Source organism: Lissotriton vulgaris, chromosome 6 (assembly GCF_964263255.1).
Source record: "Lissotriton vulgaris chromosome 6, aLisVul1.2, whole genome shotgun sequence".
Classification (NCBI taxonomy): Eukaryota; Metazoa; Chordata; class Amphibia; order Caudata; family Salamandridae; genus Lissotriton; species Lissotriton vulgaris.
Window position 1 is genome coordinate 497,010,011 of NC_141694.1, and position 72,089 is coordinate 497,082,099.

At 45.3% G+C, this 72,089-nt stretch overlaps 1 protein-coding gene across 3 annotated transcripts; it reads right to left on the reverse strand.

Moving 5' to 3' along the window:
- Positions 1-4,716: 4,716 nt before the first annotated feature.
- On the reverse strand, positions 4,717-43,639 carry EEF1A1 (eukaryotic translation elongation factor 1 alpha 1). 3 transcript variants are annotated; one of them, XM_086926502.1, is made up of 8 exons: positions 43,534-43,639; positions 41,622-41,790; positions 25,864-26,043; positions 25,477-25,773; positions 17,463-17,613; positions 17,016-17,272; positions 15,871-16,105; positions 4,717-5,383 (listed from the first exon to the last, which is right to left on the reverse strand). In XM_086926502.1, the coding sequence occupies exons 2-8, from the start codon at positions 41,763-41,765 to the stop codon at positions 5,259-5,261; spliced, it is 1,389 nt and encodes a 462-aa protein (XP_086782628.1). In that variant the 5' UTR covers positions 41,766-41,790; positions 43,534-43,639; the 3' UTR covers positions 4,717-5,258. The 3 variants fall into 3 exon arrangements, with proteins under 3 accessions (XP_086782628.1, XP_086782627.1, XP_086782629.1); XM_086926501.1 differs by lacking the exon at positions 43,534-43,639 and adding an exon at positions 42,338-42,700; XM_086926503.1 differs by lacking the exon at positions 43,534-43,639 and adding an exon at positions 41,965-42,130.
- Positions 43,640-72,089: the final 28,450 nt, after the last annotated feature.

The following is a 72,089-nucleotide window of genomic DNA, read 5'->3' on the forward strand; positions in this document are numbered from 1 at the left end:
TAGCTACTGGATATTCATTCTACAACTAGTGATTGTGAAGATTGGAGAGCCCCTTGCCTAGTGCACAACTCTGTATGCTCCCACGTAGTATGGATGGCCCCCTGCCACAGAAGTTATTTGCACAGACAGCGCCCTGATGAAGGTTGTCATCATCAACGGCTAACTTCCGAAACACGCGTCAGCGTTTTTCTGTCAGATTCAACATTCACCATGGCATTAATATTTACATATTGAATAATTATCCTTATTTTTTTATTTGTTTTATTGTATGTAATGTAATTGTTTCGTCCAGTGCTTTATATAGTTTTTTTTGATAATTGTTGTCCTTATTATTGTATTGTGATTATGTGTGTTTTCTTGTGCAGCACTATATTTCAAATGTGGACTGACTATTCCTACTTTTGGGTGCTCACAACTACATCATTGTATGAATTATTGTCCTTTGTTTTTATATAAAAAATGTTGTACATCTAAAAAATAATTCTCTATCATAAATTAAAAATATATTTTTGTATTAGATGAATAAATTACGAAAAATACAAGTCTCATTCATGGCTTTTTGCACATTGTAGATGTACTGCATTTGAGATCCTTGGTGCGACCTCTCCCTCTTACCTCTCCAGTGAGGTGAAAGAATCCTCACTGTTCTCATCAGAAGTGACAGATTTAAGTTTCTGTAGCCCTACTAATAGCCTCATCTCTCTGAACTGAGTTTTTGATGAAAAGGTTAGACATATTTTGTAGCCCATTACCTTGTTTTCTGCTATTCGGACATATTAATAGCCAGGGTCAGAGAAATGAAACATGAAATATAATCTAAGATGATCCAAAAAGAATTAACAGCTGTAGAAACTGAGGAGAGCTCAGGAAGACTCCCTTTACACAACGTGCAGTAGAAAATCTGAGGGACTTCGCCTCTGATGGGAGTGTTCAAGAGGGTGCTGTCACTGGATTGGTTATAGTTCAAGTTTGGTCTTTTTTAGGTCTGCGCTGCTCTAGGAGATGCCCTTTTGAAATCGGTCTGCTCCTTTTCAAGCACACTCGTGCTTGTGCTGGCATCCACCTTGCGGGAGCAAGCAGCGGCGCGCGTGCTAATTGAAAACATATGGCTTTCGCGCCGCCGCTGCTCGCTCCCGCAAGGCGGATGCCAGCACAAGCACGAGTGTGCTTGAAAAGGAGCGGACCGATTTCAAAAGGACCCGAGAGGTCTCGAGCGTCTCTCAGATGCAGCCCCGTGCACTCGTGTGCAGCCTCTTGAACTAGCTCTGATGCAGTTTCTCAAGAACTCTTATCACTGCAGTCTATCGTGCACTCTGATCCAACCCTGTGCACTCTCATCTGCATGCCCTTTCTTGCACGCTCCCATGCGCTCCTGCTCTCTGCCTCTCCTTCAGCCAAACTGTTGCTGTCTGAAATGCTGGCATGTGATATCTCTTCTCTCGAGACTGGTGATGCCGTACTTTTATTAAAACCTTTGCGCTGAACAATAACCTCGTAATTTATTTCTGGACTCTGCCGTCCATCTTTCCAACCCTCTGAGAGCTGCTGCGCAGTAAGTCGACTCCTTTGAAATCTGCTGCAACTTGGGTAAAATGCTCAGGTTACCAGCAGTTTAACAACAATCTTCTCACCTGACATCCGGGCCGTGTTTTACTTAGCGCTGGCATCACCTTAATGAGATCTCATTCATCAAGGTCTGCTGCTCTGCAAGACTCTTGTTGTGGGAGGGGAAGTCAGTGTGTGTGCCTCTGTGAGTATGTGTCTGTCTGTGTGGGTCTCTCTGATGTGTGATTGTGTGTCAGTGTCTGATTCTGCCCGCACGCCAAAGCCAATCGGTCTTGCTTTAATATACTAATACATAGAGACACAGGCATGCACAAATGCTTTACCCTTGCCTTAGCAGATGAAAACCAGACCAAGTGGATTTACACATTTTTGCTTTTTTCAAGATATGGTACACAAAGAGGGCCAATCACCATCCAGCGCAGAATAGCGTGTAATTGGATACATCAGACCATGGTATACTAAATTAATGCTTTTTCATGCAGTGGCATTTGACGGTTTAGATGACAAAGTAGAATTGCATTCCTTTGTATGTCTATTTAGGATTATGCTAAAGAGCTGAAAGAGTGCCATCCATATTCTATCATACTGTTAATCATGAATTTAATTGTTTAATATTTTAGTCTTGCATCTCTAAAATTAACCTTTGAAATTAAATGGAATATGAATTTAAACACTGGAAATTGCTTGTCTGCACAGCGATGCTTCAGTCTGCTGTAAACTATGCCCTGGCTGATTTTGCAATTGCTCAAAAACAGTGAAGTTTTGAGAAAAGTGGGCAGTTGCCCAGGGCACCACCACCTTCTAAGAGGCCACCTTGGAAAGCGAGCTTCTTCTCTTTCACTTTCTTACCTCTTTTTATTTCTCTTTCTTAACCTCTCTCCAGCTATCGTTCTACCTCTATCGCCATTTACCCAATGTTATCTTTGGGATTCCCCCAGGGCCCCCCACAAGACATACTACAGCTGACCTCCTCTCTGAAAGTTTAACATCAATATTTGTTGGGATGGTGCCATTTTTAAAAAACAGAAAAAGGTTAATTGAATGCAAAATTGTTTTTTAAAGGGGGCCCCGAAATATGTCTTGCCTGTGGCTCCTAATTTTTTTTTAGCTGACTCTGCTTATAAAAAGAGTTTCGAAGCACAACTGGGAATGTTTTCCTTACAGAAGCTTGCCTGCTTCTCCCTGTCGTCAGGCATTTGTGTCTAGGATAAATGTTTGAGGTGGTTCTGCCTAAGTGGTTATACCCATAGGGCCAGTCAGGTCTAGTTTCTGCCTTTGTTGTTTTTGGCCTTAGTTTCATTTGGAACATAGCAGGATGGCAGTCTTCACTCTCCACACCGGGTCACTGGATAACCATTCCAGGCATTTAATCTTGTTAACATTAATATTTGCATATGTTCACATCTTCAGTTTACCTCAGGGGCATCAGTGATTCGCTTTAGGCTTTTTTTTGGGATTTGCCATGCTGCTATTGCACACCTTTACAGGGAAATATCAGATACTTAAAGACCCGCTCGAGTCCTTTCTGTGCAACTGTTGGTGAGCCAATTGACAAAAAATGCCTGAAGCAGGGGAGGGGAGAGGGGGGACGGAGGGGTAAGGTGGTCAGAGTTGACATAGATGTAAAAGTTTGAAAGCTGTGATGAGGGTTATCTCTCACTGAAATGTAGATCAAACTTCCATTAAAAATTAGAGTACTTTGGATTAAATTAATGTGTTGGGATGGTAACGGAAAAAAATCTAAATTTTGTATAAAAAACTTGTAAGTAGAATTAGGGTTGACCTCACCAGTCGAGGATATGTTGACAACTATGCAGCCAGGTTGATATCCTGAAAGTTGACCATTTATTTATGGAGATGCACTTCTCCGTATATTGGAAGGAATATACTCAACTGAAATGCTAAAAAAATGGAAATTTACATAGAAGATGTGTGCATCATTGCTGCAGTGGCCATGCGGAACCTGCTCCAGGCAGTGGTAGGCAGATTTTTGTTTAACAGAGAGTAAAAAAACAGCTGTCAAAATATAGAAAATAAGTCAGGTCCTCATTGTCACTTTTGATATATGAATTGTTTACTTCTTGGACCATCCATTAGATGCAAGGCCTTCGTCTGTTAAACCTGGCCTTAGTTATTTCTATTCGCCTTCAGTGAGTGCCAGAAAAGTTCAAAAGCAGTTTCAATTAAAAGAAAGCACGTGGTAAACTGTTTACGGGATGGTAATCAATGTTAATAACCACTGCCCTTACAAAGCATCTTATGGCTGCTATCGATTAGGAGGGCCAGTGTCTTGTGGAACTCTGCACTCCCAACCAAGTGAGCAGGTGGCATTTGTACCACACAGGAAGCGGCTCAACACTGTCTGTCCAATCAATCTACAGGAGAGTCTGGAGAGGAATCCTATTATCCTGCACCAACCCGTCTCTTCTCCAAGCTCTTCTCTTGAAGAAAACCCTGCTCCTGTCAGCATTGGCTGCATTTCCAGTAGCAGGTTCAGCGATACTTTCCTTTTGTCCTTCAACTTGTAATTATACGATGTGGTGATGGGCCTGTGCTTCCAGCTACAGACAGCTGGAAAGCATTGGTATCTCTCCTGGTGGCTAGCAAGTGTGAACGATGTAAAGTGAACCTTTTTGTCATGATTTGAGCAATGCCTTCTTAGCTGCCCACCAGCAGAAACAAGCACTGGCATAGCTAATAGGTCTCGCCTTTGGGACCTTATACGTGTTTAGTTATTCAGCACAATATCCTTGGTGCAAAACACCAGATGTTGCATGGCTAAACACTTATAAGGTCCCAAAGGCGAGACCTATTGGCTATGCCAGTGCTTGTTTTAAAAAGCCTATGATACTGATAGATTCTGCTTTACTATTGTACCGTGGGACTCCCACTTCGATGACAGTGAATGATTTAAGCATGTGAATCTTTGAAAGATCCAATACTGGAGAACTACAGCACTTCAGGGACTCAATCATCTCTTGAAGCTACGTTCTGTAGGACGGTAATTGGCCTCAGTCTGAACAGCAGATTTGAGCCTGTGGTAAGTGTGCGTTTTCTACTTTGTATCCCACATTCAAGTTACGAGCAACGACCTCACAAATTATTATCCAACAAAACATCCTACCATGTAAGTACTTTAACTACAATGCATTCACAGTGGTATTCATTTTTATTTCAATTAAAAAAACAGCATGAAGTCTAAAGCAGATTAGTGAACAAGTTACATCCTCTGAATATGTAATTCTATGTTGAATGTAAATGGTACAAGTAACCTAATAAAACACTTGCAATATATTTAGCATTTAAATGCCACTGTAAAGAAAAAAAAGGAACAAGTTGGATTTAAAGATAGATAAAACCTACATCAATGAATACCACATGGTTCCTGGTTAATTCAATAGAACATCAGCACCAACCATTACAGGTTCTGCATAACTATTTTAAACGGCCTCAAATTATGCAACATATTTCGGTCATTGTTCTCATTAATTAGTTTGCCAATTCTGGAAATCTAAGCTGCCACAAAATTGGTCCACAAACATTCCTTTCCTTCTGAAGCTTTTACGATGCATTCTAATCATTAACCAGTCTTTTACTACTGAACTTAAATAGCTAATTGTGACAAACAGTTCAGAGGCCATTTTTCCACTGTGTGTCGAAAGTCGGATGGTTGGTGATGATGTCCTGAATATTCATTTGCCTTTAGAGGCCTTCTGGGCTGATTTTGTGACCTTGCCAGCTCCTGCAGCCTTCTTTTCAACTGCCTTTATGACACCTACAGCAACAGTCTGCCTCATATCACGCACAGCAAAACGACCTGAAAAAAATAATTGAAAAAAGGGCTATAAAATAGGATTCGTGCAGTGAACTATTACACAACACCAAAGTAATAATAAGATCATGACATCTGTTACTCAGGTTACACTTTAAAGAAGATGCATACACCAATTTACAAAAAAATGTTGATTTAATGCATTAAAAATAAGCTTCACTAGGAAAAGTACTTTGATACAGAAAAAAGGTAGTATGCATACGCATTGTTTAGCTACAAGTTTTATCCAGTAGTCTCCTTACTGTATTTCACTCTATTCAGAAATAAATATGACGTGTATGCAGTGGTCGAAGTAGGGGAATAAAGTAGGGGAACTGTGGGCGGAGAATCAGAGGGCGGAAATAACCTGAAGATTGTGCTTGTGGGCGGAATCAAAAGTGTTGCCAGAAAGACCAAAACATCCCCATTTTTTTGTGTTTGTTTGGCATGTCACTGACCAGTTACAGCTTATTTATTTAATTCAACCAATGGATACACATGTTTATGGTTTAATATGAGTTTCTGACATTAAAATACATTCACAAAGGGGGATGTGTTTCTAATCACAGAGCATCCCAAATATGCTTAAAAGTGGAATTTCAAAGCATTTGTCTCAGAGCCATGCAATTTGTCATCATCACTTCTCCCTTTTTTCACTAGAGCAGTTGGAACATGAATGGCAACATATCCTAGTTTGCAAAAGTTTTCCACATAATCATGGCTCGGCTATATTTGCAGCAAACAATGAGTGTTGTACAGAGTTCCCCAATGGGAGCTAGGAAATTAGCTCAGCTTATCTTCTCTCTCACTCAGTTAAAAAGGGGGGTTAAGTGCATGGTGTAGACCCTTTTCAGAATGTAAGGATACCTCACACAGGCTACCGGCAGGACCCCAACTGTTGTCCCAGCCGATGACCGTCCAGCGTCATCATCGGTATCCTGCTCCTACGGCAGGCTGGCGGTGCAGTGCCCGTCGGGCAGCAAGGGAAGCTGCACTTTGGCGGAGATCTTCTATTCCGAGCCAACGGGTGTGTGTGTGTGAGGGGCCTAAAAAAGTGCAATAGTGAGCGTGGTGGTGTGTTTAAAAAAAGTCAGTAGAGTCCTATTGGAGATTATTTTAATAGTCAGGCTCACTGCTTTGTTAAAAAATAAAGGGGTATTAAGGAGTGGTGAACAATGAAACCAACCCTTATTCAACCCTTGTTGTGAAAGCGGTCGACATGTTTCACGCCCTAAGGGCGATTCGTCAGGACCTTCGTGCTCATATAATTGCTGGGATCCTCCAATTTAAGAGGACACCGGTATACGACCTGTATAGTGTCGTTCAGAAATGGTTCCTTACGAGGGACCTCCTGGGAACTGAAGAGAGATAAGCAGAAAAATGATGTCAAAGTTACTGTGACCGGAATAAATCATATTCGTGCCTATATTCAAGGTGTCAGAAAATACGTGCCCAGTGGGTAACAATCTGTCTAAGTAATGACAGAGTCAAGTGGTATTGTGAGAGAGAAGGGATTAAAAATTCAACGAATCCAGTGCGCGTGAAGGACCCGCACTGCATCGTGCTGTCATGCTGAATCGCTATAGCATGCATCTAGGTGAATGCGCCGTTCTCTCGGCTATGCAACATGCTTGGTGGGGTGGGTCATCGCACTTCAAGACCAGTGGTAGAGATACACCCTAGCATAGTCAAGCGGCGTGTGGCGCCAGTATTTAAAATATTACATATACAATAGTAGACTAAAGTTTTAAGCCACAAATGAAGAAAAGCCGCACAGGTAAAACGATTAAATGTGATTTGACACTCTGTCTCAAAGTTAATTCAGCGCTGGCGGGGTGATCGTGTATACCAGCGAGGTAACAAGTGAACGTGCCCTGCTCAACGGGTGTGCGTGAGCGAGGACAGTCTACAGATCAATGGTGCACTTACCCGTTGTGATTCCTCCTGAAGGCCTCACGAGCTGTCCAGGTGGGGCCAGCAGCGAGTGAGGGGTTCCTACGGGGAGAGTAAGGCATCCCGCGGGATCATTAGGGAAAGACAAGCCATCCGGTAACCCGCGTCTGGGGGTAGGCTTGCTGTGTGTATAGGCAGATTGCAAGCGGTGTATCAGGGATTAGCTCAACACCTTACCTCAAAAGTCGCTGATGGCAGGCATCTCTGCACCTACCCCTCCCACAAGTACTCAGATGACTGGACAGCCGGCACGGTAGTTGGGCACTGTCCGGTCTAGATAAGGAAGAGTTGAGCGCGCAACGAGGGGTGTGTCCCCTAAGTTGCTAGGTGACGGCACGCGGGAGTAGAAAGCAAAGAGGGGTTTGCTAGAGACAGCGCGGCCAGAGCACTATAATGCGGCCAGAGCACTATAATGCGGGGGCCATCTTGGAATGGGCTGAGATGTCTAGTGAGGCATGCAAAAGCACTTGGGAGTGGACAACAAGTCCAGACTAATAACTATCTGGCGAGTGTCGTCCAGGGCACCCCATCGTTTAATCCTAATTCATCGCACTGTAGTCGATGTATCCATCTCTGTTCATGTCTGAAGAGGGCCTGTTGATTGAGATTTGGTAAAGACTCAATGACAGTCCAACGGATGTTTTCTGGAGAATGATTGTTGTCTTTGCAATGTTCATAGAGCTTGGTGTGTGTCTTGTGACATCGAATGTTACTGTTGTGCTCCATTATCCGTTGCTTAACAGGACGCATGGTCATCCCGATGTATAACAATTCACAAGGGCAGATCAAAACATAAATGCATCTGGAGCTGTTGCAGTTCGTATGTTTGTTCATTGTCCAAGTGAAATTGTTATTGAGTACAATGGTCTTGCCCTGGATGGTCTGAGGGCATACAACGCAGGAACCGCAGCGATAGTGTCCAGTTACTGGAGGAAGGTCCCAAAGCGTATTGACAGCTTGGGCGCAGGCTTTCTTGGGACGGGTATGTATTAGAGTGTCCTTAAGGTTTGCCGTCCTCTTAAAAGCAAAACGTGGGCGCGGTAACTCCATCCCTGCGGAGTTGAGAATGCCCCAGTGTGTACTGACAGTTTTTTTGATGAATGAGGAGTTTCTCGTAAACGAGGTAACACAGGTAATCTTGTCGTCTGGCTCCTTGGGGTGCACCTCAAGCAAGGCCTCTCTGTTATTGTTGAGGGCTCTTTTGGTGGAGTTTTTCAGAAGACGCGTAGGGTACCCCCGATCCAGAAGTTTGGTTTGTAGGGAGTGTGCTTGTTGTTTGAAGTCATTGATTGAACTACAGTTTCTCCGAAGGCGGAGAAATTGTCCGAAGGGTAGATTGTCCCTCAGGGATCTCGTGTGGTGGCTGGTGTAAGGCAACAGACTGTTCCTGTCAGTGTCCTTCTTGTAGAGAGTGGTGCTGATAGTGGTTGGCTCCAGGACTATGGTGAGGTCCAAATAAGGTATGGATTTATTGGAAATAGTGCCCGTGAACTTAAGAAATGGGTCTTGTTGGTTTATCCATGTACAGAAGGCCTCACATGTCATCCGATCCCCCTTCCAAAACACCAAGATGTCGTCGATGTATCGACGCCAACACGTGAGATTTTCACGGAATGGGTTGTGTTCAGGGGGGTAGATGCATTTTTTCTCAAACGATGCCATGTAGATGCATGCCAGGCTCGGCGCAAAGGTCGAGCCCATCGATGTCCCGCGGATCTGGTGGTACAAGTTGGATTCGTATTTGAAAAATTTTTCAGTAAGTGCAATATGTGCCAACTCCATTATAAATGAAACCGGGGTAGGGGACAACCACTCCTCTTGTCGTAGGAGGGAGTCCACTGCTTCCAGCGTTGCCTGTTGGGGTATATTAGTGTACAACGCTTCCACGTCGAGTGTTAGGAGGAGATCGATATCCTCTCTGCCGTCCATGTCGTTGATAAGACGAAGCACATCTCTAGTGTCCTGCAGATAAGACGGGATGAGTTTGACCAGAGGTTGCAGGAAAGCATCACAGAATTGGGAAAGGGGTTCTAAAATAGAACCGATGCCAGACACGATCGGCCTTCCTGGGACTGGGGTGGTGCCCTTATGTATTTTGGGCAGAGTGTAGAAGTACGGTATGACCGGGTCCGTGGTTACCAGAAATTCTGCCTCTTTTTTGCTTATCCATTCATTAGTTTCTGCTTCGATGACCAGAGACATCACGGTAGTAGTCAGTCGGTTGGTTGGGTCCTCTGTCAGTAGTCTGTAGTGGGTCGTATTTGCTAGTTGGCGTCTGCACTCCTGATCATAATCGTCATAGTTTTGTATGACAGTAGCTCCCCCCTTGTCTGCTTGCTTGATGACAATTGAAGTATCCTTGCCAAGGGAGGAAGCTGCCTGTCTTTCAGCATTGGATAGATTATTAAACGGTTTGATTGAGGGTTTGTTCTGCATGGTTCTCAGAACTGCTCTTTCAAACGTCAAGACCTCCGGTGGTACCATCCCATCAGTGGGGGTGAAGGTGGAAGGTTTCCTGAGACCCGTGTCTTCACAGGGGATGTCTGGCCGATTATCAAAAAAGGCCCGGAGACGTATCTTCCTGAAGAACTGCTTCAGCTCGATCATTTCCTGAAATGAGTCGGGGATCGGTGTGGGGACAAATCCAAGCCCTTTTTCCAGAACATTCTTCTCTGTAGTAGTAAGGGTTCTTTTGGAAAGGTTCACGATCAAACTCTTCTCCCTCTGGTTGTCGCGCTCCTGGTTTCCACCCCGGTCGGCTCTGGCGTCTGGTCTTGCCACTGTACACCCTTGTTCCCGCCTCGCTTTCGCCCTCTTCCTCTGCCCCAACCTCTGCCTTGAAAAGGAGGCGGATTAAGGGGGTAGAATTGCGGGGGGCCCTGAGGGTAGAAGGGATATTGCCACGGTGGTGGTAAATGAGGTGGGCCCTGGAACACTGGTCCTTGGTGATATCCTTGTTGCCAGGGACGTGTGGGTCTTGCGTTTCTCGCCGGGTAACCTCCGCTGGAGTCGCTGCTTGTGGAGCCACGCCTGGTATCCGTGCTCGAATTATCGTCCGAAGAGTAGTTGTTCTTCTTCCCTTTGAAATCATCCTTGAGGTAGGGGTATACTTTCTCCTTTGCAAATTTGGCTATGTGTTTCTCCAATTTGGTGGTTTTCTGTTTGAGCAGGAAGTCATGGTGGTCAGCCATCTCTTGGTTAATCTCAGCGAGTTTTGTTGTAAATGCTGTTTTATTATTTTTAGCATTTTTCATAGTTGCTTCTATGGCAGAGATCTTCTCCTGGAGCGCTTCAGCCAATCGTTTGGCAGTCTGGCTGATCAGAAACAGCAGGTCCTTGGTGCATTTCCAGGAGACCTGGCACCAGTCTACTTTAAAACGTTTGTCATCCAGGAACAACCTAGGGACGATGTTTACAATTAGGCCCTGTGGTGCTATATTGCTCCTCAGGTACTCTGTCATCATTATCCCATGGATCGTTATCCTGATCAGTTCTTTTTTCATCTCATTTAGTGTGAACCACTCATCAGAAGAGGCTCCGGATGTGGCAGCTGGAGGATTGTTGAGTAGTGAAGGCGTGTTCCTTAATGTTTCAGCTATAGTGTCTTCGTTAAAGCTGAGACCCGGGACATCCTCCATGTTGGGGTACGGAGTGGAAGGGGTGCCCTGTACTACGTGAGCCAGGACAGAGTGTCAAAAAACCACCCAACAAGGTGGACTAGAGGCTATATTTGCCACATAAACATCTGCTGCATAATCGGATTAAAAAAATTGTTTGTAGCTCAGACAGATCAAAAGTTACTAAAAAATGTGACTTGTGCTGCTGCGAAGTGGAGGGCCCTTTGCAAAAGTTGACTAATCACCTTTCTCACTGCTGCATTTGTATGTTACACTGGTATTAATGAGGCAAAATCTTCTCAGAGATTGTTAGTATAGGTTAACATGTCCAAATGATAACGTATCAGAAATTCCGTCATTCTTACATCTACGTTACGTTAAAATTATTTATACCGCTCACTTTCACCAACGGTTTCATGGCGCTCTTTGACAAGTACAGTGATCAAGGGTGGGGGGGTTATTCATAGGCAGACTGAAATAGCAAGGTTTTTAGAAGTCTGCGAAAGCAGTCGTACCTGGGGCATAAGCGAAGCGTGAGTGGCAGGGAGTTCCAAGTGGAGGGGGCCAGAACAGAAAAACTCGAGCCACCGTGCTTTTTGCGTTTGAATTTGGGAACCACGAGGAGGTTGAGAGATGCTGAGCGAAGAGCTCTGAGGGGGATGTGGCGAGTCAAGACAGATGAGATGAAAGCCGGGGCTACATCAGAGAGGGCTTTGAAAGTGGAGCATGCAAGCTTGAAGGTGCAACGCTTGGAGACAGGGAGCCAATGAAGACTACGGAGAAGGGGAGTGACATGCTGATGTTTAGGCTGGCGGAAAATCAGGCGGGCAGCCTGATTCTGCACCAGCTGCAGCCGATGGAGGTGGCATGCAGGGATCCCCACATACAGCATGTTGGCGTAGTCGAGCCTGGAGGTGATGAGAGCGATGATGACTTGGATCAGGGCATCCCTAGTGAGAAACCTACTGATCTTACGGATCCGCCTGAGATGAAAAAAACAGGATGAGGTGACAGAGTTGATTTGTGGTCTCATCGAGAGATCTTCAGAAATGATCACCCCCAGACTCTTCACTGTGCTCACTGGAGTGGGTGCCGTCCCCAGGGAGGTTGGCCAGAAGGTGGAATTTCACGGATGAGTGGGGCCCCCCACAAGTACGAGCTCAGTTTTTGTGGGGTTCAGTTTTAATTGACTGTGATACATCCACTCTGCGATGGTCAGCATGATGGACTGAAAACTGAGACGGGAGGAAGGGAGGGAATCAATAGGAAAAATTAACTGAAGATCATCCGCGTAGTTAAAGATTGTGACCGGGGAGTTGCGGAGGGAAGCTAAGAGGGGTTGCAGATACAAATTAAAAAGAAGGGGGGAAAGTGCAGAGCCCTGTGGGACACCACAGGTGACGGATGTGTAGGGTGCAGAGAACGTGGACAGGTGAACAGATTGTGAACGCTGGTCGAGAAATGATCTTAGCCAGTCGAGGGCAACCCCCTGGATACCGGCATTGTGGACACGGTCGATCAAGATGGCATGATCGACCGTGTCGAACGCCGCCGAAAGGTTTAAGAGGACAAGGGCCTGAGGGATGTTTTTGTCAGCTCCTTTCCTGAGGGCGTCCATGACTGCTACTATGACCGCCTCAGTGGAATGGAGGGGTCTGAATCCAGCTTGTTGGGGGTCCAGGAAGGAGGATTTCTCTACAAAGGAACTCAGGCAGCGGGTGACATAAGTCTCCAGAATCTTTCCTAAGTAAGGGAGGAGGGAGATTGGTCGGTAATTACTTAGGATTGTGGGGTCCGCGTTTGATTTTTTTTAGGATGGGTAGAACAGCTGCTTGTTTGAAAGAGTGCGGGACCTCCCCAGTAGCAAGAGAGTTATTAAGCAATGCAAGTGGGGGGTCCGGGCAAGCAAGGAAGGCTTCTCTCAGGATCTGAGTGGGGCAGCAATCGTTAGGAGACCCTGAGCTCACTTTGCGAAGAAGAGATGAGAACTCTTGTAAGGAGATTGGAGGAAACTCCGTCAGGATGCTGGTGTTCCTGGGGGGAAGGGGAGGAGGAAGAGGGGACACGGGGGTCGGGATATTGTTTTTTATGGTTATGATTTTCTCGATGAAGTAAGAGTTCAAAGAGTCGCACAGGGTTTGGGTTGGCTGGGGTTGGGGGGTGACCCTATCAGGCAGGGAAAGCTCGTTGACGATTGAGAAAATCTCTTTGGTTTTGTTGTTAGAGTCCAGTATTTTTTGAGAGAAATAGGCCGTTTTAGCTGTCAGAATCGATTTTTTATAAGACTTTAGAGAGTCGGTGTAGACGAGTTTGAGCTGTGGGTCGTAGTTGCGGCGCCAACAGCGTTCAGCTTGCCGCAGGGCAAGTTTATCCGCTTTGAGTTGGTCCGAGAACCACCGTGTGCGTCATGAGGGCGCTTAGCTTTGATATTTTTAAAGGGGGCAACTTTGTTGCTTGCCTGACGTAGCCATTCATCAAGATGGTCAGCCTGGTCCCCTAGCGAAATCGATGACGTGGGTGCAGTGGAGGCCGGTAAGGCATGAAATTCAGGCAGATTTGCCCTTTTCCAGTTACGAGCCACGAGATTTTTAGCAAGGGGGGGAGGGCAGAGAGTATGAAGATGCAGTTGGAAGGAGATGAGGTTGTGATCAGACCAAGAGCAGGGGAGGACGGCAGGAGGGGAGATGTCAAGGTTGGACGTCCAGACTTGGTCAAGGATGTGGCCTTTGTGGTGGGTGGGGGTGTGGATGTGCTGGGAGAAGTTCATGCTTGTTAAGAGGTCGGTGAATTCCGAGGAGGATTGGCTTTCATGGGCAGCAGATGGCCAGTAATTGAAGTCTCCAATCATCAAGATATTAGCGTGATTGATCGCAAGTTGAGCGACAGAATCACTGAAGAGTTGGGGAAAGAGAGGCATATAATCAGGGGGCCTGTAGACGATAACACAAATGAAGGACGACTTGGCAGAAGAAAAGTTAAGAGCTAAGCATTCAGTTTTGGGAATGGGTGTCATAGTGACCTCAGAAAATTTATGTTCAGAGCGGATAATAGCCGCCACCCCGCCGCCCATCTTCCCAGCGGGCCGGTTGGCTTGCATAATGTAGTATCCCGAAGGGATAGCAGCGAGGATGTCAGGGGCTGAGTCCTCGGTGATCCAGGTTTCGGCTAGGAGAAGGATATCGATGGTGCTCTGATGCAACAGTTGAAATATCTCAAGCTGGTGGCGAATGAGGGATCGGGTATTAAGATAGTAAATGAGTAAAGAGGCGGAAGTTGGCGGGGAGGGGGCGTGGGGGGATACAAGAGCGGAGAAATCAGATGGAACGAAAATGCCACATTCCTGAGCCGCCCTGACAGTGCGGTCGGGAATAGGCCCTGAGGATTTAAGTCTCAGGAGGTCGGAGGAGGAATAGGAGTATAAATGTGCATTACGACAAGGCCCTGGGCCCTGGCCCTGGGCCTACAGGCGGACGTATATCAAAAGAGCTGGCATCGCAAAGAAATGTATGAAGAGATACACCTCAGACAAAAGAGGGAAACATAGCAACTCCGTAAAGCAGAATGGCAGGCTGTTAAAGGGAATGTTAGGATTTCAAGTCAAACCAAAGAACATAATGAAAAATACAGTGGTTCAGCCAAAAAGTCTCAGAAAGTCAACAGCGTTCGGGGATCCTTCTCTGGTGAACTAGTAAAACAAACTGCCTCACACACTGTGCATTGCATGATGGAAGGATGCCTGGCTCTGCAGTTCTTAAACATTAAGGGCCAGATGTAGGTATTGCAGATTTACAGATTCTAAAATACCAAATTTTACCAATTCGGTATTTTAGAATCGGTAAATGGGATGTAGGTATCCATTCAGTATTTTTTACCGAATCAATAAGATTCGGTACATACCGAATTGGTATTTACCGATTCGGTATTTCCCATTCATCCCTATGGGCCTCCAGGCCCATAGGAATGAATGGGAATTACCAAATCGGTAAATACAGATTCGGTAAAATGGGGAACACATTCAAGGGTGGCAGGGTGTCACATTGACACCCTGTTGCACCCCTGAATAGTGCATGGGTGCATATGTGGCAGACATACATGCCCTAAGGGCATACATACATGCCCCTAAGGGCATGTATGTCTGCCACATGGCACTGTAAAAATAGCACAAAATTGCTTTAACGGTTTTCGATTTTTACCACCAACTTGTAGTTGGTGGTAAATAACGAATCCTTACAAGTGAAAAGCACTCACTTGAGTGCTTCCTACATTAAGGATTCGGTAATTTACCGAATCGGTATTTAAGAATTCGGTAATTTACCGATTCCTTAAATTACTGAATTACCGAATCCTTAAATTAGGCCCCTACATCTCAAATGCCTAATACCGGTTGGTAACGGCCGAAATTCGGTAATTTCGGCCGCTACCGACCGGTATTAGGCTTCCTACATCTGGCCCAAACCAGTGACAGAACATACATTAGGAATGGACTTTGACTTTAGCCAGAATGTTACCCCCAAACTGAAAAAACAGTTCCAACTTGAAGTAAGTCTACTTAAGTAACTGTGTTTCTGTAGGAGTCTAGTCTGAAAGCAATGAAAAGGAAAGCTGCGCAGAAAGGGGACTGTAGGATTAATTTGACATAAATTGCCTACACTGCAGGTTGCTGAAGCTCCGAGAAAGTCTTGACACAGACTATCTTTGAACAGAGCGCTCCGACTCAGGGAAAGAATGCTTCTGCTTTCAGGGCAACTCTCCGAGGACAAGGCCACAACCAAAGATTCGGTGTTTAGTCTTATTTAAGTAACTTTCTGTTCCACGTGCAAACTGGAATTCCAATGATTCCCTACCAGATGGGAAATTAGTACCTTTTGCATGGACAATTTCACATCAGACTAACACGAAAAAATGTATCAACAGAAAACTTACCAAGAGGTGGGTAGTCTGAGAAGCTCTCAACACACATTGGTTTGCCAGGAATCATGTCCACTATTGCTGCATCTCCGGATTTCAAGAATTTAGGGTTGTCTTCCAGTTTCTTACCAGATCGGCGATCGATTTTCTCCTTTAATTCTGCAAACTTGCAAGCAATGTGGGCTGTATGGCAATCCAATACAGGAGCATAGCCTGCACCAATCTGACCTGGGTGATTTAGGATGATAACCTGTTTGAAAAGGGGTAAAGTACTTTAGTAAAGCCACACAACTAGGTCAATTACCATGCTTTCACCGTGATGTACAAACGTTATGATGTGCAATTTCACCTTATAAATAATCCAGTAAAAATAATGGACCTTCCACAGTGAAAACATTTCCCAATAATTATTTTTTCTTCATCTTAGATAACTTTCACCTTCGTGGTTGGATATCTTGTAATAAAAATTGCATCTGTGTACTAGTCAAGTTTGCAAAATGAGCATCTTAATTTTCTCAACTGGGGAAAGGAAATACCTGCTTGAATGATGGAATCCAATTGTGTAAGGGACAGCACTATTCGTATGTGATGATTCAGATTTTATTACTATTTAAATGCTATCCAATGTTAAAGAATGGCCCTTAACTACAAGGGAAGTTAAGCACAATGGGTATAAAAAGCAAATATAGCATGCTTGCATGTATGATCTTGAAAAAAAACTACCATAGCTGGCTGTTTAAAACATTACACATCATCTGGTTTCAAACTAATGGCTTGCGCAATAGAGCGCCCAAATTTACATTGATACAGTCTAGCAAGACTGACACGAGGCACCTGTATTGTGGAGATCGGGGAGGAAAGACTAGTTGATTCTCAGTTGGGAAACAGCACAGATTAAGAATTGTGCTACTGAAATAATTTGAAAGCATGGGTTTAAACTTTTTGGGGTGGTAGCTACCACACTTTTCCCATAAGTAGAAGAGATATGGAGGAGTAAGGGAGGCAGGTTACCAGAGAGCTGGAGGATGGCAATTGGTCAACAAAGCACACTGTAAAAGTAAGTGCCAATATTGAAGAGAATTTTGACTTTAGCAATTTAAAGCTCTAAAGCGAATGAAAACCAAGCCTATACTTCAGAAAACCTTCAAATGGTCCAATACCTGCGCAGTAAAACCAGCAGCTTCCATTGGTGGATCATTTTTGCTGTCACCGGCAACGTTGCCACGACGCACATCCTTAACAGACACATTTTTCACATTGAATCCGACATTGTCCCCAGGTAAGGCTTCAGTAAGAGCTTCATGATGCATTTCAACCGATTTTACTTCAGTTGTAACATTGACAGGTGCAAAGGTAACAACCATGCCTGGTTTCAGAACTCCGGTCTCCACCCGACCTACTGGTACTGTTCCAATACCTTAAAGAAGGACAGACCATTGGTGTGATTAATGTTGCCCATGCTAAACACTTGAAGTCCAGTCTATAACCTGAGAATTCATGAACATGACCTTCACATATATCAATCAAGCCAATTTACTGGGCAGATGTATGCTGCATTTAGGCAGCATTGCAAATTATCGTTAAACTTTGCCTTCCACTCTACTTACCACCAATTTTATAGACATCCTGAAGGGGAAGGCGCAGAGGCTTGTCAGTAGGACGACTTGGTGGGAGGATGGAATCCAGCGCTTCAAGAAGTGTAGTGCCACTAGCATTATTATCTTTGCGGGTTACCTTCCACCCCTTGAACCAAGGCATCTGCAAAACAGTTTGTGTACAACAAGTTACTGCATTCAGTACTTTTAAGCCATTAACTCTATATTTGTTTATATGCCCCGCACAAACCATTATTTCTGGTATAAGCAAGGAAGCATTCCACTCAGAAAGTACTTACATTTGCTGACGCGCATACTAACTCGTCGACAAGTAATGAAGAAGAGATAGGAGAAGCCTTCTTCACTTTTTTCAAAGACCTATATAATTGTAATGACTGAGATCCCGGTACGGATTAGCTTGGTTATGACCATTGCCCACCACCATCTCAATTATATTGATTTCACTCTCGGTGACTCAGGCGATTTGCTGCCCCTGCCTCGCCTCCCCTTTGACCTCCATTTTGTTTTCTGTTGTTGTTGTTCCCAGGCAGGCCCCTCCTCCCCGCTACCGCCTCCCAGCTGCTGACCCTCCCACGCTCCGCCCCCTCCACTATCCATTAAATGCCAGATGTCCCTACGCGCAGCGTCCACGCGCTTCGGCCGCGCCGAAGGTGCGCCAAAGGTAAGCCCGTCTACGCCCGTCCTCGCCTGGACCGCGCCCAGCGCCAGAACCCCTGGTCTTCGTAATGCCCACCCCACCCGCATTACTTACGCTGCCACCACCCTCCTAGCCCTTAACCCCGGCTGTTCCCCCAACTGCGTCCAAGCCGCTCCTGGACACACCCATGTACCCTTTTCCTGCAACTCCTGCAAGTTCGAAGGCACCAAGACCAAATCCTCATCTACGAACACACAACAGATATCCGACCCCAACCACCTACAATGCATCCTGCTCAACACCCGCTCGGTCCACAGGCACGCCATCGACCTCTGGAATCTACTAGACACCATCTCTCCGGACGTCGCCTTCCTAACAGAAACATGGATGAAAGCCACATCAGCCCCAGACATCACCATTGCCATCCCGGAAGGCTATAAGATCATTCGCAAGGACCGTACCGGCCACACAGGAGGAGGCATCGCTATCGTCCATAAGAAATCCATCCGCATCTCAACCAGCTCAGACGTCAATCTCGCCAACTCTGAACACCTTCACTTCCAGATCCACATCGACCCAAAGACCACACTCAGAGGCACCCTCCTTTACAGGCCACCAGGACCCCGCGCACAATTTAGTGAAGACATCACGGACTTTATCACTCCACACGCGCTCCCCTCCAAGGATTACATCCTTTTGGGAGACCTCAACTTTCACCTTGAAAAGAACAACGATCGCAACACCACCACCCTTCTGGACAACCTCGCCAACCTCGGACTTAAACAGCTTGTCTCTACCCCCACCCACATCGCAGGTCACACACTCGACCCTATCTTCACCTCCAGCAAACATGTCTCCTTCAGCCACACCACAGCTCTCCTTTGGACTGACCACAGCTGCGTTCACTTTACCTACAACAAGCCAACATCCAACAACCACCCCCAACCGACTCTGCAAAGAAACTGGAACAAAATCACCATCGACCAGATCTCATCGCTTCTTCAAAACCCCCCAGCCCACTCCTCAAACTCCGACCAAGCAGCCACCAACCTCACCCAATGGTTATCCAACAGCGCCGACATCCTAGCACCACTGAAAAAACGACAAATTAAACTAGGCAGCAAGAAGGCCTCCTGGTTCAACGATGATCTCAAGAAATCTAAGAAACTCTGTCGCTCCCTTGAGAAGGCCTGGAAAAAAGACCCAACCACCAGCACCAAGGACGCCTTCAAAAACGCCACCCGCATACACCACCAACTGATCCGGAATGCCAAGAAAGCCGCGTTCAAAGACAGACTAGATAACAACGCCCACAACAGCAAGGAATTATTCAACATAGTCAAGGAATTTACCAACCCCTCAGCCAACTCCAACGACATCACCCCCTCTCAAGCCCTCTGCGACTCCTTAGCCTCATTCTTCCACAACAAAATTGCAGACATCCACAACAGCTTCGACAACCGACCCGAAGACCAACCCACCCAACCCCCTACAGGTCCCCCACCCCCCCTGAACATCCTCAATAACTGGAAGCCAATCTCCACTGAGGATACCATCCGTCTGATGAACTCTATCCACTCAGGATCCCCCACAGACCCTTGCCCTCACCACATCTTTAACAAAGCAGACTCCATTATAGCACCGCACCTCCGAGACGTCATCAACTGCTCCCTCAACTCCGCAACCTTCCCGGAAAGCTGGAAACATGCCGAACTCAGCGCCCTCCTGAAGAAACCCACAGCTGACCCCACCGAACTCAAAAACTACCGCCCTATCTCACTCCTTCCATTCCCGGCCAAAGTCATCGAGAAAGCGGTCAATAACCAGCTCGCCGCATTCCTCGAAACCAACAAATCCCTCGACTCCTCACAATCCGGCTTCCGAGCCAAGCACAGCACCGAAACCGCCCTCATCGCAGCAACAGACGACATTCGAACTCTACTGGACAATGGAGACACAGTCGCCCTCATCCTCCTCGACCTCTCCGCAGCCTTCGACACGGTCTGTCATAGTACCCTTTTACAACGCCTCAGAAACGTCGGAATCCAAGGAAAAGCACTGGAATGGATCACCTCGTTCCTCACCGAAGAACCCACAGAGTCCGCCTTCCACCATTCAAGTCAGAGGCCACTGAAGTCATCTGCGGCGTACCACAAGGATCTTCACTCAGCCCCACCCTCTTCAACGTATACATGAGCCCCCTCGCGGTCATCGCACGCCAACACAACCTCAACATCATCTCCTACGCCGACGATACTCAACTGATCCTATCACTCACCAAAGACCCGTACACTGCCAAAGCCAACCTGCATGAAGGAATGAAGGAAGTAGCCGAATGGATGAAGCACAGCCGTCTGAAACTGAACTCAGACAAAACAGAAGTCCTCATCCTAGGCACCTCCCCCTCCGCCTGGGATGACTCTTGGTGGCCAGAGGCCCTTGGAAAAGCACCCATCCCGACGGACCACGCACGGAACCTGGGCGTCATCCTGGATTCCTCACTCTCGATGAACAGACAAGTCAACGCCGTTTCTTCATCTTGCTTCAACATTCTTCGCATGCTCAAAAAAACATTTCGCTGGATCCCCACCGAAACTAGAAAAATAGTCACCCATGCTCTGGTCACGAGCCGACTGGACTACGGAAACACCCTCTACGCCGGTACCACCGCAAAACTCCAGAAAAAACTCCAACGCATCCAGAACGCTTCAGCCAGGCTCATATTAGACATCCCGCGTAAAGAACACATCTCTGGTCACCTGAGAGGCCTCCACTGGCTCCCCGTCAATAAAAGGATTACTTTCCGGCTCCTGACCCACGCACACAAGGCACTCTACGAAATCGGACCCGAATGCCTTAACACACGACTGTCCTTCTACACCCCCTCCCGCCAGCTACGATCCTCCAACCAAGCCCTTGCCACTGTACCTCACATCAACAAAACCACCATGGGAGGTAGATCCTTCTCCTACCTGGCAGCTAGGACCTGGAACTCACTTCCCACTCACCTTCGCCTTACTCAGAACCACCTAGCATTCAGAAAGCAACTTAAAACGTGGATATTTGACAAATAATTCCCCACCCTTCTACAAGCGCCTTGAGACCCTCTGGGTATGTAGCGCGCTATACAAATTTATTGACTTGACCTATTTGCAGGGCTTGCCTATGGACTTTGACAACTTTATGCTATCTTACACACTGTTTTTGCTCCTTTTCGGGCCTAAAGGCCTGTGCTCGAGCGAAGCCATGTTCTTTTCTGACACCATCTCGTCTCTCGTCTCTTTAGGTGAGAGGCAATATTTTAGTTATAATGTGTTATTCACTAGCAGTGAACCAGCACGGACCGGTTCTTATCAGAGGAATGTGCTCTCTCCGCGCCGGAGCCATAACAAACGCTTGGCCAGCTGCTGTTATGGACCTGGTACGAGGAGGTACAGGAATCCTATGAGAGCGGTAGGCAGGTTCTTCTAGAAGCTTCGAGAAAGGGCTATGTTCTATATTAGTGAAAGCGGGTCCAAGAGAGGGGGGGAGATGAATTGATGGTCTGTGAGACGATGGTCTGGCGGCTTTGTCGGTCTGGTGAAGCTTCGCGGTACAGATGTGCAGTCGTGTTTGTGGAGCAGAGAGTCTTGGCCTAATCAGAGAGGGACAGAGCGAGAGTTGGACCCTTCTTTGAGCTACAGATGCCTAGTAATATGGTGAGATGTTCCATGTATATCTAACTTTATCTAATTTTGCCTTTTATTTTCAGGTTCTATGTGTATGTATGGGTGATATTTAGTTATTATTTCTTTCTTGTCACCCTTATTATCATGTAATAAAGACCCTTGGAATGTGTATTTGGTCCTTGTTCTTTGTAACGGTAGGTCGGGCCCCTTTTTTACCAAGTGCTTACAGAGAGATGGGCTATTTCCCCTATAATGAGTAATTGTAGATACAGGAGGGAAATCAGCTCCTAAGCAGGAATACCAGAAATATTAGTAGGTAAACACAACATAGCGTACGCGGGATGTACTGATTCGTCACCGGAAGGTGTTGCTTGTGCAGATGCGCGTTGTTTGTCGGGAGATTTTGCTGATTCACACCAAGGTATGTTGCTCGCCTAGGTACGCATTGTTCGTCGGGAGACGTTGCTGATCCGCACCAGGGTGCGTTGCTCGCAATGGTACGCGTTGTTCGTCGGGAGACGTTGCTGATCCGCACCAGGGTGCGTTGCTCACGTAGGTACGCGTTGTTCGTCGGGAGACGTTGCTGATCCGCACCAGGGTGCGGTGCTCGCGTAGGTACGCGTTGTTCGTCAGGAGACGTTGCTGATCCGCACCAGGGTGCGGTGCTCACGTAGGTACGCGTTGTTCGTTGGGAGACGTTGCTCATTCGTCGGAAGACATTGCTATACATACCCTCGGAGCTATGATTTATATCATCTTTAGTAGTTAGTTCTATTCCTTTCTCAGGTAAGTATTCTGAAGTGTGGTGTTCTTAGGCAATCTGGGAAGGGACTCGGATGAGTAATGACTGCATAGCCAGCTGAAAAATCAGTCATTACAATAATGAAGATAACAATGTAGATAGCTCAAGAGCACGCAAATGGCTAAACCAGATAAATCTCATCCCCTTAGAATCAGCTCAGCGGGAGAACTTAGAGCTTGAGATTTCACAACAGGAGGTTAGGAAGGCGTTATCAACCTGTAAGATAGGTAAGGTTGCTGGGCCGGATGGCCTTCCTATGGAATTATATAGAAGTTTAGGAGAGACAATAATTCCATTCATGACAACTCTCTTTAACAAAATCTTGGTAGAAGGGGTTACTCCCACTTCATGGAGCAAAGGCAATATAATACTGCTCTTAAGCCAGGTAAATGTCCAACTAAATGTAGGTCATACAGACCTATTTCACTTCTAAATAATGACTACAATATATTTTCCAGAATATTGGCAGATAGGCTGGGTGCAGTAGCAGGAGGTCTACTGCATGCAGACCAAAAGGGTTTTTTGTAAGGCAGAAATCTTTTTGACCTCACCCACGATTTTATAGGTGGCATTGATTTGGCTTCTACTTTTTCACTCCCTCTGGCAACAATGACCCTGGATGCCACTAAGGCATTTGACAGGGTCAACTGGAATTACTTAGCGGCTGTGCTCGAGAAGTTTAATTTTGGGCCAAAATTGTGCCAAACCATTAGCCTTATGTATTGTGACCCTTCAGTGAGGCTTGTGGTCAATGGAAATCTAACCAGACCTTTTAAAATCAAAAGAGGAACCAGACAGGGCTGCTCCCTCTCCCCACTCTTATTCAGTATGTACATAGAACCATTTACGCACCGTCTCAGGGAAGAGACAGATATTGTACCATTTAAGAGTGGAGTTTGGGAGAGGAAGGTAGCCCTGTATGCAGGTGATATATTCATTTTGTTATCAAACCTGGAGTCATCTTTTCCTCATATCATCCGTTTAGCGCAGGATTTTGGTCAGGTCTAGGGGTATGAAATCAATGCAGACAAAACTGAAATTATGACATGGAATTTACCGGGGTGTCAACATCAGGTTAAAAATGAGATGCGATATCTGGGAGTGAAGATTGTCCAGGACATTAACAAGATTGCAGAGACTAATCTTTTAAACATCTCGAGAGAATGTCAAAAACTCAAAGTCCTTGGCACACCTTCCTTTGACCATTATGGGTAGAATTAATTTAATTAAAATGGCAATTCTACCAAAAGCCACCTTTCTCTTTAATACCATCCCTTTATACTTTGAGAAGCAGGTTATAGATAAATTCTAGCAATCTATTAACTCATTCGTGTGAGCCTATAAAGCGACAAGAATAGCGTGGGAAAAGCTGAGACGCAGGAGAGAAAAAGGAGGTCTGGCACTCCCAGATATTCAGTATTATGCTTGGGCCTTTCAGTTAACACATTCTAGAATGCTACTAAAATGCCTGGATTCATCAGAAAGGGGGAATTGTTTTTAGAAATGTTAGATCAAGTAGGGTTATCTCGTGAGGGCTTTCTTTTTAAATATGGCGACCCAAGATTTTTTAAGAAAATAAGGTTGAAGGTATTATTGAGTGCAGTTCGAATTTGGGCCAGAATTTAAAGATCGACGGGCCTAGAGTACTGCTCAAGTTTGGCTCCTTTGTGAGATAGCCCGGGGGCGCCAAGTTGTTTGAAGGATAACTTGTCAGCTCACCTTAAAACAGCTGGGTTCCTGGTATGGGGAGATTTGGTCTCTGAAGGAACACTTTTGCCCTGGGCATCATTTGATGAGAAAATGGAGGAGGGCATGTCTAGATTTAAATATTTACAACTAAAGAGTTGGTTCCAAAGTTTTAATAAACCTATAGGTATGGGCAACATTCTGGTACAGAAGCCAGTAGGAAAGAAAGAAGTGTCATTTTTCTACTGGTCCATTGAAGAGACTATTGATGGCGATTTTAGATTAGCCGAGGAATTATGGGGAGATTCTTTTCTGGATATGAACTGGGCAGAATTATGGCAAACTTCCTTTAACACCCTGTTTTCAGTTGTGAAACCAGCCTAGCTCAGAAGAAATCACTATTTTACCACACATAGGGCCTATTTTTCCCCTGGCGAGACTCACCAAAATATCTAAGGGCACCCCTGCCAGTTGCAAAAAGTGCCACATGGAAAGTGTACCAGACACACATATGTTCTGGGATTGTCCAGCTATCTCTGAATTCTGGAAGAAAGTAGAAATCACGCTTATGGGTATTCTAGGGTGCCCAGTATGCATCTCCCTCAGGCTCATCTTCTTTGGTATATCGAGTGAAATCACAGGCTCGAGCAGAAGTTTTTTATTCTATGCCATTCTGCTGGCCAGACGCAAAATATGCAAAAGATGAGCTGAGAATATACTCCCCGCGCATACAGACTGGCTCTCCTCTTTGTATAAAATCTCTAAAACTGATTTAGCCAGACTGGGAAACAGCAGGAAGAAAGTTATTTGGGATCGCCTGATAAATAGATCTCCTGGTTAAGTAGCAATTATCTATTCTGCGTAGTTAAGATTATTTAGATAATCCCTTGACCCTATGATTAAGCCTCTCGGGAAGCTCTCAGACTGTGTTAGGCTGTGTTGCGTCGTTCAGTATTGGTCTCCAATGGCAAAAAGGCTCACAGCAGCAGTCACCGGTTTTAAAATCAGAAGAGACTATAACCACCCTCTCCTCGACAACGAGAGGTCAGCAACAGGAAGGTGGTTTGTCTGCCACTGGTAGGCGGGTGACAGAGATGCGGGGTTCGCACTTCCCTGGCCTACGTATTGTAACTGAGCATCAGTGGCAGCCTACCAGTCTCCTAGTTGTCTGGGGTTAGAGGCGAATGAGGAGAAGAAAAGAAAAAAACTTACATTTGCACTGGGCTCAAGCATGTTGTCACCATTCCAGCCCGAAATTGGTACAAAGGCTACTGTATCTGGATTGTATCCAATTTTCTTGATGTATGTACTAACTTCCTTGACAATCTCCTCATATCTCTTCTGACTGTATGGTGGTTCTGTCGAGTCCATCTTGTTGACACCAACAATCAGTTGCTTCACTCCCAGAGTATAGGCCAGAAGGGCATGCTCACGAGTCTGCCCATTCTTAGAGATACCAGCTTCAAATTCCCCAACGCCAGCAGCAACAATCAGGACAGCACAGTCAGCCTAAAGAAAGAGAAAGCGATCTTAATGCATAATGAAATACATTGGGAACATCACTTCAAATCCATTCTACAGAAATACTTTTCAACTCACCTGAGACGTGCCAGTGATCATGTTCTTAATGAAATCCCTGTGCCCCGGAGCATCAATAATGGTAACATAATATTTGCTGGTCTCAAATTTCCACAGGGAGATGTCAATAGTGATACCACGCTCGCGCTCGGCTTTTAGTTTGTCCAAAACCCATGCGTATTTGAAAGATCCTTTGCCCATCTGCAAAAAGTAAAATAACGAATGAAGTTCTTAACTACACCTGTTCAGCTGCAGTCAATCGTAACTCCAAGTACTCCTTCTAAGAATGCTTCAGAGTTTAATCAAACCAGACAGTAGTATACTAGTAAAGAATACAAATCATGACTTGCTTATAGAATATGGGAACAAAATTACTTTTATCTACTACCACCCACCATTTACATTAAGAAACGTACGTGATGCAGGTGTAAAGAAAACATTTTCCCATAAGTTCCAAAGAAGTAATGTAAAGCAGAGAGGAGAAGGTAAATTTGGTACATCAGCCTCAAGGTTTATTTAGCACCTGTACTGCTGTACAGAAAGTAAACCAGCCAGTCAAAACTCATTTACCAGACGTGAACTAGTGTCAGAGATTATTCTGCCACCAGTAAATAAGGGGTGGATGAAAAAAAAAAAAAGAAATCCCTCTAACCACACTACAAAATATCATATGAAAAGACTTAAAGGAAAGCAAAATACTAAGCTAGCTCTAGTTCTCACGTGAGGGATGAGGGATTTAAACCAACACCCCCCACCCCCAACAGTTAAATTCGGATGATAATGCACAGAAAAAAATTGGACTCTTCCACTTATTAAAATCACTTTCGCGACTGGTGAAACAAGAAAACTATTTGAAGCCGAGGATAAGGCGTTTTGCATGGTGTAGCACAATTCAAATAAGAGGTCAGCACCAGGACTTATGTTGCTGCTACTCTTTTGTTCTAGGAAACACGAGGTTTCATAAATGTTAGCCTTACTTTCTGTCCTTTTTCCTTCCTTTTGGATTTATCACATCCAACTTGACTGATCGTTTTGTTGTGAAGAAAGCAGTGAGGCAGCCCATTAATGTTATAAAAAAAAAGAACTATTCCATTCTACTTGGATGGCAACTTCGAACAGTAAACAGTGAGATGAGAAAATAAAAGGCAAGCAGAGAAACACACGTACAAGTGGGGTAGCTGGACGCCATTAAGGGAGAGGCAGATAAAGCACTTTGTTTGCTGCCTCAAGATTAACCTTCACATCTCACGCCCAGCTGTCAATTTGCGGCCCTAGCATAGACCTAAACTCTATGGAATATCTGAGGTGGTGCGTATTTTGGTGCAAGGATCTATATACCCATAATCTAGAGGCTAACCTACCTGTATCCGTTCTCCTCAGGATTCAGTGGGTAAGGACTCTTACTAAACAGACAGTAAGCAGCACCTTTGAGGAAGGATGACCGGGAGAACTATGAAGAAGCCAGGAAGGAGGAAGTTAGCATAATGGCCATGCATTATAGAATGATGATACTCCGAATTGATAAACCATATACAGACAGCTCCAGAAAAACATTTTTTTGCATATAGTAAAACTACGAAAAACCCATATTCGAAGGAACATTTTTTGATTAGCAAAAATCAGTAAGTGTAACAACTATAGTTATGGTTGGGTCAGAATTTCCACGCAGAAGGCATTTTGTTTGGTGCCATTCAATGTATCCTCAGCACACAATTCAAAATCCCTCCTCCCAAAACACACTTACCCACTTTGGGTTCAGCATGGCAAACCTCGTGACTTCTCTGACATTTTACTACGCATAATTACACCAACATTGTTATGAAGTAGAATTTTACTCAAGAAGTATCTTCACTTAGAATTTTTTTTAAGACAAATATTTTTGGTGAGGACTTAAAAAGGTTAAACAGAGATATCTGGACTGTTAGTCTGCAAAAAGGTTCACAACCACCTGCAGACGCATATTTAAGTTAAAATACATTTTGAGTGAATGATGGAGCTTTTTTTCCTGCTGTCCTAAGAGAAAAATCTATTGTGACTACCATTGCAAAACAGAGGGATGAGTCAGTCCCAGTGTTCTGGAGGGAGGGAGAAAGAAGTAACTTAAGGGGGCAGAGTTAGAATGCCACAACTGCCTCCTGGATCAAGTGAGGTGGGTCCCACAAGGTACACGCTTCAGATTAAAAGAAAAAGTCAATTTTGCAATTGGCCTCACACGCCACAGGTCAGACTCAAAGTCCACTAATCCCCACCAGGGACCTACGATCCATGTTGGTCATGATTTGTATGAGTTACAGATTGTGGAGCCAGTCATAAATTGAGAATGTATGTGTTTTATCTGCATTCATTCGTAACCATAACAACACTTTAACTGTGGATTTTTTTGGATGACTGTGACATTTGGATGTGTGGAGGGCTTAAGAGCAGGCAGGGGCTACTTGGCCTCTGCTATGGGGGCTGAGTTGATTTCCCTCAGCTGCTCCGGGGCCTGTCCTTCTATGGTTCTTCAAGCGGAACCAGGTACAACCCAATCAGCACTGGATTCAGCAGTGGGAGCGATGGTGAGCAGTCAAATACTTTTCAGGGAGGTAGTGTGGGTGTAGACAAGCTCAGCACTCCGTTACCAGAAGCACAATAAAGTGGGATTAAAGTACCTTACTTTCAACACTACAGCAACCAAAAACAGTCACAATTATTGTCTGGGCACTAGGGCTCCTGCGCTTTGTAGTCTCGCCAATCTTGTCCCCCCCCCCCCCCAATTTTGGTGTTCCCTCTAATGAGAATATAAGGCGGCCTCCGACTCTAGGGGATTGAAGTGATTCTCACAGCAGCATGAGGTAATAATAATAAGAAGAATAATCCACATTTGTAAAGCGCACAATCACCCGTAAGGGTCTCTAGGCGCTGGGGGTCGTCAGGAAGATTAAGCAAGCTATTGCCCAGAGTGAGATGGTGCTGGGCTAATCTGCCACCGGTGCCGGGGATCGAAGCGTGATCCCCAGATTCTGGAGTCAGTCGTCCTAGTCGCGGCGCCACACCTCTTCCACAGGTACAGCGGCACAGCACCTCAGGTGCAGTTATAAAGGCAATGGCACAACCCATCTGAGATCAATCACTTCTCAACAGTGACACTCTATGCGTCAGCACAACTTCATGGATAGCAGTGAACTGTGCCTGAACATGAGATTCAGCTCAGTGGCACAATCCTCCTGGGGAAAGGTCTACTAGGGGGCAACTGCCACTGTCCATGATTTCACAATTCCTCATGCATAATCTGCAGCCCATATGCCTCAGGATATGCAGGTTGCTACTCAGTATTCTTTCAGTTGATGGACCCATCCTTCTTGCCTAGCAGGTTGGCTCAGGTCCGATATTCAGCTTCTTCTAGCAAGAAGAGACTCCAGGTGATGTCCCTTTACCGTAGAGAAGCTACCGGTCAGACACCAGCTCTGATTGCACAGCAGTCCTGAGTACTCTGTAAAGAACTCTCCTCCTTGGTTGAATTTAATTTGGAACAGCAAGTGCACCAGAGGCTGCCACTTTTATGCAGTTAGAGCAGACAGGGGGAATTTGTATTTTCTGCCTGAATTTCCAGAACCGATTTGAGGCAGTTCTTCTTCCATCTGTCCACACAGGCTGTTTTCCAGATACCATGTTTGTGCAGAGTGAACTTAACAGCAGTGTAGTCTAGTCTGTGGTACCCTCCACAGAGGTGCGACAAGAATAGGTACGAGCTTTCTTCTCCTTGCACATCAACAGCATAGTGATTAGGGAAAGAGGAAAGTCATGTCTCGCCAAAAGAACCCCTCTCGCCTTACCAGAGACTTCAGGATCAGACTTCATACCCACCATCTACCAAATGGCAATGCTCAAGAAACATCAAATCAGTTTGTGTATTAATCAGGAAAACTAAACAGCACCCTTCAGCAAAAGGGCCTGATAGAATTTTGATAGCGATCCGGTCTCCTCTTTCCACTTCGAGGTCCCCTACCTGCAGCTTCAGGAATGTCACCAATACATTTTTAGTGTCTGGGAAAACAAACACATCCCTATCCAAAATAAAACCTGCATGGCTTCATTACTCTGGTTCACTCATAGACATTATGCATGTACTGTACCACACAGGCTGCATAGGTATATCATACACAAAGGGTGCTAGGAGTAGGATCGGGGTTAGCTAATAGCAGACCTGCACAGCTTTAAAATAATGTTGCATAGTAATGTGAAGCAATAATAGTAAATAGTTTGGGAATGAATATGTTTTTGTATAGAAGCAAAGTACTGAAAGTACTGTAGAATAATATTTGTGTAGGTTAAAAGGTCATGACAGATGCACAGGCAGCCAGACCTAAAAATTCATGTAGAGTATTTGACTGCCCTCCTCCCATTTGTGCTGCGGTGTGAATCGAACTTGGCAAAGCGCAGCAAATCATACGTATATCTTGGCGCTCAACCAGCACAATCAAGTGTGCAGAGACTAAAAACAGAAAAGTGTTCTCAATGTTCTTGAATTCAACAAAGTCTGTGCAACGATGGAGAAGCATACAATTTTAGACATAAAATGACCAGTTATTGAAGACACTTTAATAGCATTACAATGTCATGTGTGCGCCCCTGAAAGTTTAACCTTAAGCAGCTGGATAAACAAAATTATCACAGCTCTGTAGAGGGCAAGCAATTTGTAGAAACACAACTTCTGCCAAATTGAGACATATACTCCTGGTACCCAACATGTGGGTGGAGCCAAAGCCCCCATCTAGTAATGCTCATTGTCTGGTGACAGCTACACTGTCAAGCCAGACAATAAAAAGCATTGGAAAAATCAACAGGTCTCACTTATGCAAGCGATATTATATTGGCTTGCCAATTGCATTGTATCGTAATTGCATTTATTTAGCGCTTACTACCCCTGGACAGAGAGAGTGGGGTATAATGGAGCGGGGTAGATTAGGTAAAGTGGGATAGGGTATAGTGGAATGGGATAGAGTGGGGGTAGAATTGATTGAGGTGGAATGTAGTAGATTGCAGAGGGGCAGATTGGAGTAGCACTAAGTGAAGGAAACTGAGATCACTGTAATAATGTGTATTGTATTAAAAGCAATATAACAACTGTACGATAAATAATTACAATTATAAAAATGCTAGGCAAGAAAAAACACCCATCCAACCCAGTGAGAGAAATACGAGGACGGCGATTTTTAATGTAAAAATTGGCATTATCAAATGTTCTTACAACTACTCTGATGTAAGAGGCAGTATGTAAGATCTAAAAACGTTGTTCTTCCTATTGCTTGGCAGCTCTGGGTTAAACAAAAAAATTATCATGGCTGCCAGCAATATTAGAACAATTAAGGCTTCAGATACTTTTTCTGCAACTCAGGAGAACGAGGGAGGGAGATAGATAGAAATACAGACACCAGCACGTTACCACCAGGTACTTGCCGAACTCTGGCGGGTGCATCGGTCTGTGAAGCTGGAATCACAGAGACATACGTTTTAGTTTCAAAGAAACAAGTACAGAGCACTCTCAGGGTCTTATCGCTCCATTTATTTTAAACAGATGTGTTTCGGCGAGTTTGCCTTCCTTAGTGCTTATTGTCAAATGAAGCTCGCACCATCATATCGATTTCTTTACATTTGAAAACCCCCATGAAGCACTCTCAATGAGGATTAAAAAGCGTGGCAAGGAAGAAAGGACTAATGTCATCTCAGTCTTCCTACTTTATTCTCACCCGCCAAATTTGCATTAAACATTTACTGAGAACTCCAAATTAAAATATCTGTGTCATGTTATGAAAGCGACATGATGGTGTTAACTTCGTAACTTCATTTGACAATAAGCATTGTGTAAAGCAAACTTGCCGAAACTAGTCTGCTTAAAATAAACGGAGAGATAAGACCCAGAGTGCTCCGTACCCGTTTCTTTGAAACGAAAACGTTATATATATATATATATATATATATATATATATATATATATATATATATATCCTACTGGCGGTCGCCAGTAGGTAGTTATAGTTAGGATTATTTTCAATGCAAAATCTCAACATTCTTTTGTGAATAACTTTGGCGCCGGTTGAGGAATCTGCTTGAACATTTCCTCAAATTTGCCCCGCGGCGCTCCGGTCCTTCCTTGAAAGTTTGGGGGGGGGGGATTCGTGAAGCGGGGGCCGAGATAAAAGGGGGGTCCCAAAACGTGTTTTCCCCATGTTAATTTCCATAGGGCGGTCGACCTCACTTTTAGCCCGAACGGCTGAATGGATTTCCACCAAACTTGGCAAAATTGTAGGGACTGGTAGCCCGATGTGCCTTTGCTATGTCTCAAGATATATGCTCCAGTGGTTTTTACGAAAATTAACTTTAAAAAAATATATATATTGGGCTATATATATGTTAGAGCCCAAATGTAGCCCAATGTAGCCCAAAGATGGCCACCAGAGACAAAAAAAAAACAAATGTAGCCCAAATATCAGCCAGATGTAGCCCAACTATAGCCCAATGACAGAATGTCCCAGAGTGTTCTAAAGAACAACTAGAGCGCTAACAGTCTTACTTATGACAAAAGTATGGCACACCTGAAGTCATCTTGATTGGAATAAAGTGTTAACACTTAAAACATGTAATTTGCAAAGGAACAAAATGAGGGGGTTCATTTTGCCATAGAAATGATTATTAGTGCTGAAGAAAGAAAAATTAGGGCACATTTTGAGTGACTTCTCAAATCCTCTTATATTTCATTAAAAAAATTCCGATATGCAGTCTCCCAAGATGGCCACCAAAGACAAAAGAGCCCAAATGTAGCCCAAATATCAGCCAGATGTAGCCCAACTATAGCCCAATGACAGAATGTCCCAGAGTGTTCTAAAGAACAACTAGAACGCTAACAGTCTTACTTCTGACAAAAGTATGGCACACCTGAAGTCATCTTGATTGGAATAAAGTGTTAACACTTAAAACATTTAATTTGCAAAGGAACAAAATGAGGGGTTTCATTTTGCCATAGAAATGTTATATATTACCTACTGGCGGTCGCCAGTAGGTATATATAGTTAGGATTTTTTTGAATAGGGATTTCTGAAAATTCTATGTTGAATAACTTTGGCGTTGATGGACGGAATTGGCTGAAATTGTCAGGAAAATGGCAAATTTTGTTTCTGAGCGTCCCCTGAAAGTTTGGGGGGGTTTCGTCAAGCGGGGGCCGAGAAAAAATGGGGGTCCCAAAACGTGTTTTTAACATTGAGTTTTCCATAGGGCGGTTGGACTCACTTCTAGCTGTCAAATTTTCTCCTCGAAATCATAACATGGTTCCTGCGTGTGGCCTTACGCTGTCCTCTTCAGCAGGGCGGTGCTCCCAGTCACATCAGATCAGACCTAATAACATCTGAGTCAACTAACAAAGCTGGTCACCCGCTTCCTCTCACGACCCAACCGCAGCGCGCGCCTCAAGCCTTGCAGACCAGACCGGATTATTTTACACCATTGCCCCCTTCATTTCCTCATATTTCAATTCTTTGAAGGGCCGTTGGCACATCAGAGGGATTTAATCTGGCGTATAGCTTTAAAAATATCGTAGGGAATTTGGTCATTTCAGACATACGAAAAGGATGGACTCGCCGACTCCCAAAATCAACTTCCTGAGGCACTCTGTGCTGACTTGGTTTTCTGACGTCATCGCCATTTAATGAGGACCATCTAAAATACCTTGTTTCCCTTTTACTTGTAGGCTTGTTCTAATTAGTATGGTTGCTTGTCCAAGATAAGAAAGTAAATGGACAAGTAAAAGAGAACACTTGGAACGGGCTGTTTTTAGAAGCTGACCTGGTTCTTCAATGACGAGTGTATGTGTGTGTGCGCGTATGTGTTTGTCTGTCTGTCTCTCTCCGGGTGAATAGCTGACTGTGAGCAGAACGCCTCCGTTGGATTCCTTAGCGAGTGCATGGATATATGAATGTACAATAGATAACTAATGTGCTTGTTTTCTTATCTGGTAATTTTATAAAATGTGTGTAGTGTGCTTGGTAATACGCACGCACTTATCAGCATTAGTGAATGCATGTTTTGAAATATCGTCAGCATTGGTTAATGTGTCTTCTGAAATATCGCCACCAGTCAATGCGCTTTTATGTCCGGTTTACTTTAAAAGCCAACTTCCCCGCGCACGTATACTTTAAAAGCCCTAGCCGAAATGTGCTTTTCTATCTACTTTGCTTTCAAAGCATTCCACTTTGTTTGAAAGCCTTAGCACAGTTTTTTTAATGTCATTTTGGGGTGTGGGGGAAATCTCCTACATTAATTATTAACTTGTGCATGGCTTTTCATTTATTGGGAATAAAACACATTCAGAGACATAGCCGTGCGCGAGTCAAACAAAACTGGAAATATGTCATGTGCTTGGGAATATTGCCATTTGCCCAATGTTCGTTAAATGGATGCTTTTGAAAAACGAACACTCCCGGTGTTTCTGCAGGAAGGTCGGAAACCCTTTATTTAGTGTTTGAAGTTCAAAAAATGCAGACAGCTCGGCTTGGTAGCACTTACATTCAAATGCTACTCTAAGAAGTGTTAGAAGGAAACAGACGAGGCGCTACTGTGGCAGAAGGCAGACAGAGCCATCCTCTTTAATTCCGGTTTCCCCGCCGCAGGGCATTTACCATTGTGTTGTTGAAGTCCCGTAATTTTGGCATATGGGTGAACGCCTGCTAAATGGACGACTCAAAAATGGAGGCATTCAAAATCTAACAAAAATTGCAAAGGGATTTATTTTTGGGGTAACATGGACACCGATATGATTTCATTTGTGTTTTGGTTTTACTGTGACTGTTTTAACATCGCTTTTTATTACCTTGTGCTCTCTCTGGTGTTTTTGGATGGTTAGTATTATTGCATCGTTTTTTTTTTCACCTTTTATTGCTATTTTTGTTATATTGTTCTTTACAGCCTAATTAACTATAAATGTAGCGCTATTGGGTCTGATTTTTTAAATTTGAATTATCTGTTGATGCACAGGACAAAGACAAATGCTTCTGACTAAGACTAATTCCAAACATAGACGTGCATGAGTGAATCAAAAATGGTAATATTTCCAAGCGCACTCCACACGCGACCTGGTTTTGTTTGCTTATATTCAGATAAAAGTCCAAGGAATATTAGCAGTGTGCTCCCACTTTGGATTCAAAGCCTTCCACAACAATAGCACTCTCCATAATCACAGCATTACTCAACACCACAGCATCACCCAGGGCCACCACAGCATTACTCAGGGCCAACACAGCATCACTCAGGGCCACAACAGCATCACCCAGGGCCACAAAAAAATTACTCACTGACACCACAGCATCACTAAAGGCCAAAAACAGCATCACTCGGGGCCAAAAGCTCCACCACTCAGGGTCATCACAGTACTACCCAGGGCCATAAAAAACATCACTCAGCACCAGCACAGCATCACTCAGCACCAGCACAGCATCACTCAGCACCAGCACAGCATCACTCAGCGCCACCACAGCAGCACCAAAGCATCACTCAGTACCACACAATATCACTCGCCACAAACAATGCAACACTCCCCACCACCACAGCATCACTCACCGCCACCACAGCATCACTCACCGCCACCACAGCATCACTCACCGCCACCACAGCATCACTCTGCACCACAACAGCATCACTCTGCACCACCACAGCATCACTCTGCACCACCACAGCATCACTCTGCACCACCACAGCATCACTCTGCACCACCACAGCATCACTCTGCACCACCACAGCATCACTCAGGGCCACCACAGCATCACTCAGGGCCACCACAGCATCACTCAGGGCCACCACAGCATCACTCAGGGCCACCACAGCATCACTCAGCGCCACCACAGCATCACTCTGCGCCACCACAGCATCACTCTGCGCCACCACAGCATCACTCTGCGCCACCACAGCATCACTCTGCGCCACCACAGCATCACTCTGCGCCACCACAGCATCACTCTGCGCCACCACCGCATCACTCTGCGCCACCACCGCATCACTCTGCGCCACCACCGCATCACTCTGCGCCACCACCGCATCACTCTGCGCCACCACCGCATCACTCTGCGCCACCACCGCATCACTCTGCGCCACCACCGCATCACTCACTGCCACCACCGCATCACTCACCGTCACCACAGCATCACTCACCGTCACCACAGCATCACTCTGCAACACCACAGCATCACTCACCTGCACCACCACAGCATCACTCAGGGCCAACACAGCATCACTCAGGGCCACCACAGCATCACTCAGGGCCACCACAGCATCTCTGCACCACAACAGCATCACTCAGGGGTCACCACAGCATCACTCAGGGCCACCACAGCATCAATCAGGGCCACCACAGCATCACTCAGGGCCACCACAGCATCTCTGCACCACCACAGCATCACTCAGGGGTCACCACAGCATCACTCAGGGCCACCACAGCATCACTCAGGGCCACCACAGCATCACTCAGGGACGCCACAGCATCACTCAGGGACGCCACAGCATCACTCAGGGACGCCACAGCATCACTCAGGGACGCCACAGCATCACTCAGGGACGCCACAGCATCACTCAGGAACGCCACAGCATCACTCAGGAACGCCACAGCATCACTCAGGGACGCCACAGCATCACTATGCGCTACCACAGCATCACTGAACGCCACAGAATCACTCGTCGCCACCACAACATCAATCTGTGCAACCATTCAACAACAACAACTGGTTCAAATATGTTCTTTCAATGTTTCAAGCTTTATTACAAATGTCACAATAAGATGTTAATATTTCACTTCAGTTCTTGGATTTTCGTCAGAATAAAAACACTGAACATAATCTTCACAAAAGTTATTTACAAAAGTTTAAGCTATTGCCATTATCAATTACAATAACTTATTTTAGTATTACTTATTTAAAAAAATTAAAAGCCATTGTTATTTGTAATATCAATACATCTAAGTCACGTAAATACAACACATATTGCATTACAAATGCTATAGGTGTCACATTTGCGAAATGTATAACTATTGGCATTGTAAATGACAAAGCTATTAATTTCGCACGTTTCAAAACCAACACATTAAAAAAAATTGTCATTTACAATATGAATTGCTCAAACTACCTTAATGCGAGACCTATTGCATTGCAAATACTTGTTTTACTAAGTTTCCCCACCTTACCTTTGTGTCATAGGGAAACAATTTCATTTACATGTCTTGAAATCTGTACTTTATTACACAAAACCCAGACTGAATTACAAATAAATCACTTTAGAACTAAATTTCCCAAAGTATGTGTTGGTTGCCACTCCAAGTACACAATCATTGGTCTACAATAGAGACTTTGTCCCAATCAAGAAGGATGGAAAGTTTTTACTAACGGACAACAGACCTGTACTACACCAAAAACCTGTGTGGCAAATCATTCTTCCATCAGTTATTTAACATAGAACAAGGGATGTTTAGTCTTGTGATACAGATGCCCCGCAAGTGGAATCCTAATTCATGGGCAACTATACATTTTAAGACACACTAAAGAAAAACGCCCAGTGCCGATAGCTCTGCATTATGGATTGTGGGGAAATCCACCTAAACACCACTTGTGAAGAAAACAAAAATTGTTTCTTTTGGATATATTCAATCATAAATCTTTTCAACCCATAAAATCTGGAGGGCGGGGACACTACTTCCTTACAAATAAAATGTAGAGCATGGCATTTTTCCTTAGTTTTCAAGTTCACACTAACGAGGAGGAACACACAAATGTATGTTGTTCAAAATGAGTGTGGTGTTCATGGGGATATTTAAAATATGAAGGAATTGACGTCTCAGAGAAAGGCTTCAGGAGAGCCCGATGTGACTAGAAGACAACATGCACTGATCTTCTGTTTGTATTCTTCTGCCATTCATTACTTAAAAATGCAACATGCGTATAGTTGCTTCTTTCCAGGTAGAATGGGATCTCAAGCAAGTACTTGCACATATTGGAAAGGACTTAAAACACTATCTTTGTAAGCAGCAGTCAGGTAGCTAGGTTAAACATTTAAGCAGGTTGTAGATTTACTGCATAAACCATCCAAAAGTCATCTGCCTCTTCTATTACTAGTTGTCTTTGTGTTCGGCCATAACCCTGTACTGCACTCAACTGCCCTTTGGCAACGTTTGCACTTTAGAATGATCAGAAACATACACAGATAGTATGTTACAGGCTTCTTAGCAGAACGACCCGTCAAGAGCAGCATCTTCTCTGCTTAGCCCACTCTAACTGCCAATCTAGCCACACAGTTGCTCACTACCAATCTGTGACCTTAAGTAGGGTTAAACTGAGCAAGGAAAACATTATAAAAACAGCAAATCATAACAAGACCATAGCACTGCTGAAAAATGTTCCAGTTAACATTAGTTGCAAAGCAGCTGCCCAGGCTATTCTCCGTGCAAGAACTGTACTGAGTGCCCTCTAAGGCCTAGAAATAACGTTGATTATACGGAGCTGAATTTTTTGGGGGGGTTTTACTGCATAGTGGATCCTGTACTTTATATCTTGATAGTACTATCATCATCATTAAACTTTATTACTATCTCAGAGATTCAAATAAGTACATCACAGCACAGGTTCCATTTAAAAAGCAAAAAAAGTATAATAAAATCATTAAGAAAGGATTATCAGTAGACATTGCAGCAATTCATTACACAATGAGTATAAATTCATGGATAAAAAGGCAAGAATCGGAGTAAAAACTTCCTCAGCCTAACCTACATAGCATGCAGAAAACGATAAATATCGAAGACTATCAATCTACGGGTATCCGTAGACAGCAGCCTCATGATTTCAAGATAATGGCCCGGACCAACAGCGCTACATAGTGGTATTATCCATTTTTTTCAGAAACAATAGATTCTGTTGAAGATTTACACGCAGGACATAAATCAACTACAGGAGGATACATGGAACATCTCAAGCAGAAAAGGTTAGTTGGTAGGGTCTTGTATCTAAACTGCAAAAAAAGCTTGCGGGCCAACGGAGGAGTAATTTCATCTATTCCCGTTTCAAAACATGGGACATGTTTATAAGTTTAAAAAGCTTTAGTTAGGCCTGAGGCATGTTCTATTAGTTCCAATTGTACTATTTTTTCCCAGTACATCTTTTTCAGCTTGTCTCTCGGGATACTGCTCATGAATCCTGGGCTAGACCAAAAACTGTCCATCCCCAGTTTCCATAGTAGATCACGCAAGTGGGAAAACCATCTTATAGATGCAGCCTGATGAAATCTTAAAAGATCCCTTAGGGTATCCAGCTTGTTTGTTGTCCAAAGTCTAAACCAGAATGAAATTATTTTGTAGTTTACTTTATGCTTTAGTTGTTTGTGAGCAATGTCAAAGTAAAAAGGAATCAAAGTGGAACTGTCAGGGAGATCTACAAGCGATCTTAAGAATAGATTTTCAACTGTGGACAGAGAGGCCAAAGAACAAACACCCCAAAGTTCCGCCCCATTAAGTACCCCGCCCAAAACCTTAGTATTGTAGATGTGAAGAGCGGAGGCTTTTTGCCTGGACACTGTCCTCCTGTGTATCTTACTTATGTGGACACACTGTTGAATTAGTTGGAGTTTTGCCTTTTCTGCCTGTGGGATCCAGCTAATTGAAGGAGTAAATTGAATCCCCAAGTAGCCAAAAGCTTCGACCTTCTCCAGTTTAGTGCTACCCGCCCACATTAGTCTGGTCTTTGCTACATTTTTACCTTTGTCAAAGATCATAAATTTGGTCTTGGACTCATTTAGGCTGAGGCCTCTTTCTTTACAAAACTTTAAAAAATCGTTTCAAAGTTGCTGCAAACCTTGGGGCGATTTTAAAATTAAAAGAATGTTGTCGGCAAATAACAATGCCGGGACACTACCTAACCCTATTTTTGGGGCGTCACAGCCATCTTTATATAAAAACTCTACCACTCCATTAATAAAGTAAAGAGTGTTGGAGTGAGCACACACCCTTGTCTCACTCCTCGCTTTACTGGAAAAGTTCCAGTGACTTTACTATTGGCACCCCATCTAACCTGTGCAGAATTATCTGAGTGCAATTGAATTAAAATGTTTAAAATACTTTTGGGGACGCCCATCCCTAGTAACAACTCCCATACTTTCTTTTGTGGAACAAGATCGAAAGCTGTGCGTAAAATCCACAAAAGCCACATAAAGCCTTCCGCCTTTTACAACCACTTCCTTCCAATAAATACCTGCGTACTGATTTTTAGAACGAAAACCTGCCTTAAAATCACTTAAAATCTGTGCTTCCCTTATCCAATGTTGGACCCTCCCTAAGATCTGCTTGCATAAGATTTTTTGAAGGGAGTCAGTAAGGCTGATAGGCCTATAATTCAGTGGGACAGATCTATCTCCTTTTTAAAAATTGGCACAATTTCAGCTACCTGCCAGGAAGGTGGAATAGGGGCACCAGCCAATATCAGGTTGTATATCAAATGTATATATAAACCCCATAGTACTATCAATTTGGTTTGAACTAAAATGAACATTCGAATTGTAATAATGCCTGTACTCTTAGTGTGTCACCCTTTTAATGTTACCACCCCAGGCACTTTCCAGTCGCTCGATGATGCCCGTGCTGCAATATAGCACCCACAAAAAGTTTGAAATGCTAGAAGGAAATACACTAGTAAACAAGCACTGGCAATGCCCATATATCAGGCTTATGAATGCACAGTCAAGCCAAACCTAAAAAATCCATATACCTTAATAACCATCCTTCTCCCATCTGTCCCATGCTGCCAGAGGAAGGAAAGTAAAGTAAATTATCTAGTTACCCAAGACATTTTAATAACATTAGAACGATATGGATGTACGTGCCCCTATAGGTCCAAGCTCAGGCAGCTGGATATCACAGCTGTGAGGAAGCAAGGACGTTTTTCGTAAAAGCACAGAACGTCTGCTTATTCTAAACATGTATACTTGACTCCCGATATGTGGGTGAAGCCACAGCCACTCTTCTGGTGAGTCTCGACATAACTGTCTGACCATAAAAATTGAAAAAAGTGTCATCCCTTTCAAAAGTGTCAACTGTCCAATGGCTAAACAACACATATGGAGGGAAACCTCAATTATTCAATCTGCAGGAGTCGATATTGTAATTATCTTTTTTTACCACCAAACGTAGCAGGTGCTTCGCTGCAATTTCAGTATGTTTAATCTGATGCTTCCCAATGCATCTGTACCTAAGAGCAGGTACAATAAAGACTTCCTTATGGGTACTCCAGTGGAAAAATACGCAGGTTTCAAAAGCTAAAGAGCAGTAATACGTTATACCCACGGGTGAAGGATAATAGTCGATGCTGCCCTAAAGCACATCCAAAGTTTACAATCACACAATTTGAATTTAAAAGTGGAAGCCGGGTACAGTAGATGGAAATACACATAAGTGTTCACTAAGAGAGAAAAGAAAGCAATAAATTGGACCGAAGGCTCCCACGAGGTTTGAGAGAAATATGTGGGATAAAATATAAGCAACATTTGAATGTTGATGTTTACAGCTTTTTCACGCAAGGGTAAAAACGCTAACCACAAAAAGGTAAAGGGTGTTATTTCTAGGGATAAAGGAAAAGCTCCAACAGGGGAAAAACATGCATACTTACTAAAGAGTTGGGCGACTAAGAGGGAGGGGTGGTACTAGAATTTCTATTAGATCACTATAAGAAGAAAAGGCATGTTTAAAACTTAAGTGACATTGGTTGGCATACGTATAGTGCCCTCACCTCAGCCGCCTCCTTCTCGAACTTCTCGATGGTCCTTTTGTCTATACCACCACACTTGTAGATTAGGTGGCCAGTGGTGGTGGACTTGCCAGAGTCGACATGCCCAATGACAACGATGTTGATGTGCGTCTTCTCCTTGCCCATGTTGACAGCTGCTGTATGAATTTACCTGCGATAAAACAAAGTGAGAATCAACGAGGGCGGAGACTGACTCAACCTTCCATTTTGTCGAAAGGTTCTGTCGGACCGAATAAGCCGCCATCTTCGATAGCGCCCCGGAGTTACATGGTCCGCCGCACCATCAGGTGCTGAACTTCCCCAGCATTCATTACCGTTAACTCACCACGACAACACCGAAAGACATTTCAATGGTGTTCACGCACCAGTAGGTCATGAAACGTAAGGCAAATAGCGGAAAAGGCATGACAGCTAACGGCTGGTACCCATTCCAGTGACGTTCATTTTGCACGGTCACCTCCCTTCCCCATCTTCTTCAACATCCCGTAATTGTACAGCGCCGGGAAGCACCTAAGCTTCAGGCTGAAGGAATGGGCGGGGCAAAGTAGCCGGCAAAATCCCTGCCACCAGTATCTGCGGGCATAAGAAGTAACCGATCATCCCTCCCCATAATAACCAGACTGAGCCCTGACAGGATGCCCGTCGCGCTTGCTGATCAAATATCCCATCCCTCTATTTAACAGGTCACCTCCCCTCACCTGCAAAATGTAGACCGCTTCGGTACGGGAAAGGCTGTGCGTGAGCGCCGCCTGTCTTATAAAGCCTTGCGCCGGGCGGGTCCCGCCGCTGACGTCACGCTCCGCCGAATGTTCCCGAGCAAGGGAGCGGGGGCATCTGACAGAGCCAGGAGTAGGGGACACCGGGGAGGAGCGGGAGACAACAGGTGGGGGAAACTGACAGGAGGTGTGCGACCACTGGGGTCTCAAAAGAACAAAAAAGCACCTTCTGACAATTCGTAACAAAGGCTGATCGCTGCGGGAACATACCCGTCGACATTCCGGTTCTTCGCCGTTCACGGGCGCCCTCACAAGTCTAGAAGTCTCAATCGCCATTTTGCTTATGGTACTGTAAGCGTCTAGTGAGGTGACGGAACGCCTGGGAGACGCCCACACCCACCGGACAGCCCTGGGATAACCACGATCGGTGTCAAATTCCAGCTCGTCACTAGCTGTAGAAGATTAAGTACACCACTGACAGGATGAAGACTTTTCCTCGCAAGTCAGACGGTCACTGCTACTATTTTTATTGTATGCGTTTTTATGTAGCGCGGACTTTACCTGAAGGTGTCAGAGCGCTTCACAATAGGAACAGTAATGATACATGAGGAGAAAATTACAAGTGAACTAGACCTTCCACCGATAGATGCACGACCCACATCACCTCTCCATTCTAGCCCCACTCACTTATCTCCATTATATAAACGCTAACACTTCACCATCTCAAACCGCATACTACACTCTACCCACTGCGGTGCTTAGTTTGACATTACTTTTAAGAAGAATCGTGCCTGTTACTGTACGCACAATCCTATGCTAAAAATACTAATACAATGTGTAATATTATTGGGTAATCCTTTAAGCGCTCTAATGCCTTTGAGGGAAGTTCGCGCTGTATAAAACTGCAAAAAACAACAAAGCTAGGTACAACTTCGATACATATTTCTGAAAGGGAAATGCTGGCACATTCGTTGCCTCCCAAATCACATTGTATTATTTCTGAAAGCACATTGCGATGTTCAACCAGTACAGGGGATATTATAGACTATCACAGCCCACCAAGCAACTTTCCGAGTCCTCCATTGACAGACCAACAGCGAAGGACAGACTGCATTAAAGTAACGACAAACAGAGCACCCGCCCGACAGCACCACATGCAGAATCAGAAATTCGCTTACGCATGACTGCGATTGCACACCATCGGCTCCCAACCAAGTAAGCGACGTGACGAGTTCGCCGAATCTGTCCATCGATGTCTACTACTAACTTTCACAGAACTAAAGGAGTCCTTATCTATACTGCTGAAGACTTTACTGTTTCTTTGTCCCCGCCCTCACCCGGCCTAGACCCCACCCCTTACATTTTTTCCTAGATTTACCAGGCTTATTTAAGGTCCTTCGCTCGATAAATGCTGGAAAGGGAAACGACATTTAGAGACATGGTTTCATATTGCTTATATATACACACACACACATATATATAGAGAGAGAAATATTGAACCAGATTCCGGTTAATTGCATAATGCTGCACAGCTTATAATCAACAATGGCAAATAGTATTGGGCAGTCACCCAGAATAACACTACCATTCTTCTTCTTGATTCCTGTATCATATCTTGTATACTTTACATTCTTTTCAGTTCCATTGACGTATCAACACATTTTTAGTGATATAACCCTCTGTCAGTATACATTTTAGGGGTTGCCCTTCGTCAGATGGCTAAAGTAAGCCTATGATTCTACGACGAAGACAAATAAGACATATAATCACATTTCTCTATCTCTCATTTCATTGTTAATAGGGCTCTACAAATGACTACACAACAGCAATGAAAAATTGACTTTGTACAATATATAATATTCTTTGTTGCACAGCCAACTCAATGGGAAATAAAAGCATTTCTACCGTTAACTAAATGTCAAATGCAGTCGTTTTAAACAACACTACGAAAACATCCATTATTGTAATACAACCGAAAAGCAAATACAATTATGTAATGCAATGCAGAAGAGCAAATTCAAATTCAAAGAAGAGTAACTAAATACCGTGTCTGGGATTACTTGGTTGAACCCGGATGTAAAATTGTGAAATGCCTGGTGAATACCCACATATTTCATGACAGTGTTGTCATGCACATCTAGAACCAGAGTCATGTTAAGAAAATGTAACATTTAAAAAAAAAAAATAGTCAAAGCTCTGTGATTTACCAGGTTCTATGCACCTAGGGGCCATTTTATGCATTGCGCCCCAGTGGTGCAAACAGTGTGTGTGCCAGCTTGTGCACCTTGGTGCACAGTTGTATTACAGAACGGGCAGCAGACGCATGTGCGTCCCTTTTGTAATACTGATAGCATTACATTTAGCACCAACATTATCATAAGAGGGCTTTCCTTCATTTGCATGGTGGCATGGCCCCATGCAACTGAGGGAATCTCTTTGTCTTTGCAACCATGTCTATAATATGGCAAATGCTAACAGGCCCTTAGGGTGCATACTCACAGTGCGCCATAAAAAGGTGTCACACTGTCAGTGCACCTCCTGAAGATAGCCCTCTGGAGGGTGTAGGGAGGTCCAATAGTCCTGCCTGGAACTCCTCTGCAGGTGGGTACAGTTACTCACAGCACCTGTCTGCAGGAAATTCATCTCCTTTCTTTAAAGTGCAGGCGGCATGCCTCAGGCACTGTATAAAACGGAGCTGCATTGAAGCAGCCACGCCGTATTTCACTGAATGTGCTGCCCCAGGACAGCACACGTTGGTGGCACATAATTTACAGCAACTTACGGGACCAATCTTCTGGACTTAAGATGAGTACGGGGCAAGGTCCATAGCAGCTCCAATAGGTCACCTCAGGCAGCACTAGCCAGGTGCAGAAGTGCTTTCCAGCATTGGGTGCCCTGTGTAAGTCTATCTGTATCGGTCTGGTCACAAAGATGCTGCAAACTGGGACAGGGGGGCCAATCAGACTGAACCGAAAAGCGGGTTCAGATCTCGCGATGCTCAGGGATGTGGGGACACCTTTGGTCCTCTTTTCCTCCGGCCAGGGTGGCTGCGTGCAGAGGAGTCCAGAGGCGATGTGTTTTCACTGTGGAGATAATCACGGTAGAGGAGGCCTGCACAAAGAGGCTGCAGGCGGTGTTGGAAAATCCACTGTTGACAAACCCAAGGTGGGCTTTGTCTCTGGAAGGTCTTGGGCCCACACTGGCACAGCTGGGACACTTCAACTCAGGCTAGGAGGCACAGGTGCAATGGTGCTTTCCGGTGTCAGGTTTTCGGCAGTACAGAATCCTCACAGTTCTTCTGGGTTGCCTGCAGGATGCATGGGAGCAGCTTCGCTACTCAACTGGAGCTCCTGGATTTTGGGCGAAGGGTTGGTAGTCCTCCCGGGCTTTTGGAGGTACAGCAGCTGAGGGACAAGTCATCTTTGGCGCAAAGGTCGAGGACAGCAGGCAGGCCAGCAGGGTTGGCACCAAGTCAGTTGCTGCTCTTTTCTTGCTTTTGTGGCTCTTCAATGTCCATCTTCTTTCAGGTTGGCAGGATCGGATATCCTGGTACCAGTGGTACCCTTAAATACAAGATTTAGGGGTGTTAGTGGAGTGTAGGGTAGTAGCCAATTGGCTACTTAGCCCTGGGGTCACTATGCCCCCTATATGACCACTTCCTGTGGAAAGTGGGCATAACCCTGTCCCATTGTTCCTAATTCAGCCATCACCAAGTTGCCAGTCTTTTCATTTTCGTGTCCACATCAGGTAGTTCTCCTTCAGGGTGAAACTAGCCTGAGGGTGAACACATATCTCTGACTACTAATTTTACTGCCCATCCACGCACCAAATGGGCCGTGGTCAGGGAAGTTGGCATCCTCTCATCTCTAAGAGTAGCCAGATTTGCATACCAAAGATGGTGGGCTCTTTGAAGCTCCCTGCCTTGGAGTGCTAATTTACAGGTCATCCTGCTGGAAGGGGTGTAAAACACCCTCTGCCAGAGCAGGCGTTGTTCCTGACCTCCTGAGAGCATGGGCTCTCACCCTTGGGGTTTAGAAAGCCATCTGTGGCCGCAGGCTGGTCCGTACCAGTCAGCCAGCACGCTAGTAGTTGGTAGGTTTTCAGGGGCACCTATAAGGGGACCTCTGGGTGCATGTATTAATACATCATCCCTGGAATCAGTGTGAGTGTATTAATACAAGATGTTTGATACCAAACATCTTCAGTTTCAGTGAAGCCATCTTGTAGCTTTCTGAACTCGTTTTTGACCAGTGTCCATCACATGTTCTTAAAATGGCTTTCATGGTCACTTGTACTGGCAGTAATTGGCCAGCACAGGGGAATATCTGCTTATGCAAGTATGTCCACACATGTAGTGTAGTGCACCCTGCCTTAGTGCTGCAGGCCCACTAGTAGCATTTAATTTACAGGCCCTGGGCACATGTAGTGCACTTTACTAGAGACTTACAAGTACATTTGATATCCCAATTGGGTATGACCAATGCTACCAACTACAGTACATGCACTTCAGCACTGGTTAGCAGTGGTAAAGTGCTCAGAGTCCTAAGGCCCAAAAAAATGAATTCAGAAAATAGGGAAGAGGAAGGCAAAACGTCTGGGGGTGACCCTGCAGAAAGGGCCATTTTCAACATGACTCCTCTCCAGCCTTAAGGCAGAGGAGACTAATCAATACCTCGATGGACATCCGTGCTTAAGCGATAAAACGTAGACAATGGCCCTCCTCTGCAAGGGCCCTTGTCAGTTCTATGCCTCTCTGAACTCAGTTGGATCCCATTGTCTATTCTTCTTGAGCCACTGAACTGACCCACTGGGAACCTTTTTCCTCATCTGAGGCCCTTATCTGTGCATCACTGAGCCTTAACTAGCTCACAAATGCTTCCCAGTAGGCAGACAGTACGTCCATGGCCAACAAAGTGATGTAGCAAATTCCACCCCTTGGATTCAACTTCTATCTCCAACCCAAGGAACATTCTGCCCATTAGGACAGTAACCAACTGAGGCCACTGACAGCTGTCAGTGTCAGGAGCCAGGCCCGAGCCATCCACGGGTAGGTGAGGCCCCAAAACTGGGATATTGGGTAGGCCTCTCTTCCAGCCTTTGAGGCTTGCAAGGAGTTTCCTATGGCTCTTAAGAGTTCTCTGACTTCTGAGCTGTCTCAGAGTGAGGGGCAGTAGCCCTGAGTGTTTTGTAATCTACTTCCACTCTACCTCCCACCATTTCAAGGGTGGTGTCCTTACACTGTAAGTAAAAAGCTTTATTGTTAGATTAATTCAAATCGTTACAATATGAAATACAGTGACAAATAGAGTTCGTTAAAATAATAAAAATAAGAACTTCCCCAGGCTCATGAATCAGCGAACCTGCTATAAAATTGAATCCTGTTTTATGCAAGTAGAGAAGAGGCGCCATAACATGTAAGAGTCATTTTTGACAGCTCTAATTCAGGGAATTAGGATTAAAACTGTTCGGGTGGAAAAAAGTGTGTTGTGCAATGGGAAGACCTGTGCAAATGTAACTGTGAGTAAGACAGAGATTCAAGTCCAATGCAGTGTTTATAGGGCAAGGTGCTTTACCCCAGTCCCTGGTGAAGAACAGAGGTCACTGCTGCATGGCTGTGCAGACTGGTAAAGCACTTTCTTTAAGGCCTGGTCTACTCCCTGTAGGTATTTTACTGTTCAGGAGATAGCTCAAGGATCCGCTGAGTTTAAACATGCTATTCTTGTTTGCCTGCAAGAGCGGACCCCAGCCTGGTTCCAGAAGGATGTGAGCCAGCAGCGGCACAAATTTAAAGTAGACTTGCAGAGGCAGAAAGTGTGTGGATCGCGTCTTCCTTTTGTTGGCCACTCAGCTTTAAGCATGGGCGGAAAATCGGTTCCGCTCGCGGATTTTGGGTAAATTCGCAATCTGCGAGATTCGCGAATTTCCCGCAAAATCCGCAAATTCGCACGCAGCGGATTTTTTTTTCTTGGTGATACAATTTTGCGGCGTGCGGCGTTCACTTTCCGTCATTCAGCGTGTGCCGAGTTGTTTTTCTCGATATTTTGCGAGTGCTGCGCCATTTTGGATCTTGCTGCGGGATCCCGCGGGAGTTTGGCGACCGCGATTACGTCATCGCGGCTTGCCACCTTGCACAGCGAGAGTTTGTTAACGCGAGTACGCCGTGATCACGTATCGCGGGAGTTCGCAATTGCGAACACGTAGATGCGGCGGGCAGCAACAATCTCGCACTCGCGAAACTACAAAATTTGCAATTCTGCACAAGAAATCCACCAGCAAGCAGCATAAACCTTCTGGAAATGATGATTTTTATCAGAATAACTCCTCAGGTTGACATTTGCCTGCACTTTTTTTTGCAAGGAGTCCATTTTTTTGGGGGGGGGGGAGGAAGTGCCCCACAGTCTCCAACTTCCTGTTCCTGTCCAGCAGGCTCCTCCCCGTGCTTTCTTCATGTGCTGGTCACTTTCATTCGGATTCTTCACCTGGAAGGATTACTTTTTGTGGATGCTGCTGGATATTTGGATTTGAGGCCTTTTTGACTTTCTTTGGATCACTTTTGGATTAGAAATTTCACAAGTAAGTTTGTTTGGGGCATTACAGTTGCTGCAACTACAATTTTGGAATTTTCGATTTTTGGGCTCTTGTTGGGGCCTTTTACCCAGAGGTACTCAGTGGTGGGTGGACTGAGTCTTTCTGTGGGGTCTCTTTAATAAAAACATCATGGAGGGCCTGGATGGCTTGGGATTGTGCTGATTTTTCTGTGATTTTCGTTTTTTTGGGCTGTTGGTGTGGCCTTTTGCCCAGGGGTAGTGAGTGGTGCATGGGCCTAGTCTTTCTGTGGGGTGTCTTGAATTTAAACATCATGGAGGGCCTGGATGGCTTGGGATTGTGCTGATTTTTCTGTGATTTTCGTTTTTTTGGGCTGTTGTGGCCTTTTCACCAGGGGTATTGAGTGGTGCATGGGCCTAGTCTTTCTGTGGGGTGTCTTGAATTTAAACATCATGGAGGGCCTGGATGGCATGGGATTGTGCTGATTTTTCTGTGTTTTTCGATTTTTTGGGGTGTTCATGGGGACAGGCCATGTGGGTGGGGGCCATTTTGAGTGCTGCTACAGGCAGGCCATGGCCATGTGCTGGGAGGCAGGGGGCCATTTTGAATGCAGGCAGTGTTCTTATGTCTGCAACCATTTTGCCTAGCTTTCAACCTTTATGCCCAGGGGTAGTGAGTGGTGCATGGGCCTAGTCTTTCTGTGGGGTGTCTTGAATTTAAACATCATGGAGGGCCTGGATGGCTTGGGATTGTGCTGATTTTTCTGTGTTTTTCGATTTTTTGGGGTGTTCATGGGGACGGCCATGTGGGTGGGGGCCATTTTGAGTGCTGCTACAGGCAGGCCCTGGCCATGTGCTGGGAGGCAGGGGGCCATTTTGAATGCAGGCAGTGTTCTTAGGTCTGCAACCATTTTGCCTAGCTTTCAACCTTTATGCCCAGGGGTAGTGAGTGGTGCATGGGCTTAGTCTTTCTGTGGGGTGTCTTGAATTTAAACATCATGGAGGGCCTGGATGGCTTGGGATTGTGCTGATTTTTCTGTGTTTTTCGATTTTTTGGGGTGTTCATGGGGACAGGCCATGTGGTTGTGGGCCATTTTGAGTGCTGCTACAGGCAGGCCCCGGCCATGTGCTGGGAGGCAGGGGGCCATTTTGAATGCAGTCAGTGTTCTTAGGTCTGCAACCATTTTGCCTAGCTTTCAACCTTTATGCCCAGGGGTAGTGAGTGGTGCATGGGCCTAGTCTTTCTGTGGGGTGTCTTGACTTTAAACATCATGGATGGCTTGGGATTGTGCTAATTTTTCTGTGATTTTCGTTTTTTTGGGCTGTTGTTGTGGCCTTTTCACCAGGGGTAGTGAGTGGTGCATGGGCCTAGTCTTTCTGTGGGGTGTCTTGAATTTAAACATCATGGATGGGATGGGATTGTGCTGATTTTTCTGTGTTTTTCGATTTTTTGGGGTGTATAACTGAACTGATGTTCCTCTGTCTTCCATTGCTTTTAGGTGCACAAGACTCAAGAGAACCACCAGTGCCAGGAAGAAATCCTGCAGCGGTGTGTGTGTGCAGCATAACGTCACGCGACGTCACGTCTGGCCACAGACAACTCTGCAACTCGTGCAACTGCGGCCTGCTGTTCTGACCTCTGAAGAAGATGGCCCCCAAAAAAGTTCCCCGTAGCTCCTCTAGCAAGAAAGTTGCCAGTAAGGAGCAGAAGAAGCAAGTTACCAAGGAGACTGGTGTGCCGCCCGCCACATTTTTTGGGAGTAAAAAAAAAAGTACGCCTGCAGCAGCAGCGGGATCTGCTGGGGACCAAGCTGGGAGCAGCACCCCCGCTCCATTGGGCTCAGTGCCACCACCACCACCACGCCAACTGAGGTCCAAGCCCTTGAGTGCTGCAGAGGCACTTAGTCTAGTTGTTCAATCACCATCGACCAGTGATGTTGGCTCATCGCAAGAAAGTAGCAGCAATGTCCCTCAATCAACACAGGTTGTTGTAACTCATCTGACGAGTGTTGAACAACCACAGCCGCAACAACAACCACATGTGCAAGTACAAGCCCAAGTACTTGTGGAAGGAGAGGCAGCGCAAGGAGATGCGCAAGCAGAGGTGCATGGAGGGTCACAAGTGCCCACAATAGTTGTTCCTCCAGAAGTAGGGGCACATCAGGAAATCGACAATAAAGCCGAGGTATCATTTGAGGAAGCCACTCCTCTTGATCATTCATTGTCTTCCTCATCCCTAGCAAGGAAAAGATCAAGGGTGGTGTCTACATCTTCTTCAAGCACACCTCCTTCTGATGATATGGATCAAAATTGGGAACCAGCACCACCGCCGTCTGAGAGTGAGGCACACCATGATCTGACAAAGGTAGTTAAGCGTAAAAGGAAGCTCGTCCAACGTCTCATAGTTATGGAGTGTGATGAGGCTCAACAAGAAGTGGCGGATACTGCTGCTGATGAAGACTCTCACGACGACGACCCAGTCATCATAAAGGTCACTGCAGCCCCAGCGGGCATGCAGCAAACAGGCATTTTGACCCTAGCCCGAGAAGCTGCTGAGCGTGATGATGTTGTCGACGAGGAGGCAATGGAAGAAACACCACAATCATTGGAGTTAACTAGTACACCAACACGTACCGCTTCCATATTCCTTCCTCGCCAGAAGGGACCTCCATCCACTTCGACCTCAATTAGTGGTGGTGAAAGTGCAAAACGTACTAAAGTTCGGCAATCCACATCCTCCACTTCATCTGACATTAGCAGCAGGACCACCACCACCAGTATCGCCCCCTCCTCCGGCCCCTAAAGACATTTCAAGTCCGCAGTTTGGGACTTCTTTAGTGTTTGCCCAAAAAAGGAAAACTTCGCCATTTGTAGCATTTGTAAGCTTGCAGTTAGTCGTGGTAAGTTTGTTACCAACTATGGTACTGGAGGCCAGAGAGGTCATATTAAGAGACAGCACGCTGTCCAATGGTTTGCGCACCTAAACGAGATCAAGGAAGCCCGAATTGCAAGTCAAGAAAACGTTGATGTTTCATCTGATGATGACAAGGAGGAAGAAGACGTGTCAAACACTTCACTTACACCCAGTACCCCTGTCAGCAGCACACCCCATGTGAGCCACACTAAGAGTGTGGGAGAGAGTGAGACACCAATGCGAAAAAGTTCAGCGAGCGTAACTGGGTCGAAGAAGTCATCATCATCATCCCGTAAATGCTTGGTCCAGGGTAACATTAGAACCATGTTGTTTACAGAAGCGCCATATGAACGCAACCACCCACTGACGCGTCTGTATAACACTAAGCTGGCTAAAATGCTAGCTCTGGACCTTCTCCCTTTTTCTTTTGTAGAAGGGATTGGTTTTCTAGAATTAGTTGCAGCTCTCTGCCCTAAATGGAAGGTTCCTAGCCGGTTCTATTTTGCCAGAGTTGCGGTTCCAGCACTACATGAAGATGTGCTGGAGGTGATTGGGGCAGCTTTGCAGAAGAATGCTGTTCACACTATACATCTGACAGCAGACATGTGGACCAGTGGCGCAGGCGCTGATTACATGTGCATCACTGCACACTGGGTCTCTTTTTCAGGGGTTAAAGCAAAGCTAAACGCAGGTGTTGACCCGGACAAAGTTTTTAAAGCTGCTCGGAAACATGCAACACTAGCCATGTTTGGCTTGGAGAAACGTCACACAGCAGAAACCCTTTTGAATGAGTTTAACACAAAGGTCTTTCACTGGCTGTCCCCCGAAAAACGCCAGAGTGGTTATGTTTCCACGGATAATGGCGCCAATGTAGTTAAGGCCATTGAGCTGGGTCAATATTTCAGAGTGCCGTGTTTGGCGCACTGTATAAACCTGGTTGTTAAAAAATTCTTGAGTGATGAAGATAGTCCAGCGTGCGAGTTAGTGGCCACCTGCCGAAGAATGTGCAACCATTTCAGCCATTCTTTTAAGGCCCGGAAGCATCTGAGGAGCCTGCATCATGAACGTCGAATGCCAGTGAAAGCACTCATCCAGGAGGTGGCAACACGTTGGAACTCAACCTTCTACATGCTTGAGCGTCTGTATGAGCAGTATACGGTACTCGATCACTATTTCTTAACACTGGGTACAGCTCAGAATGACCTGAGGCTAGATGCGGCGCAATGGAACCTAGTTAAAAGCCTGACAGACATGCTTCGTCCTTTTGAGGTCTTCACGCGTGCAGTCAGCAAGGAGGACTGTAATTTGGGAAAAGCTATCCCATTGTTGCGCATGCTGGAGCACCAAGTGGAGGCGGTGTCTTCTATGTTTCAAAAAGATGAAAAAATGCAAGACCCTTTTGTTTTGGAGGAGAAATTATTAGAGCGCCTACGTGGTGATGAACGTCTTAAAATGATCCAGGCAGCATTACATTTGTGCTACTATTCTGGATCCACGCTACAAAAAGGCGCTGGCAGGCCAAGCATTCTTTCCTTTTGCTGATGAAGATGTTACAAAGTACAAACGTTGGCTAGCCTTGTCAGCCAAGAGGTTTGAAAGAGAACGGCAGCAAATTGAAGGAAAAGGCAGTACATCAGCATCAGCAGGCCATCCCCAGTCAAAAGAATCCACTTCTGCGGCTGTGGCACAAGTGACCTCTCAGCCGTTAAAGACACCGGCAACCGGATCTTCTGCACCAGACACAACAGTAACATTGGATGCAGAAGAGGATTAGCTAACTCGGCTTGGGTTTGGTTCTCAAAAGGCCACAGCAAAAAGTAAGCAAAGTGGAGGAACCTTGGAGGACCTTGAGTCGATGGTGCAGGACTATCTGAATGACTCAACAGAGGTCTATGTTAATGCTGACCCATTGGCGTATTGGCATGGGAAAAAAGAATTGTGGGCACAGCTCTCCAACCTGGCTATAAACTACTTGTCTTGCCCACTCGCAAGTGTGTCTTCTGAACGTGTTTTCAGTGCTGCTGGTGGCATTGTAACTTCCAAACGGAGCTGCCTCTCGCCCAAAAATGTGGAGAGGTTAACAATGATCAAGATGAATCAGCACCTCATACCACCAGATTACAAAGTACGAGAAAGCACGCCGGCTGAAGACGAGGAGGACAGCAACGTAGATGAGGGAATTTCTTCTCTGTTAGGTGACACTGACCTCATCCTGCCTGAATTCGCAGAGTATGATGACGAAGCCTTATTCTTATTCCCTGACGCTGAGCCCTGAAAATGAGACAATGAATCAATAACTTTATTTTTCGTCCTTATTAACTTTTATTCCTGTGTGTCTGTCTTTCTTTGTTTTGCACAGTTAATATAATTCAAACTTTGATCACCTAATCACAAAAACACGCCCATCAGCAGAACTGTCTTCACTTGTTTGCTTATTGATTTGAAGGTGCCGCAGTCTGCATTCCTCAGGTTCACAAGTTCACAAGAACATGCTCCTCTATCCTCCTCCTCCAGACTCCTATTTCCCTCAAAGCAGAGGGCAGGATTACGCCCAATGAAGAAAGACTCTGCACTTGTGGGGGTGTTCTACTTCTTTGCGGGTGAGTTGACGGCTCTGGGGCCATTGCTGGGAAGCTCTAATACCGGATAAAAGTGGTTTGGACCAAATCGGAGGCAAACATTTTTTTGCGTTTTTGCTGACATGCTTGCCTTTGAGGTGCTCTTTGGGGGGTTCCGGGTGTTTGTGGGTGAGTTTTGGGGTCTGGGAGCACTGCTGGGACAGTCTAATCTTGATTGCATTTGCTTTTCAGGAAATCCGTGGTGGAAAACGGGAGTTATGACCTAGCTGCACAGCGCGTTTGGACCGAAGGCCGATAACTATTGTAAGTATGAGATTTTCCTTTTTGGCTGTTTGGGGGTGTTGTGCTTTTTTGCAGGTGGGTTGGCGGGTCTTGGGGCGTTCCTGGGAAGGTCTAATACCGGATAGAAGTGGTTTGGACAAAATCCATGCAGAATTTTTTTTGTTGCTATTTCTGACATTTTGTTCAATGTAGCGTTTTCCGGGGCCTGTTTGGGGGGCTTCCTGGTGTTTGTGGGTGGGTTTCGGGGTCTGGGAGCACTGCTGGCTATGGATACTTTAGATTGCAAGAGGTTTGAAGCAAATCCATGGTGGCAGAGGGGAGTTAGGGCCTAGCTGCAGAGCTCGCGCGGAGTTATTTTGGAAATTGCCAAGAAAATGACTAAGTCCCCATTTCTGTACTTTTGCTTTTTGGCTGCTTGGGGGTCTTCTACTAGTTTTCGCCTGGGTTGACGGCTCTGGGGCCATTGCTGGGAAGCTCTAATACCGGATAAAAGTGGTTTGGACCAAATCGGAGGCAAATTTTTTTTGCGTTTTTGCTGACATGCTTGCCTTTGAGGTGCTCTTTGGGGGGGTTCCGGGTGTTTGTGGGTGAGTTTTGGGGTCTGGGAGCACTGCTGGGACAGTCTAATCTTGATTGCATTTGCTTTTCAGGAAATCCGTGGTGGAAAACGGGAGCTATGACCTAGCTGCACAGCGCGTTTGGACCGAAGGGCGATAAATATTGTAAGTATGAGATTTTCCTTTTTGGCTGTTTGGGGGTGTTGTGCTTTTTTGCGGGTGGGTTGGCGGGTCTTGGGGCATTCCTGGGAAGGTCTAATACCGGATAGAAGTGGTTTGGACAAAATCCATAAGAAAAAGCCTTTTGGCACTTTTTGTAACTTAGGGTTCGTTAGGGTTAGCCCTAGCAGCAGGATTGCATGTTTCGGGGTGTTCTAGATTTTTGCAACTGAGTTCTGGGGTCTTAGAGCACTCGTGGGAATGTGTAATTTTGATTGCAAGTGATTTGAAGAAAATTCATGGTGGGAAAGGGGGGATTTGGCATAGTTAAAGAAAGCCTTTGCCACTATTCTTAACTTAGGGCTCGTTAGGGTTAGCAGTATTTGTATTGCATGTGTCTGGGTGGGGGGGTTTGCGAGTCTTGGAGCGATGCTGGGTATGGATACTTTTGCTTGCTTGCAAGTGGTTTGAATACAATCCACGGTGGGTAAGGGGGTATTTGGGCCTACTTTTACTTTCAAAGTACGTTTTGTCACCAGTTTTCTACTAGGCCTCGTATTTTTGCGATCTGATTGGGGGTCTTCTACATTTTTGCTACTGGCTTTAGTAAGGGTCTGGGTGGGAGCACTGCTGGGAAGGTCTAATTTTGTTCTAAACACAGTTTACAGTACACCTAGCTTGATGGGAAAGATCTGCTAAATTAATTTGCCCATACTTATTTATCCTTCAAAAGGAGACTCAGACAGAGTACGCACTTTCAAAAATATTGTACTGTCTAATGTCTATTAGGAAACTCAAAGTGTGACTTTTTGCACTACACAGCGTGTAGTACAAAAAGTGTTCTAATATCACTTCCTGTTTTTCTAATGGTGTTCTAATATCACTTCCTGTTTTTCTGTCAATAATTACAGGCCGGGTTTCAGTCTGTGCAATGGGAAAAAAAGGATGGAGTCAGGCTTCACATTAGCGAGCCGCAATTCAGCATCCGCCAGGCAGGCAGTGGACAGCGTGTCTTCTGGTCACCAACATTGATGGACGAAGAGTCAGCTGGAATGGAGGAGTGCCGCTAATAAGATGAATTGTTTGATGCGTGCAACTTACTTACCAAATTCAACAGGACAACTACAACAACATACAGATAAAGTATCCATTGTTTTCTTCTATGAGTGAGACAGCATTTCTTGGATCTCTCTCTGCTTCTAAATTGATCCCTACAGCCATTCTATAGGTTTTACTTCGGCTATTTTTGAAACCTAATTTAATGTAGCCCTGTACTGTCGCCTTCTGTCATTCACGGTTGTCGAAAGTACTACTTACTTTTCAGTAACAATGCATGCAGTAGTGCATGCACTTCCTTTATGTCACGTAAAAAATTTATGGTTAGCTTTGTACCAAAAGATTTCTTTATGTTCAATTATTGTTTGTCCATGCTGTGCTTTTTTTTTTCTCTCAACAAAACCTACCCAAAAAGAAACCCCCATTCCCATCCATTTTCCAAACCCTAACCCTCTTCCCCCGGGCTGTGTGGTTTTGATTGATGTGTGACTAAATGACATCAATAATTCCACACACTTGCTGGTGAGGATAAGGTCATAGTAACAGGCTGGTGAAGGAATCCGAGGATATATTCTAGACTTACTCAGCTTCAGTACTATTTCTCGTAGTAGTAGCCAATGTCAAAGAAATTCAATGCAAGTACTAGTTATACTTTCAATACTTTACCATTTGTTAGGCTACATTGTGGCACTGTTCTAGTGTACTGTCACCTGCTATATTCTCTATCGTACCGTTGTAATGCTACAGTAAGGACAAGCCAGGTTTCATTTTCTTTTTTTCCATAGGCATGCAACTGCCACTGTGTCACACCACTAGTACCACCTCAATGAGGACATTTCATCCGCCCAGGATTGCCAACCTTAATCGCCATTTCCCGTGGAGCCAGCCCTGGGCCTAGCCCTACATTCAAACACAAATTACAGGTAAGATAAGCATTTGGTGGGAGGTAGTATTATAATGGATTATTAGGAGAGACGAGAGATTGACGTAGTACTACTAAAGTCCTAGCACTCTTGAATTCACTTACTCTGTGAGAGGCACTTAATGTTGAAAACATTTAGCCATTTACACTTAAAGGAAGAAAATGAGACAGACTTAAGTTTCAGGAACACAAACTTTCTGTTAAACCCCCACCCACCAGACTCAAAAGCAGTAAAAAACCGGTATGCTCAGATAAAGTTTCAAAAATTATATTTTTGTAGCCCTAACAAAATAATCTCCCGCAAGACCCTCCCTAACCCCAACGATTGTCCTACAAAAGTCCCCAAAACAACCCAACTCCCAATTCCCACCCCCTAAAAGTCTCTAAAAAAGGGGCAAGGGACACTACGGCAGGCTGCTGTTCACTTTTGCGGCCAGGGCATCATACTCCTTGCGGAGGGTGGCATGGTCGGAGCGGAGGCCCTCCACCAAGGTCTTATACGTTAGGACCTCCTGCTCCAGGTAGGACACTCTGAGGCATAAGCGATGCTGGCGTGCCTTGCGACTCCTGTGGGGGGCAGTTGCTGTCTTTGCTGCTCGGCGGTGGCGGTTGGCTTTGGTAGCCCGGCTCCGTACCACTGGAGCACTGCGCTGGCTGGCAGCCTGTGGGGGCCCGGAGGAGGATGCAGCTGTACCAGTGGATGTTGTACCGGTAGACTGGGTGTCCTCCTCCTCCAGGGCCACCAGCCGCCGATATTCGGCGACAGTGGCTTCCAGCCTCCGTTGCCGGGCCATTCGAGCCAGCTCCTTCCTTGATGGTCTGTTTGATTTGGAAGGAGCAACTATATGAAGAAAGAAAGACATAGTCTGTAACCAATGCTCCTTAAGATTAACACAAAATGATTGAGCAGAAAGTTGTGTCACAGTACAAGTAGTAAATTGAAAGCACAGTACATAACTATTGAGGACAGTATCTATCTAACCTTCCACTTCTTCATCCTTGCTCTAACATTAGTGGGAGTTTAAGGAACAAATTCTACGAGCACTATGGACTTCCATTACAGTCGACTATGACAGTATACCAGTCTTATTCTTCTTCTTCTCTCTTGTTTAGGAAAATTGGTTCGTTATCTTACGCAAGCCGGCATAATGCCACCGCAGTGAACTTGCACCCGAGAAAAACAGACGCACACCATGATGATTGAGACAGACTTGCGTTACTGTACCGGTCCAGTACATGCAGGTGGTGAAGCTCTTACTTTTCTATTACGGGTGGCACTGAGAATACTCTGTTAAAAGGGCTACTGCTTAATTAATTTAGCTTTCACCCTACAGTGCAAATGAGTACTAGAAAAGGAAAATGAAGAAGCAAAATAATCTGATTATCTATCACTTCACATGGGATGTATTGGATTACATATGGGATGACTTTAGGTGCTTTGCTTATTATTGAGTGAACAGTGATACACCCACACATGAATGACTTACTACTACTAAACTAAAGTTATTAGGAGAGGTAGGGAGTGTCCATCGAAAGAACCGGATATATGCTGTGCTTTCAGTTGCAATACAAACTACTGCTACTATTCATGGTAATATTTGGACAAAATTACAACTTCTTTTCCTTGCCTTTCATACACTGGAACGGACGTGCGGGTGCGGTGTTACATGCTCTTCAAAGTAACACTTAGTTCATCCATTGACCGTCTACTCTCTCTAGATACACATATGATATCTAAGCCTATATGCTATCTAAGAGTCAGATAGTACCATGATCCAGTCATCCATCCATTCAAAGTTTATGCACACATACAGTTTCTGTTTCACCCACCCATCCTTGCTTCATCATTCACCCAGCCATGCACCATACCATATTCTTTCCTTCCCAGCCACCTCGGGGACTAAGCAAACACATATCATTCTTCTTTGCCAGTCATCATTAAATTTCTCGTCCTTCCACACTTACTTATACCCTTCTTTCGCTTTTCGTTCATCCCATCCATCAAGTTCATCTCAGATCTGATTGGGATTCTTCTCGCCAAAAACTACACAGCTAAGTCGAAGTACATTTAGAGGATGCTACTACCTGGTTGATTTATAATACACCCGTGCAGATAGCGGGCGCAGGCTCCTTGCACTTGCTGGTGCGCCCCCTCCCCCTCTCAGAACCCCAGATAGCACACTTTGCAGTCTTCAATCTCAATAAGTAAGGAATATAAAGCTTACCTCTGCCCGCCACCACTGTGTGAACCCTCACAGGCACATTGGTGTCGTCCGGCACTTGCACCGCATCCTCCCCAGAAGTGTTCCCCTCATCCACCACCACCACCTCCGCGCTGGCCCCGCCACCAGATGTTCCACCTACAAAGTACACTCAAGAATGTTAGAATACACCACTCACTACTATATAATATTTGGTCTAGGAATAAAGAAATGTTACAAAAACAGCAAACAATGTAATAATTTGTGGCTGTCTACTCTAAAGTAAAAATGTCCCTTTTTCCAGGGAAGGCTGTTGTCTTGCTGCACTTTTTGGCACAACTGATGAATGCTTGCTTTTTATTTTTAACACGCACCACTTTTTCTCCTAACAGACAGAAGCTTGACTTCTAAGAACACGAGCAAGATCAAGTTCAAACCAGGTGAGAGCTCGGCTCGACCATAAGAAATGTGTCCAATTAATCCTCAGCACTAAGCACTTTTCCATTTTCAGTTAAACGTTTAGTTTTATGACAAACTTGATTTTAATAAATGTGTTTACTTTTAATAAAGCTTTTAAACTTAAATAGACTCTGTGGTTTTTGGTCCTCCAGAATAGAGTGGCTGAGCTAAAGGTTTTGGAATTTTTGCAAGCAGGAGTCCGTGCCTCTGACACTTCTTGACTCTGACTCCGTACTCTTGTCCTGCGTTGGATAATCTAATCATCATTGGGGATCAATCATCGGTGACATTGGGAGCTAAATGACTCAGCCACACTATCTAGTCAGTAAGGAGATTGGGGCTTCAACTACAAAGTCTGTTATCACTGAGGTATGTGGAAAGTCTAACAGCGCCTATTATAATTGATAAGCTAAGCAATGCATTATTTAGTGTCCATAGTTATGTTTGTGCAGATTTGTCCCTGCAACAGTAGTAGAATGGATTGTCCTCCTATCCAAACCAAAAGTAAAGTAGTATCTTATTCTTTCTTGGTGGTCATTCACCTTTTTATTGTTGGCAATTGTCAAAGCATAAACATTTAGAAGACTTGAAAACACAGTATGGACAATCCCAGAGAACTGCACTCAGTGCATAGAGCTATTGCTGACTAGAATGGGAGTCCAATGGAATTGCCAAATGTGCAATCTTAGTTAGCTACACAGACAGGCTAATAAGAATAATCTAGTAAAACCACAGGGAGTCATAGTCGAGGCAGGATAAGAATTTAGATCCAGTCTACAAGAAGATCAAAGACGATTTAGAAAAAATCGAATGAGGAACGCTAGGTAAAAATAGGAACTCTATATTAAAATTAAAACTTACCGGGGCCAGCAAAGGAGCCCTCGCCTGCCCGATCCTGGCCTGCATCCTGGCAAACAGCAGCCTCCTCCTCCTGTGTCCTCTTGCCCCTGGGGGGAGCTGATGTACAACATGAAAGAGAGAAAGACCAGAAAACATGGATGATATTTGTCAACCAAATCAAACATTTCAAAAGAACATTAACAAAATATTTTGGCGAAATAGCAAATAGACAACTATTCCACGGGATATATTGACCGATCTCATGTGGTCTACTACGTTATTAGTATTGCTTGATTTGCGGACCGTCGACTTGGATAGTTCTTATGTAACTCACTAAACAAAGTACTAAAAAGGTTTGCCTAGGACTGGCAGGCAGCAGTCCGCAGCATGCGAAGTGACAAAGTCCATCGTGATTGCAGATCAGCGACAACACTAAAGTTTCCTACTGCATTAACCAGTCATTAAAATACTCAAACTATCAATCCACCACCACTATTTCTTCTTATCGCCATGTGTACAAATGAAGGACTGGACTTGAGTCTGTAGGGGCAGATTTAGAAGCCCCTTGCAGCTCTTTTGCTCCATTGTTGCGTGACTTTTGTGACGCAGCGGCAAAACAAAAGAGGCGCCATGGTGCGGCGTATATTAACAACGTGACGCATATGGGAGATGCATCACGTTGTAAAGCCCTGCGCCATCAGGGGGCGTTCCGGCGCAGGAACGCATCCTAAAAGTGGCTGAAGGAAATCTACAAGATTTTAATCAGTCACTTTGAGGACTATGATGCGTGACTCAAACCCTGCGCCTGCTTGAAGCAGACTTACGGCTTGACGCAGCATTGGGGAGATAGGGCACCCCAGAGCATTGCTGGAGCTGCGCCATCGTTGCAACGTAACTCCAGCAATGCGCCGCCTTTACGGCACAGATGCGTAACGCTTTGGTGACGTTTTGGGCCCATGGTGCGCCGTATTGTAAATACGGCGCACCATGGGTGGTGGTGGCGTGGCGCACAATTACTGGCGCATCCCTGCTACTTTGCCGGGATGCGCCAGTAATTAAAAATCTGACCCTTAGTGTCTAGCATTACGCAGTTCTTTAAACTACACTCATGCATAATTTCATAGGCCAATGAAATGAACACAAAATCGAAAACAAATAAGCATAGTAGCAGCGCTACTGAGAAGGAGAGCAGTGCACCTGAAATGCACAGAAGATTTTGAAATATAATTTACCTACAATGTAATCAGCAGCATTATTGCTCTTGGTAAAAAACAAAAATTTGCAAGATAACAACACACAGAGCAGGAGAAAACATAGTAAAGAAATAGCTACTACTGCTCACCAAGCCCGGGGATCTCAAGGCCGAGCAGGTCGAGCAGATCGCGTTCCCGGTCCAGGAGATCCGTCCAACGGTGGGTGGCCTGGTTGTAGGTGCGCCGGACCCGAGAGTGTTGGTACATGGCCCAGCACACCTTCTCCCACCGCTTCCGGCGCTCCTGGATCCCGTACCCGCTAGCGATCCTGCCGCCTGCCATGATGGTCCTGGGGAGGTGGCGCTGAACATAATAAACTAGTGCGGCCACCTCCTCCGAGCTGAAGATCTCCCGGGGTGCGACCTGCTCCCCCCTCAAACACCCGCACGGGAGCCGGGCACGGGGTGCGGGACCCTTCCCCTTCTCGGGATGCTTCCCGGCTCCCTTTACCATGGTCTGGGCAGAAAGGAAGCTAAATAATAAAGAAAATAGAATAGGGAAGAGAAGAAAAGAAAAGAGTTTAAAAAAGTAGTTTAAAAATTAACCAAAAGTAGCAGAAAACACAAAAATATAGAGCTAGAAAAATAGAGGGATAGATAATAAGTAAAATAGATAGAAAAAAACTTCAAACAAGCAAAGGATGACAGAGATTCAGAGAGGATAGAAGAAGCATGCCCAGAACCATAGCAATGAATGAGAAACAAGATGGCCGCACCCGTTCACGACCGCGTGGGTAAGTTCGCGTGAGATTTTCTTCGCGAACACATGCAAAATTATACTAGCGAGCCACACACTTTGCGAGATTACACATCGTGCCCGGAAACGGAAATACGTCATGCAAACAAGATGGCCGCGCCCGTGAACGACCGTGAGGGTAACTTCGCGCCGTTGCGCTACAAGCGGCTCGCTAAAACGCACAAAACCTTGCGAACTAACACGCTGCAAAAAACAAATCGCATATTCGCACGAATTCGCGGCTTCCGAATTCGATCTCGTGCACGTTCGCGCCCCGCGAATCCCGCGAAATTGCAGAAAAACGAGTTTTGCAAAAGTGAAAGCACTCAGCAGGTGCAAAAGTTCAAACTCATCATTAGTAACCATTCCCTGTAGTGCTTCCTGACTGGGGCCCCTCCAGAGTTCAGCTGCTAGTTGCAACAATTGTATGACCCTGCTCTGACCCTCACAGCAGGCTCATAGAATGGCTACAAGTAGGCCACAAAGGTCCTGGAAAAAAAAATTGCACTGCAACAGAAAGCAAATTACAAATAAGGAAGCAGGTGCCAGACTGGAATTTTAAAACAGCGACACATTAATAAATCAATCCCAAATTAATTCATGTCAGTTGAAGCAGGGCAGGTGTGCTTGCTTTCCCCCCCCAAAATCTACAGTGATGATGAACCAGAGGGTGGCATTGATGTACCAGAGGGTGGCATGGGTGAAACAGAGGGTGGCAGTGGTGAAACAGAGGGTGCTGGGAACCTGTGATGATGAACCAGACGTAGAAACAACATAGTCGCGACCTTTGCGAGCCGGCAAGTAAGTTCGCAATTGCGAACTGGTACAAAACCCTCGCGAACTGGCAGAAACCCCTGCAAACACACAAAAAAAAATAATCCGCAAATTCGCGAGAATTGGCAGATTTTGCGGATTGCGAGTTCGCAAATACGCAAATTAGCGAACGCCAGACTCGCAAAATTCGCCCATGCTTACTCAGCTTGCAGGGAACTGCTCATGCTGCCATTAGCCAGGGTGCTGCAAGCGCATTGGTAGGGAGGACGCCAAGGCAATGATTCAAGAAGGTTCTGTTGTTTCTGCTGCTGATGGCAGTCCCCCAAGTATGGTTGTGGTTTGAGCTGTATGTAACTATTTAGACCCACTATGCATGGGCGCTGCTTTCCAGAGAAGCCTGATCCTCTAGGGATGAAATTTGTTTCAACATTTTGCTGGTTGTCCTTCAAAACGACTCAATGGTGGGCATAACAGACCACAGCTGAACTAGCCTGAGCAGCTGATCAATGAAATCTTCGAGATATTTTCCGGCTGCTGAACAGGGGTTATTGATTTCCAGGCAGATGTTGGGGTTTATGGTGTCCCTTTCGGCTGACTGGATCCTATAGCATATGTTGATGAATGCTTTGCTTCTGGCTATCATTTGTTTGGCTAGACCGAGTTCTAGCATGACCTGGCCGGCAGAAGTGTATCTGTGTAGTTGGAAAATATCTCTGTAGATTTTAATGACCGTATTGTCCAGAGTAATTGAGTCCATCCCTAGGACAGCTTTCCTTCCATATGCCATAGTTGGAACAATCTTTGCCCTAGCTACTTCCAAAATGGGGCTGAATGATAGCCCATTCAGGTTCCTGAAACATACGCTGGGGTCCGCTGCCAGAGCGACCCCTTTCCTCTTTATTTCCTCCCTTTATGGTTTGAAGTTTCCTTTTTCGTCGAGTGTTAGTCCAATGTATTTGCATTCAGTGAATTCTTCGACCTTTGTGGAATCGAGGAACCAGATGATTTTACCGCCTGTTCTTCATGATTTTGCTTTTCTTGGTATTGATTGTCAGACCCTTTTTGAGACGAGTAGTCATGGGTGGCGTTCAGAAGGTGCTGCATCCCCACCGTGGTACGGCTGAACAAAACCAAGTCATCAACATACAGCAAGTTTGAGAGAGGAATAGTGCTGAGTTTCAGGCATGAGAATTAACCAATGGCAGGGCCGGGGAGAGGTCTGCCAGAAATAGATTAAAAAGCATCAAGGCCAAGACACACCCCAGCTTAAGCCCCTGGGATGTTAAGACAGCTCTAGAAAGATTAGCCCAGTTGCCCCGTTTTATTTTGAACCAAGTGTCCGTATATAGGTTTCCAAATGCTCTTAAAAGCGTTGGCGGTGCACCCTAGTTCTTTACCTTGCTCCAGAGTAAGTTTCGTGAAACACAAACAAAGGCAGCTTTGTAATCTATGAAACGTAGATAAATTGATTGCTTGGCTGATTTTGAGACTTCAAGCAACAGGATCAGTGTCATAATGTTTGTCAGAGTTCCAGTTTTTTATTTGTGACCCCTGTCTGATTGATCGAGATGATTGAAGTGACGTTAGCCCAATCAAGGAGTTGTTCTAGTAAAACACCCACATAGTATTTTGCCTTGTTATTGATAAGGGCTACTAATCTGTAGTATTCAAGTTTTTACATGTTGCCGCCCTTACAGATTAGTAAAATGATAGACTCTTTCCAGGAGGCTGGGATTGTAGCACCCGACAGAGTCTGGAAGAAAAGAGTGGCCACATGTCCGGCCCACTTTTCTGAGTTGGACTTATAGATGACCTGGGGAATTCCATTTGGGCCTGAAGCACCTGTAAGTCTGCCTTTAGTTATCTGTCTGTTAACCATATCCTCATCTAGAGTTTTTTCCTCCTCCTAGGTGATGGCCGAAGGGTTGGGGAACCATGCTCACCTCCTGAGGCTACCCCTGGGCAGCCAGATGTATCAACTGCATTTGTGGAGTTGTTAAAGTGAACGATGAGAAAGGAGGCCCAGGCTTGTTTGGATAGGTTTGATCTTGGGTGTGACGGTGCTTTGTATTTCAGAGTGTTAACAGATCGACAGAAGGCATTTGCGTTGTGGTGCTTTACATCCCAGATGAGCTTGGCCCAGAAGCTGTCTGCAATTTTCCTCTTTTTGGACCAGACAGCCCTTTTTAGGTCCATTTTCTTGCGCCTGAGATCAGATGTCAATGTTTAAAATAGAGGGAACTGTCTTACTGCTCTCAGGGCTCTGTTGACCTCCCTTTTTAGAATCTTTATATTTCTGCTTGCACACTTGTCCCGGCTTTGTACTGGGGGACCGGTTAGTGTTTTAGCGGTATGGGGGTTGACTTTTGATGGTGTATTGTTGGGAGAAGGATTTTGTAAATGTTTCCCACATTTGTATTGGAGAGTTCCTATCACTGTGAGCCTACTAAAAGTGGTTTTCAGCTTCCTGTTCTAGATCGTCTATGTTGGTTGTTGACCATTTTACCCTCCTTAGGGCATGGGTGTAGGTTGATCTCTGAGGCTCTGCAGAGGGTGTATTCACAGGCACCACACAGGCAAGTTCCACCTCCTTGGGCAGGTAGTCACTCTCCGATCTTCCCCCCATTTTGAAGGATTGTACTTCTTGTAATAACAGCAGAGAGCCGAAAGTGTAATCAATCAGGGAATTGCTGCAGCTGGAGTGGAAAGACATGGTAAGTGGAGAATCATCTTGCAAATAACCGTCAGGGACGGTACACCCAGATGTTCCAGTTTGGCAAGCAGAGATCAGCCCTTTGGTCCTCCCTAGCTCAGTGTCTGCCTGTGTTGGTATGTCCCATTGGCGTACTTGTGCCTGAATGATCTCACTAATTGGTGAAAATGTGCCTGACGATCTCACTAATTGGTGAAGAGCCTAGTAGATAAGTGTTAAAGCCGCCTGTGAATATGATCAGGGAGTGTGAAGGGGATGCCGTTAGGCTAAGGAGGCTGTCACACAGCTTCGTCAGCATGTCTTCGAGATCTTTACGGTTTGGCGGTGTGTATAGATTTTTTTTTAAAAAACCTTTATTATTCTTAATAATGCGATACACAGCCTGCAGCCTACAACCCAGGGTCCGGCAGCGAACTTTAGCAGCAGGGCCGCACTTGTAGATTTGTACACAGCCAAATAGCCGACAGCCCGGAGGTCCGGCGGCACACTCAACCAAAGATCATATTTGTGCAATCCAGAGTGTCTTACATTCCTATATCATCCTGTCCGTCCAACCCCAGGTGTATTTAGGTTACCATCTTCTCACTCTGCGAGTCTCTGAAGTCCACCCAGCCAGCCTGTGTGTTCCTGTGATCATTAAGAAAACTCCTTATCTATACCTACCACCAACTGCCTCCCCCTGCTACGTTACCATCCACCAGACCTGTATCAGTTCCTACTCTAAACTACGTTCTGCCATGTGTACCTGTCAACCTGAAGCGGCCCATTACCCAGTGTCGGTCTCGACCCATTGTATGTGAGGTTGGTCTACCACAGATCCGTTCTACCAACGTTATTAGGTCCTGTGTTCCCTTGCCAGTTCTATGTCGATTTCGTCACCGTCTAGTCAGGTCAATCGCGTCTCCCTTCAAGTATGCTCCCTTCCCTACTCTCTATGTGCGCATGAACCATGTGGGCGTTACATTCTGCCCAACTATCAGGAAGGCCAGATGAATCCACAGGAGTCGACGCTTAGTCCCAACGCCCCTCTGCCTCAGAAATCACCCGACACAACAATGTCAAGGTAACCGCTAAAACAGAAGGGAAAGGGGAAGTGGATAAAATAACAAAAGAGAAGAGAGGCTGCCCTCGAGAGTTGGAGAACACTCTTCGTATTGGTCTTCGGGGTCTTCTGTTTTGACCTGTAAGGAAACCCTATTTAATTTCAAGCAGCTATATTACATGCACATCATTTATTACACTAGCAAAACGCTTACCCTTAAACCACAGGCAATTGCTTCTCTCTTATTAATTTTCAACTGAACTCGGGTTTCAATTAACCTATGCAAAACACAGTATCATTAGCTATCGAGAATATTTTACGGAAAAAGTTTAGTGTGACTCTATGATAGATTTTATGATAAATGTACCTGGCAGAGTTGGGGTGCGTTCTGTAACTAAGTCCATTTAAAGTAGCATTCCGTAGCTTGACAACAAAATATAAATATAGTGTTCCAGGAAATACACGATACCCTAGCTATGAGTAAACTATAGAAGAAAGAAAACAGCTTCCGGCATATCAGTTCAGTCACTTGATAACGCCTTGACTTGAAGACGCCAAACGCGACAATAGCAGTTCATTTCGGTTTAGAATGAGGCTTGAAGAATCTTACTTCAGGTCCCTCGTTGCGCATGCGAATGTAGAACCTTTTCGGATGAAAACTGAAGATTTCTCTGGAAAACTCGGAACTCCGGAACTTCACTCTGGCTTCGAGGACGATTTCAGTTGAAGTGAGCAGTTCGTTATCAGAACGCGCGACTCACCAGCTGCACTGGTTGGGAGCGAGAAACACTAGACCGGCAACTTTTCATTCTGCCGCGTCACGTTCCTTTAACCATGTTTACGCTGCTATTTTGGAGTTCAATTAGACACCGCTTAAGGAAAATTATTGGAACCACATGACGTCTTTTCCAGCGTGAGTGTTTACATTCCGTCTGACCTCTTGACATGATTTTTGGGGTTTTCCCACTATTTTGACTAGTGGCTAGGCAAGACCTGACACCAACGAATCGTTCTAGTCTGGGGGTTCCTGACCCTCGTCTTTGTCAGCCTGTGCATTTTCCTCTGCGTCTGTTGCTCTCAGATGAGCCTGGTATAGTCCCCAAAAATTCTTTGGGCGACTCGTGGAAGGGAGCAACTCACTGTAGCATTCTGACTGTGTACAGCTGTACAGCATGTCATGTGCCCATCTTTTCGTGGTTGGCAGTGGCCCTCTCATCCAGCACATTGCGACGACTCGTCTAGCCATCAGCATACCCATATCCGCCAGTCGTCTCACCGCTACTGGCAGGCCCCTGGAGAGACCTATAAGTGCTAGGGCGGGATCGGCTAGCAGCTCCATATCCAAAATCGAGCTCATTTCAGTGAAAATACCGTCCCAGAATTTGCGGATTCCCGGGCACCACCTCGACAGGTGCATGAAGTCTGCGATCGGTTCGCGGCATCGTTCACATTCAGCCGATTGTCTAAGGCTGTAACGGTGCAGCCTCTCCGGGGTGTAATATACTCGTTGGAGGTATTTAAAATGAATTAGTCTGTGTCTGCCATTGAGAGACAGTTTCCTGATACTCGAACAACAGTATTTCCATATTCCATCATCTATTGTAATTTGCAGGTCTCTCTGCCATGCTATTCTAGCTTTCGAGTGTAGTTGTTCCCTGTGTGCACTATTCATTCTATAGAGATTTGTGACTAGTTTGTGGGGGGGAAGAAGTTTCTATAACATAAGTGAGTTCCGGTACCTCCGGCAGCTCCGCTAAGTCCGGGCCCAAAAGGTCCAATAACGCGCTGTGTATTCTATGATATTGAAATCGAAGGAGCAGCGGGTCCTCTCCGGGCACCGACATTATCTGCTCCCATGTCTTCGCTGTGCCATTCAAGAACAAGTCCCCTGCAGTGGTGATGCCCAACGTACGCAACGCCCGAACCACTCCCTTCTCCACCATAGGTGCCAACCATAACGTCCATTCAATAGACATAAGAGGGGAGTACAATAATACTATGTCTTGCGCCTGTAGTAGCGCATGCCATGCTTGGTTAGTGGACGTGATCAAGTCCAATATGCCTATTCTGTGGTCCGCCGGTTTAAAAACCGTGGCAGGAAGCGGAGTCGAATCAGCAAAAAGACGTTCCATGCGCACATGTGGTATTTTCTCGTTTCCATGAATCCACGTGTGTAAGTGGGCCGCTTGTGCCACTCTATAGTACCGTTCCATGTCTGGAGCGTTCAGGCCCCCCAGCTCGTTCGGGAGCGTAAGTAAAGTCCATTTCACCCTGGGCTGCTTGCCCCCCCAGGCGAGTCTAATCAGTAGCTGCGTCAGGTTTTTGAAGAAGGTCTTCGACAATACTAGCGGTATGTTGTTAAATAGAAATAAGAATCTGGGTAGTACCACCATTTTCATAATGGCTATACGACCCAGCAATCTATTACACAAGACAGAGGACCCTAGTTATTTAGGATCATGAAAATGATAGACATATACTGGATAGTATATATGACCTCTGTCCAGCCGGACAGGAATTTATTAGTTAAATATTTTGCAGTGGTTCAAGTATTTCAACATTTATACAAAAGTGGGCACAGCCTGTGACCCACAGGAGACAAGACAAAACAAGTGACAGCAATTTATGTAAAAGCGCACAAGGCGGTCTGTACTATTGTTCAGTATAACAGACTAGGATTCATTCTAAGCAGACCATTATTAAAGGCATTTTGTGATTCCACAACAACATATGGTGCTTTTAAGGTCGACGACGTTTCGATGCAATTCAGAAATACATGCATCATCATCAGGACAAAAACTATTTAGTCATGTTTGTCTTGAGACTATTTACATTATTACATAGCCTCTGGTGGAGCTGAGCCGAAATGCGGTGGAAAGGTAAGGGAGCGCGAGGGAATTACAGTGCATTATTAACCGGCCATCACGGGAATTAACCATGGAATAGGAAGTGTTGGTTCTTAGGTAGGGAGCGCAGCTTTATGGAGCTTCCACATGGGAAAAATTTTTGGTATCTTGCTCGATGGCAGGACGGATGGGGTTCTGGCGGGGATCGCAATGACAGCGGCAGTTAGCACCATGCCTCCACGTCGTCTTCCAGCTTAATAAACGCTACACCGTAGTTCTCGAGTAAGAGAATCTCCGGGTCGGTATGGAGCATTACCCCAAGATACCTGATTGGGTCTGTAGACCATTGCAGCGGATATTCCATGTCGAATTGTTCTGTCATTTGTGTCAGCGGGAATGCCACTGATTTAGACCAATTAATCCTGAGGCCTGAAAGGGCACCAAATCTTACCACCTCTCTCAGTACCGAGGGCAGGTTCGTCTCTGGGTCGCGGACATACAGCAAAGTGTCATCCGCGTATGTCGATATGACAATTTTGTATGTCGTGAAGCTTACCCCTTCGTGACTATGATACTCCCTGAGGGCGCATGCCAACGGCTCAGCCACTAGAGCATAGAGTAATGGTGAAAGCGGGCAGCCCTGTCTAGTGCCCCTGCTTATCTCGAAAGAGTCCGAGACTCGATCGCCTATGCGAAGTCTAGCCGTGGGTTGGTAATATAGCACCCCCACCATCTGCAAGAACGGCTCGTCCAGTCTTAGCTTTCGGAGGACACGCGACATAAAGGGCCACTCCACTGAGTCAAAGGCCTTTTCCATGTCCAGGAAAATGGCTATGGCCTTGGCATCTTGCCTGACATGCTGCATAGTTCCCAACACAGTTCTAATATTATAGGTGAGGTTCCAGTCGGGAATAAACCCCGCTTGTTCCGGTGCCACCAACTCTGAGGCTAGCAATGCCAGACGAATCGCCAGAACCTTGGCATACAGCTTAGCGTCAACGTTCAGTAAGGACAACGGCCTGTAGGAGCCGCATGCATTTAGGGGTTTGCCTGGTTTAAGAATGATCACTATCAATGCTTCTCTCATCGATCGCGCCATACTGCCCTTGACACAGACATCGTCGAATAGTGTGGATAAGTGAGGTACAAGCTTGTCTTTAAATGCTTTGTAAAAGCCCACCGTGAGTCCATCCGCCCCGGGGTCACTGTCTGAACGCATATCCGCTAACGCCTCCAATATCTCGTCCTTGTGTATGGGCATCATCAGGAATTCCCGTTGTGCATTCGTTAGGAAAGGCATCTGTATATGGCCTAGGTAGTCGTCTATGTCATCCTCGATATTCTCAGATCTAGAAGTGTAAAGTCCTGAGTAGTAACTCCTGAACTCATCAATTATCTCAGCTTCTTCCTTGAGTGTTTCCCCGGTTGCAGTTTCCAGCTCCGATATGACCTGGGAGCGTCTATTATTTTTCAGTATACTGGCTAGAAGGGAGCCAGGGCGTTCTCCCTCACCGTACGTTCGAGCCCTCGCATACTTTCCCATGTGCTGAACTTCTCTATCTGCTTCTTCATTGTATTCTGCTATAAGAGTCTTAATTTCTTCAGCCACGTTGGTATCTGGGGCTCGCAGCTGTCGTTTTTCTAGCAAGGCAAGCTGCTTCTCTAAGTCCAGCAAGCTCTGGCATATTGACTTTAGAACACTCGAGTGCTTTGACATAGCTATGCCCCGGATGTATACTTTAAACGCTTCCCATACGGTTTGGAAGCTCTCAACCAATCCTACATTGATTTCAAAGAACTTATCAATCTCTTCGGCTAGCTCACCCCTAAAGTGTTCGTCTAGTAAGGAGTACGGGG

What these genes read in the sequence shown, in the direction of transcription:
- EEF1A1 (XM_086926502.1), bottom strand. Translation starts at nt 41,765, where the DNA reads ATGGGCAAGGAGAAGACGCACATCAACATCGTTGTCATTGGGCATGTC. An exon ending in TCGAGAAGGAGGCGGCTGAG is followed by an intron (nt 26,044 to 41,621) that starts GTGAGGGCACTA and finishes TACTTTTTGCAG; the next exon opens with ATGGGCAAAGGATCTTTCAA. An exon ending in GGATGTCTATAAAATTGGTG is followed by an intron (nt 17,273 to 17,462) that starts GTAAGTAGAGTG and finishes TCCTTCTTTAAG; the next exon opens with GTATTGGAACAGTACCAGTA.